General features: G+C 35.6%; 4 protein-coding genes and 1 long non-coding RNA gene across 11 annotated transcripts; 4 read left to right on the top strand and 1 right to left on the bottom strand.

The window, feature by feature from the left end:
* Window positions 1–14409: 14409 nt before the first annotated feature.
* On the top strand, window positions 14410–19730 carry LOC121781216 (putative receptor-like protein kinase At3g47110). Its single transcript, XM_042178930.1, has 4 exons — window positions 14410–15217; window positions 15289–15432; window positions 17149–19134; window positions 19235–19730. The coding sequence occupies exons 1-4, from the start codon at window positions 14449–14451 to the stop codon at window positions 19588–19590; spliced, it is 3255 nt and encodes a 1084-aa protein (XP_042034864.1). The 5' UTR covers window positions 14410–14448; the 3' UTR covers window positions 19591–19730.
* Window positions 19731–19827: 97 nt separating this feature from the next.
* On the top strand, window positions 19828–21175 carry LOC121782760 (nodulin-related protein 1-like). Its single transcript, XM_042180706.1, has 2 exons — window positions 19828–19833; window positions 20852–21175. Exons 1-2 carry the CDS (start codon window positions 19828–19830, stop codon window positions 21173–21175), a joined length of 330 nt encoding a protein of 109 aa, XP_042036640.1.
* A 3904-nt stretch (window positions 21176–25079) lies between these two features.
* On the top strand, window positions 25080–27304 carry LOC121781226 (LRR receptor-like serine/threonine-protein kinase FLS2). 2 transcript variants are annotated; one of them, XM_042178952.1, is made up of 4 exons: window positions 25080–25571; window positions 25684–25937; window positions 26027–26170; window positions 26750–27304. In XM_042178952.1, the coding sequence occupies exons 1-4, from the start codon at window positions 25513–25515 to the stop codon at window positions 27262–27264; spliced, it is 972 nt and encodes a 323-aa protein (XP_042034886.1). In that variant the 5' UTR covers window positions 25080–25512; the 3' UTR covers window positions 27265–27304. The 2 variants fall into 2 exon arrangements, with proteins under 2 accessions (XP_042034886.1, XP_042034884.1); XM_042178950.1 differs by having other exon boundaries at window positions 25080–25937.
* A 575-nt stretch (window positions 27305–27879) lies between these two features.
* LOC121781218 (LRR receptor-like serine/threonine-protein kinase FLS2) lies at window positions 27880–33510 on the top strand. 5 transcript variants are annotated; one of them, XM_042178938.1, is made up of 5 exons: window positions 27883–28159; window positions 28828–31575; window positions 31929–32121; window positions 32625–32690; window positions 32826–33510. In XM_042178938.1, exons 1-4 carry the CDS (start codon window positions 28120–28122, stop codon window positions 32668–32670), a joined length of 3027 nt encoding a protein of 1008 aa, XP_042034872.1. In that variant the 5' UTR covers window positions 27883–28119; the 3' UTR covers window positions 32671–32690; window positions 32826–33510. The 5 variants fall into 5 exon arrangements, 4 of the variants coding, with proteins under 4 accessions (XP_042034873.1, XP_042034872.1, XP_042034871.1 ...); XM_042178939.1 differs by lacking the exon at window positions 31929–32121 and having other exon boundaries at window positions 27880–28159; XM_042178937.1 differs by having other exon boundaries at window positions 32625–33510.
* LOC121781239 lies at window positions 31492–34094 on the bottom strand. 2 transcript variants are annotated; one of them, XR_006046160.1, is made up of 4 exons: window positions 33818–34094; window positions 33615–33725; window positions 32604–33090; window positions 31492–31623 (listed from the first exon to the last, which is right to left on the bottom strand). It is a non-coding gene; the product is annotated as an uncharacterized LOC121781239 (long non-coding RNA). The 2 variants fall into 2 exon arrangements; XR_006046159.1 differs by lacking the exon at window positions 31492–31623 and having other exon boundaries at window positions 32353–33090; window positions 33818–34091.
* Window positions 34095–72089: the final 37995 nt, after the last annotated feature.

Here is a 72089-nt window from a genome sequence, read left to right on the forward strand (position 1 = left end):
AGGGCAATACCAACACAGCCCTTTTCTCGTCCGTTCCGCCTTTTCTGCTGCACTAAGCCGGATGACCTGGACGCCGGCGTAGTCGCTGCCCCGCTGAAGGCCAGGGCGAGTTGATGGTGCTGCCGGCGGCTGAGGCTGCTGCTGCTGGCCCCCAACGGAACCCAATTGGGGTAGCGTGTGCTGCTGAGGTTGCTGTCCCCCGCGAGGTTGCCACGGTCGGCGTTGGGCCGAATGATGGGCCGGTGGTCGTTCTACCGCAGCATCGAACTCTACTGCCAGGGCCATGGCGGCCGCCACCGATGGAGGGTACTGAAATTTAACCTGGTTCCGCACCGGCTGCATTAACCCCTCAACGTACAGTGTTACCAAACGCCGCTCGGGCACCCCCCGAACTCGATTCAACATACTATCAAACTCCGAATTATAATCGGCCAACGACCCGGTCTGAAACAGCTTAGCCAACACCCCAAAATGGTCCACAAAACACTTAGGATCGAAGCGACGGCGGACATCCTCAAAAAACTCGCCCCACCTCGCCGTCGGGTTCCCCTCGCGATAATTAAACACCCATTCCGCGACGGGGGGTTCGAACAACATCACCGCATAGTGTAAGCGTTGTTCCTCCGGTAGGGAAAAATGATCAAAATAGAATTGAATCCTCGAGATTCAACTCGTAACGTTCGACCCGTCGAAGCGAGGAGGTTTCATCGTGACCCCCGGCGGCTTCTCCGCGATCTGCTGCCGTTGACCCCGAGGTCTCCCACGACGGTCGACTGCCATACGCCTGAAATTCGGGAAATCTGTTCCCCCATGGATCCGACGGTGGGGGGGCACGCGTCGTAAGCGGCATGTCCCACGCCGGCAACTGCTGTGGACGCGACGGCTCTGGGGCGTCCCACGAAGACTGCTGGAACCAAGACGTGGGGGGAAGGTCCCACCCACCACGCTGTTGCTGGGTAAAATCCGGTCGGAACGACCCAGACCCTGAATTAGGGTTTGGCCGAAAGCTATCAAAACGACCCGCAGACCCTCCCGCCGCCGGGATTGATGGAGTGGAGGCGGCTATTGTGGAGAGCGGTGGGTGAAACGGCAGGGACACCCCCAATGATCGGGTGAACGGGCGACTGTGCGGCGGCTCCGGATCCGGTCGCTGCGTGCGGCGCGACGACGGAAGGCTATCATACGCATCCATACGGGACTCCAACCTCGCCATACCCGCCAACATGTGCTCGAACATTACTTTAATCGGGTCTAGGCCGGGCGAATCCTCGATTGGGGTTAGAACTGGATCGGTTACCACCGGCAAGGAGCACAAGGGTTCTGTGCGCCCTTCGAACGTGTTTGAATCAGCCATGAGATCAACAATGAAAGCACCAGTTGTTAAGGGTAATCCCCTTAACGCGTAGTTATCGGCGACGAGAAGTCGACGATGGAGGATCAAGTTCGGACGTCGCAGGCTCTCCCGGCGATCTGCTCCGATTCTAGGGTTTGCAATTTGCGGTAAAAACGTAAAGAATAAGGAATTGGGAAGATTGTGATATTATTGCTTAGTGAAAAATCATAATGTATCTCCCTTTTATAGCTAAGGACCCTAGATGATTCGACTCTCTTTTGCGATCCGGGAAAGAATCACCAAGAAAACCCGGAAAGGGGCTTATTGGGCCCGACTCAATTAATAACAAAATTATCCATAATGTAAAAGGAGATTAACCAAAAATAAATACTACTAATTACTACTAATCTAATGCAAACGTAAATTCTCGGACGTCTCTGCCTTGCTGCTCTAATGAGACACAAAGTCTCCATAGCGCGTGATCGGTTTCGGTTGTCTCCGGGGTCTACCACTGGCCGCCGGCACCTCAGCGGTCGGCGCCTCCTCTTCCGTCACCTCACTCTCTGCCACCTTATTCACACGCGTCTCCTCTTCCATCACCTCACTCTCTGCCGCCCCATTCACACTCACCGGCTCGCCTCTCTCGGCTGGAGCTTCCCTACTAGGAATGGAGGTTATCTCCGTATCAGCTGCTCATAAACTCAAAATTTGGCTGTTTGTTGAAACCAGACATATACTAAATTACTATATATGTGTTTGTTTTTTGAAGGAGCAAGTTTATGCATTACTGGCACAAGGGGTTGAAAATATTGATTACGATGCAATCTTTGCCGATCTTTTTGGGAAGGTGAAAAAGAGGAAACAGGTCCCTGGTGCCGGACAAGCAACGAGCATATATTTCCCGTTTGCTACTAGCTCGTCCACCTCTGCAGCTGCGGGCTCAGATGAGGTCGAGCAACGAGTCCAGGAGTTACGTGAACAAGTCAGGGTTGAGGTTACAAATGAGGTGCAAGAGCTTGTGATGCAGGACGAACTTGCGAAAGTGCGTGATGAGTCGGACCAGAAAACAGCGTCGTTGCAAGATCAGCTGAAGATCCTCAGTGAACAGTTCAACCAATTGACACGAGGCTAGTGTTATGAAGTCCATTTGAAGTGAAACCAATCTAGTATTTTGAACTCCTTAACTATCTTTTTCTGAAGTGAACCAATTTAGTTTGAACTGCCTAATCATCTAACTTCCTTTGAAGTGTAAAACGATGTTATTTTGTTTTATGCAATTTTTTATTTTGCTATTATTGTTTCATTACATTATAGTAGTTTATTATATTAATTTCGTAAATAATAATAATAATAATAGCCCTGTATATTGAATTTTTGCAAATCTCCGAGCACAAATAATTAGTCGCACATTTCCAGTGAGGAGAATTCCGAGCACTAATAAGTGGTAGCAAATTTCCTAGCACACACACGCTGCTCGGAAAACTTTCTTTTTCCACACCACGGTGCTCGGACACTTTTCATGGCCGGCTTTTTGAATTTTTTTATTTTTAAAATTAAAATTTTTTAATATATATATATGCCCCGGCTTCACTTTTCATTTGTAATTCGATTATGAAATGGATTCCGGTGGATACTCAAGTCCCAATAGCCCGATGTTTGGAGATGGTGCACGTTCGGTCGTTCGACCCCAACACGCAGTACGATCCCGATTTCAGTACGGATTCGTCGGGGTACTTCCGTTTCCTCCCCTTCACGCGGCACCCCCGCCGCGTCCTCGGCCGCCGCCCCGCCGGGGTACTTCCGTTTCCGCCCGGTATTGTCATCGTCGGCTGTCCACTTCCTCTTCCCCTTTCCGTCGGAATCAGTTGTCTTCTCCTTCCCTTTAGCTGAAACCATCTGCGTGTGAGAGGAAAAGGGCCAAACAAATATTGTAACCCGTGTCATGCAAACATTGGGCGATTGATTCGGCCAAACAAATATTGTAAGCCGTCTAAATTTTTTTTTTAATTAATGTACTCCCTCCGTCCCCGAATAAGAGTTGCTAATTTTCATTTTGGACCGTCCCCCATTAAGAGTCATTCTTCATTTTTACCATAAATGGTAGTAGGCCACACATTCCACTAACTCACTCCACTCACATTTTACTATAAAACCAATATAAAAATGTGGGTCCCACATTCCACTAACTTTTTCAATCAACTTTTCTCTACATTTCTTAAAACTCATGCCCGGTCAAAGAACGACTCCTATTAGGGGACGGAGGGAGTAGTATTTACCGTTTTTAGTTAAATATTTGTGTTTTTAATTAATTTGCATTTATATATTTAAAAATATTTAAATTAATTAACAAAACAATAGTAAAACCTATAGGGCGCCCCTTAGGGCGCTCCACTGCAGGTGAAAGGGTAGGAGGATAAAATTCTGACGTGACGGTGCATAGGCCGGCTTTAGGGCGCCCCATTGCTAATGCTCTAATAAGGGGCGCCTAGCTAATGCTCTAATGATTGATATTTGATAGTACTAACTAATGAAATGTTCTATTGTTTATATTCGGGTCTGTGTTTATGAAAAATAATTATCTTTTCTATTTTACTACGAACTACTACAAAATTTAAAACATATCAGTGCATATTTTTTTAAAAATATTGACTTTGTCTATAAAAGTGGGAGGAATAAAAATGTAATACCCACTATTTAATTATCTTAATTTTTAAAATATTAAACTACGAGGTGAATGCCATTTTCTAGTTACTCCGGTTGCTGCTCCAAGCCAAAAAAAAATGAAGGGACAGCTGCAGCAGCTCTGCAGATTTTCAGTTAACAACCCTGCACACTTTAGACACCTGCAAAACCACATCAAAAACTCAGTAAAGATGCTGCAAGGGACAGAGGAAGCGAGCCCTGCAGTAGGATAACAAATGAGGGAGAGAGGCCGACTTTGTAGGTGGAAGGGGCTCTCTCTCTCTTTTAATTTGGGCCATGGTATAGTAGCTGGGCCGATTTAAATTTTTAATTGGGTCACTGGATTTATTTTTCTTTGGGCTATGATATATGTTGGCCATTTTAAGACTTGGACCAACATTTAATTTAGATTGGGCCTTGCCAATTTAATTTAGTCCAAGAAAATTTAATTAATGTTAAACTAATGATAAAATAAATTATGGAGTGGGCTGCCAATTAAAATACTAGTATGACAAAAAAAATTCTAATTTAGTTTATAGGCTCTCCTAATGTTTTACCGATTAAATAATGGATAGCCGCTATTAATCTCGTGACATTAAATTTAAATTTCCGGAATTTAACTAATGCTCGGATAATTTTACAAATCCCAAATAAATTAAATCGTTTGATTCAATTAATACTTAAGAAATAGAAATGATCTCACGCTTAGGAATGCATACATGTTAACTATTTAGCTCTTAAGCCTAATTTAAGTACTTTATTTTCTAAAGGGACGTCGTCGCACGTCAAGTGAGACCAAGTCGAGGGATTTTCAATTAAGGAATTAAGCTCTGAGGTGGGCTTTCTTTTCAAAACGTGCTATTAATATGAAAATATGATTTGTTTCTAAAGATGCTTGTCATGTCATGTTTTGTTTTACGATTACCTATCTGTTGGCTATGCCAATCATGTTAAATCGAATTTGGGTCCCAGTAGGGCCGCAAACCCTACTCGGACTAGTGTACACATATGGGGATCGTGTGCTAGCCTTCGAGTTGGCCGGTCCTGTGACCGTCGTGGAATGTGGCCACATTCCCCGTTCACATAAGTTCAGATATGATATTTATGTTTATTTGATTGCGCAATCAATTTAATGAAATGAAAGGAATTTAGTGACTATGACCTTTTAAAAACAAAAACCCCGTGTTCACTAAACTATGACTGGCAACTAAATGGAACTTATTTTTGGCACTATGCTCACTGAGTATATCAAGTACTCAGCCCTGCATGTTTCTTTTCTAACATGCAGGTTGAACGTGGATGAGACGATGAATGTGTTAGGGAAGTGACCATGAATAAGTAGTTAGGTAGCCCAAAGTAGTATGTCTTCATACATATTATTTTGTCTTGGAACATTCTGCTGCAATAGAATTTTGTCCTAGGAACTTATGAAATTGGTCTTGATACTCTGATTTTACTTCGACTATGTACCCATTCGCCTTCGAAATTATTCCCTCGAGTCGATTAATTTCCTTTATGTTGAATTCATGATTCATGAAATCATTTTTAGTTACGAAATAACTACGCTCACTAGTACTAGGAAGTTGTGGTCGTGACAAAATTAGTAATATATGAGTCTTACTTAGATATAATTTTATCATAATTATGAATACAACGTGTTAGTTGAATATAATGATCTTTTACTTAGAAAAATTGTAAGAGTGGTAAATATGAAATGAACTAATTAATAAGGATAAATGAAAATGATAAAATGAGACAATTAATGATGATTAGATGACGTATTAGGACTTTAAGGCCTATAGAGGACATGGGGAATATTAGTGCGAGTTGCACACGTGTTGTTACTCTACACACTCGAAATACGCACAAAGATTAATTTGACGCCAATTATAATAGCAAAAGTAGAGTTGTTCTTTATTTGGTAGAATTGTTTGCCTTACTTTAACAAAAATAGAAATGAGAAGTTGAGTTGACGATGATGACCCACATCGTTTGCTCCATTCATAACGAAATAACAGTCTGGAAATTGTTTTCTTTTGTTTTTTTAACCTACTCTAAATTTTGTAATCGTTTTGAATACAAAGTATTCGTGGATAACAAAATTTGAATGAATTATTATATTTACTAGCAGTGGCGGATGCACACTAGGACAAGGGGTACGACTGTACCCAAAATATTTTGGTTTAATGTAGTATTAATGGACAAGATAACATTTGGCATCAGTAGCCTAGCGGTTGAAAGCTTATTTTCATCAGCCAAAGTCCAAGTTCGAGTCCTTGTGATAACAATTTTTAATATTATGTCTTCTAACTTTTTTGAAAATTCATTGGCCCATCATGATGTTTCATTGATACCCATTTATCCTTTTCAATTCAATTATATTTTTATTATGTACTCTATTTTTTTTATAAATTTGTTTTCATTGATACATAACTTGACTTGTCCTTTTAAATTTATGTTTGTTTTCATTCATACACTGATTTCATTTGCCTTTTCGGTTTGAATTTGTTTTCATTGATAAATATTCATATAGCTAAATTATTAATAAGTGTAATTTTTTTAATTTTGTTTTCATTTATATTTTGTTTCATTACGTTTTTTTAACAGATATTTATATAGCTATTATTTAATAAATAGTAAAGTTTATATGTTTTTTCATACTTTTAAAACAAAATATTAAGAAAAAACAAATTAAAATCTAATTACGGAATCTATCATTCATAATGGATGAATTCAATTTGAATTAATTGTTTAAGAATATTGGACTTTTAAAGTTAACTGATCGGAACTGAAAGACGATTCTTTTAAAAGATAACACAATCTAACAGAGTTGAAGTAGATTTTCCATAATACATAGAAATTTAAGCACATTCATTTCAAATAAAATGAAGATAACATAAACTAAATTATTCATAATATAAAGAACCTCCTTTTTAAATAGTAGAAATCATCTGAGTAAAACACTAGGAAAATAATTTATTTTTATTTACAATGAAGGGTTTAATGAAAATAAATGATAAAGATTCTAATTCAGAAAAAATGACAAAGAGAACAAAAAAGGCTTATTTGAATATGTCACTGTAATTATTTTCGCACCCCCACATCGAAAATCCTGTATCCGCCACTGTTTACTAGTATTACTCAAGTGTCAAGAAACTTTAAGATATTTGTGGAATCATCCTACATTGTATGCCCCATTGATAACGAAATAACAGTCTGGCAATTGTTTTCATTGGTTTTTTTAACCTACTCCACCTACTTCTCCATACAAATTCAAAATATACGGGGCAAAAAATAAATTGATTGAATTAATATTACTCAAGAAATTTTAAGATATTTTCGTTGAACAATCCTAATAAATTGTGAATTACTAGTACTATTTAATTTAATTAAAATGATGCACCATGCATTTAACTGCACACAAATTAATTTATACCTAGATTAATTGCTAAAAAACCACCAACTTAAGTTTCGATTTTAGCAATACATCAATATTTTTTTTCTTATTTGTTGCAAAACAAACATGTCCAAAAAAATGTAGCAATCATGACAACTGCCGAGGTGTGATTTTTTTCACGATGCCCTACTTTCTCAAACACATTTCCTTCCGAGTTAGAAATATAATGGTCAATTAATTTTCTTAGCCATCGGAATTTCAGAACAAGTCTATTTAGCTACAAGTCAATTAATCCGGCCTTAGTCTACACCATATTGTATATTTGTAGCCATTTTTCTCACTTTAATTGTGTTGTTGCATAAATTTGAGTACTATCATAAAATAGAAGTCAAACTCGTTGCTGGCTACTATCCAATGTGCAGCATGAGAAAATCGATAAACAAAGTCAAATATTGAGACTCGTTGCTGGCTACTACCCAATGTGCACCATGATAAAAGCGATAAACACACTTAATATACGACTAAAAAAATTTTCTTTTAGCAAATTAATAAGACCAATTTTGAACTTTAGTTTACTTATTATGTTCACGATCGTTATTCACAGTCCACATTATATACATTAATTTATTAAATTAATTATCACCACTTTCAATATGAACGAAGAAGACCGGCGTCGTTTGCCTCGTTAATCAAGTATAATTATGGTATCGTGCGATTAATAATTCCACATCTATATATGGACGAATTGTTCTCATAAAATTTTAACCTAATAAATTAAAAGGAATCAAAATGATCCCATCATTTAAAAAATAGATCAAATTCACGATTAATTATTTTTTTAATGATATATAATTCGATTTTATCTGTATTCAAGAGTGGAATAAATGGAATTTCACTGTTATTTACATTTCGTCAAGTATAAGTATAAACCCAATACATTATAATGAACCGAAATAATTACTATATCATTTTATTTAATCTAAAATTTATGTATTAAAATTTTTAAAATTACAGTTTATTTAAAAATTGAAAATTGCAAAATTGAAATCCTAAATATAATTTATTTTATGCGATAAAATACATAATCAAATTAGTGGAAAAGTATTGCCGAAGAATTACGCCAGAAAAATATTGCGGGATATCGGCTACTTGTTGCCAAATTTCAACCAAATTTGTTCTATTAGATCTTCCTGGAGTTGTGCGTGGGCAGCTAAATCGCACGGCGTTGCCCAAAGATGTAAGAGCTCGCTAAATGGTGTCGGCGCGCCCTGGTGTGGGGGAGTGTTTGCGGTGGAGCTGTCGTGGGTATCATCGACGAACCAATTTTCCGCGTTTGGTCTTTCTTCTTTCAATTATCATGGTGTGTATGATAATACACACAAACCGTGCTTGTAGAACCCCAAATGCTCTTTCTACATCTTTCCGGATAACTAAATTATTTTTTATTCCTTAATTGATTAATGATTATGAAATACTCCACAAATATTTATAATATGTGGAGATACAAAAAGATATCATATCCTAATATAAGTAAATCAAATCTAATATGGTCTTAACACTATGGGCCGTTTGATGGCTATGTTAGAGCAAGTTACAAGCTCTTATCTAGCTTTGATCGTGCTTTGGTGCTTATATTTGCCTTAGTTAATAGACAACGTTAGTTTTTTGGCCAGAAGAAGTCCGCCTTGAAGCCTAAGTTTAAACCTAGAAAATTAACCCACAATTTTAATGGAAATCTCCGCAGACAACTCCAAATCTGATTTGGTGGTAAGCTTTGTAGTTGGCTTCATGGATTTTCGCGCGCATTCATCTCTCAAATTGCATATGATCTGCCGTATCTCATTGAAGATGATAGCAGCGAGATCGAATTTCTATATGATATGCATTAGTTCGGGAATGAAAGCACCAATTGATATGATGTTAACCCTATCGAGGTTGAGCGGCAGCTAGAGCTTGGTGATCCGAGCGGCAGCTTAGTAACCTACTCCCTCCGTCCCACCACAAGTGATGGATTTCTTTTGGGCACGAGATTTAAGAAAATGATATATGTTGAGTTAAAATGGAGAGAATAAAGTATAAGAGAGATGAAGAGAGAATACAGTAAGAAAGAAAGAATAAAGTAAGATAGAGTGAATAAAGTAAGAGGGGGTTAAATGTTTGTTTTTTGTTAAAAAAGAAAACTGATCACTTGTAGTGAAACAATCCAAAATGGAAAGTTGATCACTTGTAGTGGGATGGAGGGAGTACTAATTTCTAAGATAGAAAATTGTATTTTGATATCAAAAATTTTAGAGCATCATAAAAAAGAAAGTGGAAAATGACAATATGCTCAAACGTAAACAAGATTTTACCTTTAATGGTGTATAACTCATTTCATTTGTCGACTTAATTTATAAAAATAATTATTATTTATCTCTAACATTTTGAGAAAAGAAAATTGATAAGAAAATAACAATATGGTTTGATAGTTTGTAACTCCACATTAATCATATTCATAAAAATCAGTGCAGCAATGATAACCGTAGTTTATCAGCATACTTAGATATAATTTTATTATAATTACAAATAAAATGGGTTGGTTGAATATAATGTTCTTTTACTAAAAGAATAGTAAATATGGAATGAATCAATAAGTAAGGATTAGATGAAAATGATTAAATGAAACAATCAATGAAGAGCGGATAGCCTATCTACGAGGACAGAGGAATTATTAGTGCGAATTGCGTGTTGTTAGTCTACACTCTTTAACAAACGCACACAAATTAATTGACGATATTTAACAGCAAAGTAGAGTTTCTTTTATACTATAATAAAAAAATATCGTTAAAGACATTTTTAATGCAATTAAGGACGTTAATTTGTGTTTTAAAAAATACTAGTAACACTTGAAAAAATATTCTTATTGCTGGTATTCCAACTAAAATTAGAGGACGGCAAAAAATTAAGTTAATTGTCTTTAATTTAGAGACGCTTTCTTTTGCGTCCTAAATTGTTGTTATTTGTTAAAACTTTTCAACGCAAATAATTGCGTCTCAAGTTTTGTGTTTTTAAAAGATAATTTTTTTTAGTATTGGTAGAATTGTTTGCCTTATTTAAAAAAAATATAGATATGACAAGTTGAGTTGACGACGATGGCCACAACGTTTGCTCCATTGATAACGAAAAATAGTGGAAATTTGTTTCTTTTGTTTTTTTAACCTACTCTAAATTTTGTAATCGTTCTCAATACTAATTACTAAATATACATGCCTAACAATAATTTGGTTGAATTAATATTTTTACTAGTATTACTCAAGAAACTTTACAATATTTTCGTGGAAACATCCTAAATAATCAATCCTACATCGTATGCTACACTGATAACGAAATAACAGTCTGGCAATTGTTTTCATTTGTTTTAAACCTACACCAAATTTTGTTATTATTTCTCAATACAAAATCCAAAACATACGTGGCTAAAACTATGTTGATTGAATTAGTACTATTAGTCAAGTAGCTTTAAGATATTTTGGTGGGATCATACAAATAATAAATACTCCATCCTCCGTTCCTCTGTAGCTTAGTCGTATTACTTTTTGGGTTATCCCATTATAGTCGAGTCATTTTTTTGGGGCAAAAAACACTTTATTCTCTCTTACTTTATTCTCTCTTCCCTCTTCATCTTTCTACCTTTTTTTCCTTTCTACTTTATTCTCCTTTTACTTAACTTATTTAAAATATTTTTTCTTAAATCTCTTGCCGAAAAAAATGTCTCTACGACAAAGGGACGGAGAGAGTAGTGAATAACAATTTTATTCAATTAAAATGATGCACTGTACATTTATGTTTTAGCTGCACAAAAATAAATTTATACCTGATTAATTGCTAAAAAACCACCAACTTAAGTTTCGATTTTAGCAAGTTGCATAACTTGCAATATACCAACATTTTTTCTTATTTGTTGCAAAACAAACATGTCCAAAAAAATGTAGCAATCATGACAACTGACGAGGTGTGATTTTTTCCAAGATGCCCTATTTTCTCAAACACATTTCCTCCTGGTCAATTTATTTTCTTAGCCATCGAAACTTTTAAAACAGGTCTATTTTGCTACAAATGAAAAGGAGGGTTGTTATTGCTATAGTGTAATGATTAAATAATTAATATTATCTACTAACCCTATCTTTATCTAAATATGGGAAAATATGAATTCGTAATCCACACCCTCTAAACACCGAGTAAAATTTCGTTAGTCTACCGGACATATTGAGATAGTATGTCTAGAAAGATAAAAGATCAAAGATAAAATAATAAGGTAAAGTGAAATTATTTTTACGTTTACAATTAATTGGATATAACACGCGATAATATTTCCAAATTCATAGAAGTCAAGTTATTTATAATTACAATTGTAAAATTAATTCCATCCACTTGTAATAGCAATAATGGAGGTGTCGTATCATTTGAATTCTAACCACATGAAATAGAAATAATTTTCTACGTTCCAAATTGATCTTGTTGTGGATTTGTAGAGACGTACAGGTACAGTGACATTAATGTGACATGCAAGTCTCCTTCGTGTGCAGAAAATATGTGAAACGAAAAATAATTTGATTGAATAAAGTACTATATACTATCCATCCGTGAAAAAAAGTGATACGAGAATATCTCTACATATATCCCCAAATCTCTCTTATTTAATTTAGCATTGATTTAGCATATCCTTTCATATATTAGTAGTATCTTTATTTTCTTGTTAATTAAGTTAGGGTTAGTCTTATAAATAAGAGTCATTATATCCACTTTAATCAATGAAGAAGAACATTATATTATTTTAGGTTATGCCTTTTACTTCCACGCAAATTACTTGCTTTCCTTAGAAAATCTTAGTTTTGGAGCTGATCCCGGGGAAAGCCCGTGACGTCCACCATTGTTATCTTCTCGTCATCGATCTCTCGTCGACGTCGAAACCTTGTTAGGGGATTACCCTTAACAATTGGTGCTTTCATTGAGAGGGAGTACATGGCTTCCGTCTGACCCCCGAATGATTGACAATCCGACATGAGATCAACAATGAAAGCACCAATTGTTAAGGGATGATTTCCCTTAACAAGATTATCGACGCCGATGAGTGATCGACGATGAAGAATAAAGATGGACGTCTCGAGCTCGCCCCGAGATCAGCTCCAAGAACTAAGGTTTTGCAAAATGGAAAAATAAAGGAGACGAAAAAAATTAAAAGGGGAATATGTATTTCATTGATTGAATAAAAAGAGAACAAATAGTCCTATTTATAATACTAATTCTCTAATACCCTAACTTAGTGATCAAGAAAACAATCATAAGCATATATGGAAAGATATGGAAAATAATTGATAGACAAATAAATTGAGATTTGGAGATATCTCGTATCAAAAAGTCTCATTTCTTTTCGACACGAGTTTTTAAAAATATTAAAAAAAAAATGGATGGAAGAAAGTTAGTGGAATATAAGTCCTACTTGTATATATGTATTAGTTTTAAGGGCAAATTGCCTGTAAAGTTATGAACTTTCAACATAGTTTGGTTTTTCCCATGAACTTTAAATGTTGTATGAAAACTCATGAATTTTATCAAATTGTGTAAATTTCCCATCTTACCCAACCCGATAGATTTTCAACACAAACTTATCCTACGTACGCGCCAGAAGCGTAACTTGGCAAATGACAAATTTATGGATCAATTCGAATTGTGGAATTAATGCTACTTTTATGTTGAATTCGAATTGTGGAATTCGATTTGTATGTTTATGTCGATTTGTATGTTTTCACTTGTTCTACTTGTATGTTTGTGTTAGTCCAAGTTCAGATATTGCAAAGATAGAAGAGAAATAATCAGAACTAGAGGAGTTTTGCCAAGTCATGCCTTCGGCCACGTAGGATAAGTAATTGTGTCGAAAATCTATCGGGTCGGGCTGGATGGAAAATTTACACAGTTTGGTAAAGTTATAACTTTTCATGCAACATTTAAAGTTCACGGGGAAAACCAAATTATGTTGAAAGTTTATGACTTTACATGCAATTTGCCCTAGTTTTAAATGATACGGGAGTGGAATGAGTTGGTGGAATGTGGATAGAGGTGTCAAGTGGGCCGGGCCGGGCCCGGTGAAGCCCGATGACATTTAGGCCCAACCCATGCCAGGCCCATGTCTAAAACGGAATGGGCCGGGCCGGGCCGGGGCTGGAATCAAGCTTGTATATTGAGCTCAGCCCAACTCGAGCCCAGTTAGCAAGTGGTCCTGGGCCTGGGTTTATAAAACAACCCAATTGAAGCCCGATTAAACTAAGCCCAGCCCAGCCCAGGCTCGCTTTATTTCAGTAATGGGCCGGGCCTGTGTCAGCCTACATCGGGCCTGGACCCGGCCCAGCCCACTTGACATCTCTAAATGTGGAGTCTTTTTTAACACTTATGATAATTATGAACCGTGACACCTATTTGAGGATGGACCAAATTGGAAAAACGAGACTCTTATTCGCAGAGGGACCAAATTGAAAAAACGGGACTCGTAGTGTTTATTTCAATTTAGATAGTGTCTTTCAATACTTATAATGAATTACTTTTATTTGCTTTCTATTTCGATATTATGTAATAATAACGTAACAAAGCTACTAATAGCTTTACAGTTGTCTATTATCTCTTCGAATAACATTAGTTGGGAAGTAAAATCTTAATAATTTTACTACTAAAAAGATCTTGGTTTGAAAAACTTAACAATTGTATTTCAATAAATTATGTGCAAGTGAAGAACTTTACAGTCCAGTTGAAACTACTTAAAGAAAACATGAAATCGTCATATAAACATTTGGACAAATAGTTCATCGAAGACTAAAGTCAATCATAATAAATTAAAAGAATTAAAATTGTTTTTGTCTTTTGGGTCAGTTAAAATTTCAGCCCATAATCAACAACCAACTCAGTATACAGGAGTTTCGGTTTTCTATTTACACAACCACCATGGAATATTCAACGGTTTAATTAATGATAAGGAATATGTAATGATAAAAGGGCAGAGAACCAAATGAAACAGAGCAGAAAATCAATGGAGAGTTTGATGTTTTCCTTTGCTCTTTCAATCTTGTTATTAAGTAGCTTTACCCTCTCTTTTGATTCCTCCACCGATCAAAATGCACTTGTTTCCTTCAAAAACTCCATCATCTCCCACCCTTATGCCTTCAATTGGTCACAAAACACATCTGTTTGTGATTGGATTGGTGTGTCGTGCGGCCTCAAGCACCACCGCGTCACTGCTCTCAATCTCTCCGGCTTCGGCCTTGCTGGAACTATTGCTCCACATCTCGGAAACCTAACGTTCCTGAGATATTTGGACATAAGTTCCAACAGTTTCACAGGGAGCTTACCCTCTGAGCTCTCTAAACTGCGTCGTTTAAAGGTGATGAACGCCGGAATAAATTCATTCACCGGAGAAATACCACCATGGTTGGGCAGTTTACCTCAACTAGAAGCACTCAATCTGTACAGTAATCAGTTGAGTGGTTCCATACCACATGCTATTTTCAATGTCTCTTCAATTAGAGAAATTGAAATTGGCAATAATAGCCTATCAGGTATGCTGCCAAGTGATATGTGCAACAATACGCCCAACATCAAAATATTGTCACTTGAACAAAATCAAATTGGAGGGGAAATTCCGTCAAATATATGGAAATGCACACATCTTGAGATGTTGTCATTATCCTACAACAATTTCAGTGGCAACATTCCACGTGAAATTGGAAGACTGGCCTTCCTTTCAAATATGTCGTTGGGGTACAATAATGGTTTTGGAGGTATAAACATCTCTTCTTCTTTTTAAGTCATACATTTATATGAAATTGATTTTGTGATATATAATGAATAGGAGGACTTCCACAAGAAATTGGAAATCTCACAAGACTAGAGATATTAACAATTGGCGGTGCTTCTCTAACCGGGGATATTCCATCTTCAATCTTCAACATCTCTTCTTTGAGAATCTTGAGTTTATCTCACAATAATTTGTCAGGTAGTAATTACTTTACTCAACAATCATTACAAATCAATTTTGAGATATATTAGACTTTGAAATAAAAACTATTTAGCGTGGGATTGGACAGATTTCACCGAAAATTGAAAATTAAATTGAATCAAATAAAAAATATCTTCTTTGTCCGCTATTACTTGTCACTAGCTCTATTTTTTGTTCGTCCGTCAATACTTATCACACTTACTTTTTACTCCATCCGTCCCTCTGTAGTAGAGACATTTTATTTTCAGCACTCGTTTTGAAAAAATTATACCAGTAAATAGTTAAAGCGAAGATAGAATAAAGTAAGAAAAAAGAATAATATAGATAAGAGCCGTCTATATATTATTCTTTATCTAATTTTACTTTATCTTTATTTTAATTATTTATTATTATTTTTTCAAAACGAGTGCTGAAAATGAAACGCCTCTACTGTAGAGGGGCAGAGGAAGTATAACTTTTGATAATGGACTCAACATTCCACTAACTCATTCGCACACACATTTTATTATAAAATTAATATATAAAATTAGGATCTATGTTCCACTAATTTGGTCAGGTTAATTTTTATATTTTGTATAAATATTCAACTTTTTGACTCTTCTGTAGTTACTTTTTAAAAAATTAAATCAAAAACATATTATTATACTATAGACCTTTAGGACTAGGATAAAATAAAAACTCTACCTATTACTTTAAATCATGAGCACATTAAGAGAGTTGTAGTTTTATTTTATTTTATCGTATCTAAGGCCATCCGCAACGCATCCATTAACCGTATCTTATCTCGTCTCTTCGAGACGAGACGGATAAGAGTCGGCGTTGCAGTCTTCCGTCTCTATCCCGTCTCGGAGAGACGCTCGTCCCGGAGGGACGGCTCGCGAGACGTCTCGCCACGCGCGTTGGCGACGTGGCGAGCTCCGGTTCGTCCATGACGCCCACTCGCCGGCCCGCGAGTGGGCGTCGTTTTATCCGAAAAATGTTTTTTTGTTTTTTTAAAACTCAGGAAAAATTCAAAAATTAAAAAAAAATCCCAAAAAATATACTAGCCGTTTATAGCTATTTTTTGCAATTTTTTTTTTAAGCCTCCAATCACTTCTATAAATATCAAATCATTCCCACAAATTAATCCGCCATAAAAAATATGTATTTTTTATTTAAATTATGTATTTTTAATTTTTTTAGGATTTTATTAATGAGGTTTTAAATTTTTTTTAGAATTTTAAGTTGTAATTTTATTTTATTTAATGAAGTGTGTTTTTATTAATTGAATTTGTTGAAAATAAAAATAAAAAATGAAATTGAATGAATAGTTAAGGGATGAGATGATTAAGAGACGGATAAGAGATGAAGGGTTGCAGGTGTTGTCTCTTCGTTAAGAGATGGAGTGAAAAGTATAATGGGGCCCATGAATAGTTAAGAGATGAGACGGTTAAAAGACGGATAAGAGACACGTTGCGGATGGCCTAATGGGAACTCATCTTTGCAACTTGAACTTAGGGAATTGAATGCTTAACTAATATCCAACAGTCAACATTCCACTTTTTCAACTATGCACATTTAAATTTTTTTATGTTGACAAAAAATCTTTAGCAAATACATCCTGAAAAATGAAAAATAACTAGAACTTTATTTCTTCAAATTAAAATTATTATATCATTTGTAAAATTTATATATCCAATGTTATTACCTCATTTATGTCTATATGTACCGCAGGTGAATTACCACAAGAGATTGGCACTCTGCCAAGACTCGAGTTTTTCTCTGTGTTTAACAATTCTTTCCATGGATCCATCCCATCTTCAATATTCAACATATCAACATTGAAAAATTTAGCAGTTTCATTCAATGAGTTTTCTGGTACTCTTCCTTCAGACATTGGTCGTTCACTTATTAATCTTGAAGCCTTCTATGCGAGTAATAACAGACTAAGTGGTCCAATTCCAACCTCCATTACCAATTCTTCTAAACTTACACACTTGGACTTGTCTCTCAACTCATTTAGTGGCTCCATACCACTCTTTGGTAATTTGAACCTCCTACAATGTCTTCTCCTTTACAATAATAATTTGAGTGGAGCAAAATTCCCAACCCAAGAATTGACATTTCTCTCTTCATTAACGAATTGTCGATATTTGGATCGGTTGGGTGTGTCTGGTAATCCCCTTAGTGGCATCTTACCCTCCTCACTTGGGAATTTTTCTTCTTCTCTTTTGACTTTTGAAGCATCACAATGCAACATCAAGGGTTTCATTCCTTCTCAGATAGGAAACTTATCTAGTATCCTATTCATTTATTTGGCTGGGAATCAACTGAGTGGACCAATTCCACCAACAATTGGGAAATTGAAGAAACTCCAAAGCATAAATCTTAGGGGCAATCAATTGGCAGGGCCTATCCCTAACAATGTTTGTAGAATGAATAGTTTGGGGGAGTTGGTCCTTGCTAGTAACATGCTTGTGGGTACAATACCTGATTGTTTGGGTGATGTTAAATCCTTGAGAGTGATTCATATAGCTTCCAACCAATTGAATTCAATCATTCCTCCCAAGTTGTGGAATCTTAGAGATCTCATTTCTTTGAATTTGTCCTCCAATTCCTTGAGGGGTCAATTGACATATCAGCTTGGCAAATTAAAGTCAATAAACTCTTTGGATTTGTCTTTGAATCAATTTTCAGGCGATATTCCCAGCTCAATTGATGGTTGTGAATCTTTAGAATTTCTTGACTTATCAAATAATTTGTTTAGTGGATCCATTCCTCAATCATTGGGAGAGGTTAAGAGTTTGATAAGATTGGATTTATCCTTCAATAATCTTTCCGGATCAATACCCAAATCCTTAGAAAACCTTACATTACTTGAAAATTTTAATGTTTCCAACAATAAACTGGAGGGGGAAATTCCAGATGGGGGTTGTTTTCGTAACTTCAGTGCCACTTCTTTTTCCCACAACTTAGCTCTCTGCGGTCCAATAACATTTCAAGTTTCGCCCTGCTCAGAAAAAAATCATAGATCATGGTTAAAGAAACTTGTGGTGTCATCAGTGGTTATAGCTGTCATCGCGGTGTTTGTAATGCTGGTTCTCATAAGCATGCGCAAACAGAAAAAAGTAGCACTCCCTGCTGACATTTCACCAGGAACTACTGAATGCAAAAGAATTTCTTATAAAGAACTTGAACAAGGAACAAGTTCATTTAGTGAAATCAACTTACTTGGAAGAGGTAGTTTTGGTTCAGTATTCGAAGCAACACTTTTCGATGGGTTAAAAGTTGCAGTGAAAGTGTTCCACTTGGAATTGCAAGGAGCGGCAAAGAGCTTTGATGCAGAAACTGCTATATTAAGCAACATTCGACACAGAAACTTAGTTCGAGTTATTGGATGTTGTTGTAACATGGAGTTTAAAGCACTGATTCTCGCATACATGCCAAACAGGAGCTTGGATAAATGGTTGCATTCCGATAAGTGTGGTTTGGATCTTATAAAGAGACTGAAAATAGCAATAGATGTTGCGGCCGCCTTGGAATATCTTCACCATTACTACACATTCCCAGTTGTTCATTGTGATATAAAGCCAAGTAATGTGTTGCTTGATCAAGACATGACAGCTCATCTTGCTGATTTTGGTATTTCCAAGCTTTTTGATGGAGGGGAAACAACTATTCAAACACAAACAATGGCAACTATTGGTTACGCAGCACCAGGTGATGCATGCATGATGCTTTCCCTTTTAACCTAAATTTCATCATATACAAATGTTTTACCTAATCCTGACAAAATGTTGCATGTGTGTGATACGATTAGAGTTTGGAATGGATGGCAAAGTGTCAATAAACGGGGATGTATACAGTTTTGGGATACTGCTGCTAGAGATGTTCACTGGAAAGAAGCCAACTGATGATATGTTCGGTGAAGAAATGGGTTTAAAGGAGTGGGTAAGTGAAGCATTAGAGCAAAATGCAGCAGCTGAAATCATGGCGTCTACTCTGTTATCAACGGAAGATCAACATCACTTTGCAAAGGAGCAATGTTTGTTGTCAATATTTCAATTGGCAATGAAATGTTTAGCCGTTTCAGCAGATGAAAGAATCAATATGATTGAAGCAGCGGCCGGTCTACACCGTATCTATACAACAATTGTAGCCGGTAATGGGGTTTGATTCTTGTAGGAAGTGTAGCTTTGAATTTCAATATGATAAAACTTAATAGGTTTATGTATTGATGGATACATTTGTTTAGAATGATGAAAATAAATCCCTCACTCAAAATATGTCTAATGCAAGTGGAACTTGACTTAAAATGTAGTACTCATTTCCATAAACTTTTATTTGAAGCAACAACTTTTCAAATCACAAGAAGTTGATGTATCAATATTAGGATTAGTTATGCATGTGAACATGAAGGTATTCTTGACGAACATTGATTTCAAGAGTTCTTGTTTGGTTACTTTCGAATATATAATAATTTTTTTTATTTTAATTGTGCTGTTGTGTTGTGTTGTTGCATATCGATAAAGCTATAAAAATTTTGAGTAATCGGAATTGGTCCAAAGTAGGTCTTATGATCTCCCATTACATTTTTTCATACTCCAATTTACTATTGTATTGGTATTCTTTATTTGAAAATGAATAGAAAGAAAAATAAATCTTTTTCATTTACGTGTCAAATAGCTGTGATTTCGTTCAAGAACTTCTTCGAGATTTTTCTTAGTATGTATTGGAAAATATGGCCAACAGTTGTATTTCACTTTAATTGTATATTGTGGTCCTATTTTTGGAGTTTTTCATAAAAATTAATTTATCTGAATATTTATTATCGTTATTTTGGTGAAGAAAACAGGCTAAAAAGCAAATTAACAACAATTGAAAAATTCTTCTTTATTATTCCCTTCAATCCCCATTAATGTCTTATATTTGACGAGTAAAAATTTCATGTTCAATCCACACCAAGGTGGCATAATGACTTGGTGTACCTCACCAATAAATGCTAGACAAATGGAAATAAAAGGACCCACATGCCACATCAATTAAACACCTATTGACTAAACTAACGGTTAAATTAAGCCACCCGTTAATTGTTTTATGGAAAGTGGGCAAAAATATTAAATATGGTGGTAATCACCAAATGGAAGAATTTGCGTGCCATATATATGTATATAATATATATAGGAGTATCTCTCTTGTAATATAAAAATATTCTTATGCGTATCAAATTTTCTATATGTCTATATAATGTATCTCTCTCATAATATACAAATAGGGTAGTGATCAATGTATAACTAATCTTAAGTGTATAACTAGAGAACAAATCTCAGCCACACATCTTAATGGAACAAATATTATTTATTTTAATTATACAAAATAGGCCAAGGATATTTTTGGAAATTACATTATCAAATTTAAATCAAATTATGCAACCTAGTTCAGCAACGAGCTGGAGAAGTGCGACAAGGCCAAGGCCGCCAGCTCCTCCGCCGACTTCCTCGGTGCCGTCTCCAAGTACGGCAAGCTCGACTCCACCCAGGGTGTCGGCAAGTACGTCGACCAAGCCGAGGGCTACCTCCGCCAGTACGGCGCCCCCGCTGAAGACAAACCCGCGGCCGAGACTGAAATTCCTTCGGGCGGCGACGTGAAGAAGCCGGAGGAGAGCGGCGAGGTTGGGGACTATGCGAAGAAGGCGGAGGAGCTGCTCGGCGGAACCGGTGAGAAGAGCGGGGCGGAGGGTTTGTTGAAGGCTGCCGGCTAGATCAACCCATGTGTGATGCGCAGTTACCTTAATCAAATGAGTACACTGTACACACATGTATTATTAATAACGATTAGTGAATAATTTTAGTAGAATTTAAATTGATTTATTTGCTTGAAATAAAGTTACATCTCTACTTATGCTATTTTTACAAAAAAATGATTATGTCATGTTTAATATAGCTAATTGTCACAAATATGGACGTAGTCCTAATTTAAGTTGGCTGATATTATCCACAATCATAGTTATTTTCTCCCAAAAAATCTCAATAAAAGAGTGATTTTACTTCATTCTTATTTACAAAACACATCACTCTTAGCATGATTTTACTTCACTCTTGTTTACAAAACACATCACTCTTATTATTATTTTACTTCACTCTTGTTTACAAAACACATTACTCTTAGCATGATTTTACTTCACTCTTGTTTACAAAACACATCACTCTTATTATGATTTTACTTCACTCTTGTTTACAAAACACATCACTCTTGTTTACAACACACATCACTCTTAGCATGATTTTACTTCACTCTTGTTTACAAAACACATCACTCTTATTATGATTTTACTTCACTCTTGTTTACAAAACACATCACTCTTGTTTACAACACACATCACTCTTAGCATGATTTTACTTCACTCTTGTTTACAAATCACATCACTCTTGTTTAAAAAACTCATCACTCTTAGCATGATTTTACTTCACTCTTGTTTACAAAATACATCACTCTTAGCATGATTTTACTTCACTGTTGTTAACAAAACACATCACTGTTAGAATGATTTTCTCTTATTTCAAGTTCATGAGTAATGATCAGTAGAACATAGGCATTCATGTCATTTCAAACAAAATTGGACTGTTTTACAACTGTGATGTTTCAAAATTAGTTTTACAAAATGGCTTCTACCAATACAACTTATAGGCTCTTCTATCTATATATTATCTCCTCTTTGTCGACAGGCTTCGACGTTCAGCTTCTTTCTCAGCAACGATGACACAGAATTCTGCACCAAGCATCTCAGGCACTTCAAGATCCATAGACTTGCTCCACTCAACAATTTGTGTGATAATTTCTACTGTAATCGTGAAGCCTAAAGTAGATAGCATTAGCTGATCTGCAAATATTAGAATGATTCTCTGCGAGCAGCGTCTCTCAGCACCATGGAAGTCGGCAGCGTCGGGAGAGTCTCGTTTCTAATCGAGAACGACAAGACCGATCAACCTCCCAAGCCTGCGCGAGAGGAGAGATCGGAGCAGGTCATATTCTTGCGGCGGAGCGCTAGCAGCTGCGTCGAGGTGAAGAAGACTAACGGATTTTGGATTGAATTTGCAATGTACCTAATTTTGGATGTCAATGACCATTATACCCCCGCTTGTTATTGTGGAGTAAATTTGTGAAAGAGGGAACTAATATCTCCTTTAAATTCAAAAATTACATGTATTAATAGTAGCCCTTGATTTTTTTGATCTTGTGGCTATTATTTGTTCTCTAGTTATTTGGTTAAGGGGTGTTTACCATAGATCATGACCCTATACAAATATTCTTATGTGTATTGAATTTTAATTCGTTCTTTTTCACTCATAAGATGATATATTTTTTAATTTTTATTATGTTCTTTATTTGTAATTAGGTATATATTTATTTTATTTTATTTTATTTTATTTTTTGGCTTTGCAGGGTTATCAAGGTGATTCAAGTGTACCTCAAATCATGTTTTCCGAGTGATTGTTCCCCTTGATTTTATCTAAAGTTGAGAAAAGTAATTTGGATTGAAGAAACTTATTTTGAACTTGTTGTTAGAATGTGAAGAAATAATTTTTGAGAGATTTTTGTGATAGCTTTAATTTGAACTAGTAAATGTTTCTTTTTGTTTATGAAAGTGAGAAATTTGTTGGTTGCTGGAATATGAAGAAATAATTTTCAAGAGATTTTTGTGATAGCTTAATTTTGAACTAGTAATTGTTTTTTTTTTTGTTTATGAATGTGAGAAATTTGTTATGTACTAGCTACCGAGTAAGTTTGATAGGATTATACTTTTTGGTCGTCTTTAAGCTATTCTATTTCAAATAATATGAGAATATTTTATTTTTGATATTTTTATTTATTTTTTGATTTTTTAATATTCTTTTAAAAACATATTGAAAACTATAACTTAATATGCTAACAAATATAAGTTATAGACAAGAAAAAAATAATACCCATAAAATCCCAAAATTGTAGTAATATCAAAGAGAGGGTGGTAATAAGACGGTACAATATGTTTTCTTAACATGAAAAGTAATGTATATGATTACTTTTTTATGTATAAAATATTACTATATTATAAGGCCAATTACATATAAATTGTAGTATATGGAACGTAAATTGTGATCATCATATTTAATATTTTTTCCCACCTTCCATAAAACAATTAATGGATGGCTTAACTTAACCGTTAGTTTAGTCAATAGGTGTTTAATTGATGTGGCATGTGGTTTTTTATTTTCATTTATCAAGTATTTATTAGTGAGGTGCACCAAATCATTATGCCACCTTGGTGTAGATTGACCATGGAATTTTTACTCATATTTGACAGCTACAGATTTTAAGAAATAGTTTAATTTTGTGAAGGAAAGTGGGTGTTGTTGCATCATCCTATACCTCAATATTATACACAACAAATCCTTGCCTCTACAATTCCATTGTCTTGCATCATCTCGAAGCATAGATAGACTGAGACTACAATTCCTATATTTATCCTAACGTGAATGCTGTAAATTTGTTAGCATTTAGTGTCAAATATTATATTTTGGTCTTATTTAACGGTTTCGTCAAAACCTAGTGGTCAACTATCTTTTGACTTGTTTGGTGAATAAAAATATGGACCAAAACACTACATTATATGAAGCCTAAAGCTTACAAAGTTAAAATTTGTAGAATCAAATAAGTTTTTTGCACAAATGTACGAGACTAATTTTAGATTTTAAAATATGGTAAACATTAGTTTTTTAAAAAATTAAATATAAATCAGAACATATTGTTTAAAATTAAAAACTAATACACTTAATATATAGACTTAAAATTTTTTAGCAAATGAACAACATCAATTTTGAACTTAAGTCATTTGTTATTTATGATCGTTATTCACAGTTCACACTATACATTAATTTATCAAATTAATTATTACCACATTTAATATCAACGAAGAAGACCGGCGTCGTTTGCCCCATTAATCAAGTCATAGTATCATGCAATTAATAATTCCACGTCTATACTTGGACGAATTGTTCATCGAAGAAGACTCATGAAAATTGAAACCTAATAAATTAAAAGGAATCGAAGTGATCCCTCATTAAAAAAAAAAATCAAAATTCACGATTAATTATTTTTGTTAATGATATTGATAGAAATCCATGGGTTCCATCCTAAAACCAATTGGTGATAGGAGGAGGGGCCCATGAGACTTATATACTAGTTTCAGTTTTCTCTCGACACCGATGTGGGACAGATATATGTTATATTTTTAGTTCAGTTGCCAACAGATATATAATTCGATTTTATCTGTATTCAAGAGTGGAATAAATGGAATTTCACTGTTACATATATTTTCGTCGAGTATAAGTATATATCAAACCAATACATTATAATGAATCGAAATAATTGCTATATCATTTTAAAAGTAATTAAATCAAATATATTATTCTGTCACTATAGCAGTTGACGAAGTCTCCAACCAAAAAACAAGTCGAGGAGACTCTAATTTCTCTGTCACCTAAAAAACTAATTATAAAATGGAATTATTATACTCCACATTCAAATTTGGATGAATACTTCATTGACGAAGACTAAAAAATAAATTAAATCGTGAAAAATAATCAGAACTTATTTTATACTACTCTTTATATTATAGACTACAAATATGTTACTTTAAAAAACGAACTCCATAACAAGCTAACTAATGGAGAATTTTATATTTTCCTTTGCTCTTTCAATCATATTATTAAACAGCTTCACCCTCTCTTTGAATTCCACCACAGATAAATATGCACTTACTTCCTTCAAAAACTCCATCACTTCCTACCCTTATGCCTTCAATTGGCCACAAAACACATCTGTTTGTGATTGGATTGGTGTATCGTGCGGCCTCAAACATGGCCGTGTCACTGCTCTCAATCTCTCTGGCTACGGCCTTGTTGGAACTGTCGCTCCACATCTCGGAAACTTAACGTTTCTGAGATATTTGGACACCAGTTCCAATAGTTTCGCGGGGATCTTACCCTTTGAGCTCTCTAAGCTGCGCCGTTTGAAGGTAATGAACATGGGAATGAATTCATTCACCGGAGAAATACCAACATGGTTTGGCAGTTTACCTCAACTAGAGGAACTCTATCTGTTCAACAACACTTTTGTAGGTACAATTCCTTCATCTTTGGTTAACAATTCCATGTTAGAAATATTGCACTTGTACCGTAATCAATTGAGTGAATCCATTCCACATGGTATTTTCTATATGTCTTCACTCAGAGATGTTAGAATTAGAAATAATAGCCTATCAGGTTGGCTCCCAAATGATATGTGCAACAATATGCCAAACATCAAAGCTTTGGTACTTTCTCATAACCAAATTGGAGGGCAGATTCCACCAAATATATGGAAATGCAAACGTCTCGAGACGTTATCGTTATCCTATAACAATTTCAATGGCAACATCCCGCGTGAAATCGGGAGATTGAGGGTGCTTAGAGAGCTGTACTTGGGATATGTTAATGGTTTTCAAGGTATAAATATGCATATCTACACACTACAAATTAAGACTACATATGGTTATAAATTATGCATTCTCATTATACTCATTTTATAATATTAGGAGGGATTCCAATAGAAATAGGAAATCTTTCAAGGCTAGAGATATTGCACATCGACCATGCTTCTCTAACTGGAGATATTCCTTCTTCAATCTTCAACATTTCTTCCTTGAGGGTCTTGAGTTTGGTTTACAATAATTTGTCAGGTACTTTCTTTCATGAGCATTTTCTATATAAATCAATTTTGTGATATATATTTACAAATATCAAGCATAGGGAGTGGTTTTGATAACTTTGTTAAAATGAGAACTCTGAGAAACTAATATGTTTTATAATGCCTACTGAAATTATTGTATTTGCAAACTGATATGGTTTAAGGTTTGTATTTTAACTTTAACAAGAGTTCTAAAATGAACCATCTTCTATCAAGAATTTAGGCCATCCACAACCGCATCTCTTAATCATCGTATCTGTACACTATTTATGGGCTCTACGCCATTTTTTTTTATCATATCTCTAATTCAAGAGAAAATACCTGCAACTGATATGTAGATTAGTTGGAAATGCAACTGATACGAGATAATTTTCCCATATCTTATTGTTAAGTTAGTATTGATTTACTCTATTTGTTGCGTATGATATTATTAGATTTGATACTTTATTGTTAAGATATTATCGTATCCCACATATTATAAATATGTGTAGGACCTTTCATATTATGGAATCAATGAAATAATCGTTTATCGTCTTTCTTGTTTTCTTTATCGTCTTTCTGCAAACCCTAGTTGTCGACGGGATTTCGCCTCCCGGGACTTCTAATCTATCTTCCGGTATCGCGTTAAGGAGATTATCCTTAACAATTGGTGCTTTCATCCTCGAACTCATGGCCGAAGTCAATCTTCCTTCATGGTCGGAGATATCGCAAGCATCTGAAGGCTTGCAATGGAATTCAACAGCAGCAACATGGGAGAATATTCTCGCTAGGCTCGCCCGGCTCGAGACCCGATTGGTTGAGCATGAGCGCAGAGTAGCAGTAACGCACTCTCCGCTCCGGCCCGAACCTGATCCACCCGACCATGTGTTGGCCTCGTTGGGGCGCTTGGAGGCGCGTTTGGATGCGTCGGAGAGGCGTGCGGCCTTCGCACAGCCGCCGCCGCGGCCCGACCCCGATCCACCGTACGCGGATTGGCAGAGGGGGGGAGAGGAATCAGGGCGGCAGAGAGCAGTTTTAACTGCAGCAACCGCGGTTCAACTGATATGTTTTGTACTGCTAACTGATATATTTTGTGTTATTAACTGATAGTTATCAATGTTCTCATTATTTTGAGATAGTTCTGAAATGATTCATCTCCTATATGTAGAGGCGCATTATGGTCAATAAGTAAAATTCTGTCGAAAATCAAAACAAATCTTAGCCCTTGGATCCTTAGATTGGATGATTGTGATTATAATATCCGAGCTAAATTATTACACTAAAAGCGTTACATTATTAGCCAAGATACATTATTAGACTACACAATATACATTATTAGATGACACGTGACATTAATCTAACGATTACATCGCAAGATCCAATGACTGAGATTTACTTTTATTTTTGAGTAAAGGCCAAAATTGGTCCTGAACATATAGTCATTTTACGTTTTTGGTCCTAAACATTATCTTTTGGATTTTTTTGTCCTGCATATATGAAAATTTGATCATTTTGGTCCTCCGTAAACATTTCCATTAAAAACTAACGGTCAACGGGATTAAACCCGTTGACCGTTAGTTTTTAACGGAAATGTTGACGGAGGACCAAAATGATCAAATTTCCATATGTGTAGGACCAAAAAATTCAAAAGATAATGTTTAGGACCAAAAATGTAAAATGACTATATGTTCAGGACCAACTTTGACCTTTACTCTTTATTTTTTACAGAATTTCACTTATTGATCTGATCACGTCCCCCTATATGTATATTTTTATATATTTCCTTGAAGTATCCCTATATTTATATTTATATTTATAGGGTATCTATAGAAATAAACTAATATTTCAGACTTTGAAGGGAATATTCCATCAAATATATGGAAATGCAAACATCTCGAGAACTTAGGGTTAGACTTCAACAATCTCAGTGGCAACATTCCTCCTACAATTCAAAATGCGAGCATGCTTAGAGAATTGTACTTGGGATACAATCATTTCACAGGTATTACTATTCATGATCCATTCTTCTTTTGTCTAAGATTCCATCTCATTAGTTGTATGCAATCGATGCTTACTTAGATTGCCTATATAGATTGTACAAAGTTAAAACTTTGAACTTTTAACATTTCTATGATAACATAAATTCTTTAACAAATACATCCCTTCTAAGGAAATTGAAATTAATTATAACCTTTTTTCGGATTGACAAAATATCTTCATTATGTAGGTAAATACACGTTCAATTTAAGTTATTGTATGACTTGATATGTATAACATTGTACTTTTTATATAATAGAATTTGAATATAATCAAGGGGTGTGTTAGGGTGACACCACTCTTACAGTGACAACGTGACAACAATGTAACATGCAATTTTATTAAACGCTACACCGTAATATGGACGTATTGCAACATAGATTGTTTAATTTTGCAGTATATACATTTTGCATTGTAGCTTTCATAATATTGCAGTATAGAGTGTTTGGTTTTGCATTATAAACATTTTGCATTGCAGCGCAGCGTTACAATATATTTTGCATTGTAGTGTTTATAATATTGCATTGTAGCATGACACTATTGCATGCTACGTTGTCATTTTAAGAAGGGTTGCCATATTAATACAAACCTATAATCAATGTTATATCTCATCTATACTGATACATGCGGCAGGTGAATTACCACAAGAGATTGGCACTATGCCAATGCTTGAGAGCTTCAGTTTGTCCGGAAATTCTTTATATGGATCCATCCCATCTTCCATATTCAACTCATCAACCTTGAAGCGATTGGGACTCTCATTCAATGAGTTTTCAGGCATTCTTCCTTCAGATATAGGCCATTCATCTAGCAATCTTGAAGTGCTTCTTCTAACTTATAACAAATTCAGTGGCCAAATTCCAAATTCTATCATCAATGCTTCAAAACTTACCATCTTAGAGATTACTGGAAACTCATTCAGTGGCTCCATACCCTACTTTGGTAATTTGAAGTTCCTTCAACGACTTCTCATCTCAGAAAACAACTTGACTGGAGCGGAATTTCCAACTCAAGAGTTGACATTTATCTCTTCATTAAGTAATTGTCGAGATTTGAAGTACTTGGATGTTGCAAGCAATCCACTGAATGGCTTACTACCCGCTTCACTTTGGAATTTTTCTTCATCTCTTCAGACTATTAAAGCATCTAACAACAATATCATGGGTGTCATTCCGCCTCAAGTAGGAAATTTAACTAGTTTGCTCAACATATACATGGATGGAAATCAACTGAGAGGAACCATTCCACCAACAATTGGGGAATTGAAGCAACTCCAAAGATTATATCTTGGTCGCAATCAATTGGTAGGGTCTATTCCTCACGATGTTTGCAAGATGAATAATTTGGGGGAGTTGAGTCTTTCTAGTAACATGTTAGTAGGTCCAATACCTGAATGTTTGGGTGAAGTCAAATCTTTGAAAATGATCAACTTTGGCTCCAACCTATTGAATTCAACCATCCCTGCTAACTTGTGGTTTCTCACAGACCTTGTGTCATTGAGATTATCCTCCAATAATCTGAATGGTCCATTGTCGTCTCAGCTTGGAAATTTAAAGTTGATCAGATCGTTGGATTTGTCGGCTAACCAACTTTCAGGTGATATTCCCGGCTCGATTGATGGTTGCCAAACATTAGACTTTCTTAACCTATCATATAATTTGTTTAGCGGACCCATTCCTCAATCCTTGGGAAAGGTTAGGGGTTTGATAACATTGGACTTGTCTTACAATAATATTTCCGGATCAATACCTGAATGTTTGGGTGAAGTCAAATCTTTGAAAATGATCAACTTTGCCTCCAACCTATTGAATTCAACCATCCCTGCTAACTTGTGGTCTCTCACAGACCTTGTGACATTGAGATTATCCTCCAATAATCTGAATGGTCCATTGTCGTCTCGGCTTGGAAATTTAAAGTTGATCAGATGGTTGGATTTGTCGGCTAACCAACTTTCAGGTGATATTCCCGGCTCGATTGATGGTTGCCAAACATTAGACTTTCTTAACCTATCATATAATTTGTTTAGCGGACCCATTCCTCAATCCTTGGGAAAGGTTAGGGGTTTGATAACATTGGACTTGTCTTACAATAATATTTCCGGATCAATACCTGAATGTTTGGGTGAAGTCAAATCTTTGAAAATGATCAACTTTGCCTCCAACCTATTGAATTCAATCATTCCTCACCAGTTGTGGAATCTTAGAGATCTCATTTCTTTGAATTTGTCCTCCAATTTCTTGAGCGGTCAATTGACATATCAGCTAGGCAATTTAAAGTTAATCACCTTTTTGGATTTGTCATTTAATAAGTTTTCCGGCGATATTCCAATCACAATTGGTGGTTGTCAATCATTAGAATTTGTTGATTTATCAAATAATCGGTTTGAAGGATTTATTCCTAACTCGTTGGGTTATGTCAAAGGCTTGACAATATTGGATTTATCTTACAATAATCTGTCTGGATCGATACCCGACTCCTTAGTAGACCTCCCTTTTCTTCAGAAGTTTAACGTCTCTAACAACGAATTAGAGGGGAGAATTCCAGATGGAGGTTTTTTTCAAAACCTCACTGCTCAATCTTTTTCCAATAATTTAGCCCTATGTGGTCCATCGAGATTTCTAGTTCATCCTTGCCCAAAAGATGATGGTGGTTCAAGAGGGAAAAAGAATGTTCAGTTAATAATAAAGTACATGGTTCTTTCATTTATGTTGGTAGTCGTTACGGTGATTGTCATGCTCGTGTTGATATGGAGACAAAAAAAGAAAAGAGTGCCAGTACTCTCCGATGATGTCTCACCATTAACGATCGAATGGATAAGGATGAGAAACAGGAGGAGAATTTCATACATTGAACTAGAACGAGGAACGCGTTCGTTTAGTGAGGCCAACCTACTCGGAAGAGGAAATTACGGCTATGTGTTCAGAGCAACACTTGCTGATGGGTTAAAAGTTGCGGTCAAAGTGTTCAACTTCCAACAGCAAGGTGCAACTGAGAGCTTTGATGCTGAAATTGAAATATTGGGAAGTATTCGACACAGAAACTTAGTCAGACTTGTTGGATGGTGCAGTTATAGAGAGTTTAGAGCGTTGATTGTGACTTACATGCCAAATGGGAGCTTGGATGAGTGGCTACATTCAAACATGTATGCTCTTGATCTTATACAGAGACTTCAAATTGCAATAGATGTTGCTTCAGCATTGGAATATCTTCACCATGGTTGTATCTCTACAATCGTTCACTGTAACGTAAAGCCAAGCAATGTGTTGCTCGATCAAGACATGGTTGCTCATCTCTCTGATTTTGGCATTTCCAAGCTTTTCGATGGAGTGGAAGGTATCGTCTATACACAAGCACCAACAACCATTGGTTACACAGCTCCAGGTGATTTTCCTATGTTAAACTTTGCAATTTCAACTCCATCATGCTTCACTACAAAATTAGGGTTTGTGTTATAATGCTAACTTTTCTTAAATTGCTAACTTGCTAATTTTATCAGCACGGTGTATTAAAAATGTCTACACGATCACACTAAAATGACAACTCAAATTTGTGTTGACATTTTAAATATCAATGTCAACATAGTGCATTAAAATATCAACTAAGTTAATGTTGACATTTTAATATCATCGTATTGACATTTTTAATACACTGCATTGATGAGGTAGTAGAGTAAGCAACTTAAGAAAGTTAGCAACGGATCAGTCCTCACCAAAGTGATATATGAATGTATGTAGAATTGGAAATGGAGGGGAAAGTATCAACAAATGGGGATGTGTATAGTTTCGGGATAATGCTTCTGGAGATTTTCACAGGGAAGAAGCCAACAGATAATATGTTTAGCAAGAAAACGAGCCTAAAAGAGTGGGCAAGTGAAGCATTACAACAAAATGCGGTAATTGAAATTGTGGTGCCTACTTTGTTCTCAAGGCAAGATCAACGTTACTCTGACAAGGAGCAATGCGTGTCATCAGTTTTTGAGCTGGCAATAAAATGTTTAGCCATTTCACCTCATGAAAGAATCAACATGATTAAAGCAACAACGACCCTCCACAAGATCAAAGAAACAATTACAGAAAGTCGTAATCGATATGCTTATCCTGTTAGAATTTTGTCTAAGTATTGATGCATGTAGCATAGAGTCTGTTGTGGAAATTTGAATTGCAAAACTTATCAGTTCAAAGATGTATTGTTACCTTTTTTGATCAGTATGAAGTCGATATACAATTATAGGGGACATCTAGACGTCTTTGTTTCACTACAACATATAATTAAATAACTTCAAGTCATGTAATATATATTTTCACCTCGTCCTCTAGACGAATATGGCCGGAAGTATATACACCTCAGGAATGGAGAGTAAGTGAACATAAATAATACTACCTTTTTATAATCTTTTTGAAGTTACTAACCATTTATTGATATTGATGCAGATTGTTTCCTTCAAGAATCAAGAGCCGCTGCCAATATATGCCGTGATCAAAACCATTAACTCATAGGCATAAATATACTTTTCACTTTTCTCTATCAAGTTTATGGCCTCTATTTTAAATATACTGATAAATATAAAGATTCCAGCCTTTGTTTACTATATTTAAACAATCCTCAACTTGCATTTGCTATTTATTTTGCAGAAACACGCAAACACAGAGAGCTATGATCAAAACCTCTACAGGATTGCCTTATGTGGTAAATATAAAGAGAGATATGGGGATTATATCTATAATTTGAAACAGAAGAAGAAGAAACCAGCATACTTTACCGATGCTTTGTGGAATGACTACTCCAATGTGTGGAAGACACCTGCTCATATTGAGTCTTCCAAGCGATCATCTGAAAATTGCAAGCAAGGCCGGGAGACTGCCCTTGGCACACATAGCAATGGCTGTGTTTCATTTGCTGAGGCAGTAGAAAAGATGGTTAAAACTGAATTTTCTGGTTTGACTTGATTACATCTTTTTATAATGCTAACTCATTTTCAATAATATTTGCGGACTAGAGAGAATAACGGGAGGCACCCTACATTTTGGGAACTCTTTAACAAGACTCATAGGCTAACCCGAAAAGACTCACATGGGATGTGCTCATAGCGCGCCGCGGAAATTGAAGTAATTTCGTTTTAAATTGCTTACCACTATGTTTCTTACACTGAGCATGGTAATTTAGAACAATTAATTATTTTATATGTGTTTGTTTGTTTAAGGAGCAAGTTTAGGTGATTTAGAACAGTTAATTTAGTTCTGGTCAGTTGCTAGTAAACTGAAAAAAATAGCTTGAATGAATGAATTAATTTGATCATCAATGATTAAGTGATGAAAACCAGCATGAATTACTTTGAAGATCAGTGATTATGTGATGAAAAGTAGCATGAATGATTCATTTGATGGATCATTGATTAATTGATGAAGTGTGAAAGGAGAAACCTGATCTATTCTTCACGAACTCTATTCCTAGCCGTGAGTGCGGTCTGTTCGCCGAGAGCTACCAGCGGCCACCGCCAGCCAAACTTCACTTCCTCCTTTGAATATAAGAACCTTAAAATGCAGACAAAATGTATTTAATTCTAGGGTGCAAACAAACAAAATCTGGCAAGCAAGGGAGAAGTGAGGAAAAGGGACAACTCTACCTTTAGTTCGAAGACCAAAGACTTGCCAAAAGGGGTGAGATGGCTGCAACCTCTGCACCTCTTCCTCCCATGTCCGGTTGCTGCTCCAAGCCAAAAAAAAAATGAAGGGACAGCTGCAGCCGCTCTGCAGATTTTGAGTTAACAACCCTGCACACCTTAGACACCTGCAAAACCACATCAAAAACTCAGTAAAGATGCTGCAAGGGACAGAGGAAGGGAGCCCTGCAGCAGTAGGATAACAAATGAGGGAGAGAGGCCGACTGTGTAGGTGGAAGGGGCTCTCTCTCTCTTTTTAATTTGGGCCATGGTATAGTAGTTGGGCCGATTTAAATTTTTAATTGGGCAACTTGATTTATTTTTCTTTGGGCTATGAATATGTTGGCCATTTTAAGACTTGGACCAACATTTAATTTAGATTGGGCCTTGCCAGTTTAATCCAATTAGGTATTTAGCCCAAGAAAATTTAATTAATGTTAAACTAATGATAAAATAAATTATGGAGTGGACTGCCAATTAAAATACTAGTATCACAAAAAAATTCTAATTTAGTTTTTAGGCTCTCCTAATGTTTTACCGATTAAATAATGGATAGCCGCTATTAATCTCGTGACATTAAATTTAAATTTCCGGAATTTAACTAATGCTCGGATAATTTTGCGAATCCCCAAATAAATTAAATCGCGTGATTTAATTAATACTCAAGAACTTTTCTATGGATAAGGAAGAGAGAAATAGAAATGATCTCACGCTTAGGAATGCATACATGTTTGCTATTTAGCTCTTAAGCCTAATTTAAGTACTTTATTTTCTAAAGGGGTGTCGTCGCACGTCAAGTGAGACCAAGTCGAGGGATTTTCAATCAAGGAATTAAGCTATGAGGTGGGCTTTCTTTTCAAAACGTGCTTTTAATATGAAAATGTGAATTTGTTTCTAAAGATGTTTGTCATGCCATGTTTTATTTTAGGATTACCTATCTGATGGCTATGTCAATCATGTTAAATCGAATTAGGGTCCCAGTAGGGCCACAAACCTTACTCGAACTAGTGTACACATGGGGACCGTGTGCTTGTCACGACCGCACTTGCTAAGGATAGCATAGTCGGGGAACCGTGACTAGGGGCGGGGGTATAAGAAGCGGGGAAAGAAATAAGGGAAAATAAGTTGCGAGATATGACTAATTAAGTGCTGATACATAGAGGAAAGATACTCGATCATGAAGACTCGAGTAATTGTTTGTAAAAATTTCAAAATATCAGAGTTTTGAACAAAATAGACCTGAGTCTTTTAAGATGCACAACGGAAGCGAATGAACGCGGTTCCATGTATGAAGACATGAACCTCCGAGAGTCAAAATCTGACTGAATCAAATGTCTTGTCTCAATAGCACTTCCTCCACCACTTCGCTGCTCAACTTGCACATTTAGAAATATATGCAGGGCTGGGTACAAAAAGTACTCAGTGAACACATTGCCGAAAATTACAAATATACATTTGAAAATATTGTCCAGCCATCATCACAGTAACACTCGGGGGTTTATTGAAAAGGCCCGAGCTTACTAAAAATATTCACATTGGGCTGCAACCCCTTTTTCCAGTACTTTAGCCATATCTGATCACATTGTGCCGTCGAGATGGTGTTCTCACACGGTCACCTTCTCTGCCCATCATGTCAGAGGTATCCTTGTGACCGGGAAAGGTGGTCTTTTTCACGCCCGCATTTTCTAAGGATAGAAAACACGGTTGATCGCGACTAGGGGAGGGTTAAAGAAGCGGGGAAGAAAGGGGAAAATAACATAACTCGACCATAGCTCGAAACAAATGGTAATAGCTCGAATAAAATCAGAGTATCATTTCAACAATCAGCAACTCGAAACAATTATTATATTTACTAGTATTACTCGAAGTGTCAAGAAACTTTAAGATATTTTCGTGGAATCATCCTACATTGTATGCCCCATTGATATCGAAATAACAGTCTGGCAATTGTTTTCATTTGTTTTTTAACCTACTCCAACTACTTCTCAATACACATTCAAAATATACGGGGCTAAAAATAAATTGATTGAAGAGTAATGACCAAAATTGGTCCGGAACATATGGTCATTTTACGTTTTTGGTCCTAAACATTATCTTTTGGATTTTTTGGTCCTGAACATATGAAAATTTGATCATTTTGGTCCTGGACTAACTGTTCCGTTAAAAACTAACGGTCAACGTAAAATGACCATATGTTCAAGACCAATTTTGGCCTTTACTCTTAAATCCTAACTGATTAGTTGAAGTAATGTATGTATTTTGGCTTGAATGTGGAGTGGAATCATGATGTAAAAGCTTTATTTGACATCAATAGATTTAGTAATGTTTTAATTTCTTGATAGTAAGGTATGTATTTTGAATGTGGAGTGAAGTAATGTATGGATTTTTTAACGTAATAGTTAGTCCATGACCAAAATGATCAAATTTTCATATGTTCAGGACATAAAATCCAAAAGATAATGTTTAGGACCAAAAATATAAAATGACCATATGTTCGGGACCAATTTTGACCTTTCTTCTTGATTGAATTAATATTACTCAAGAAATTTTAAGATATTTTCGTTGAGCAATCCTAATAAATTGTGAATTACTAGTACTATTTAATTTGATTGCTAAAAAACCACCAACTTAAGTTTTGATTTTAGCAATACATCAATATTTTTTCTTATTTGTTGCAAAACAAACATGTCCAAAAAAATGTAGCAATCATGACAACTGACGAGGTGTGATTTTTTTTCACGATGCCCTACTTTCTCAAACACATTTCCTTCTGAGTTAGAAATATAATGGTCAATTAATTTTCTTAGCCATCGGAATTTCAGAACAAGTCTATTTAGCTACAAGTCAATTAATCGGGCCTTAGTCTACACCATATCTATACAACAATTGTAGCGGGTAACGGAGTTTGATTCTTGTATGTAGTGGAGCTTACCTTTCTGGAATTTCAATATTGTAAAATTTAATATGTTGATGTATTAATGGATACATTTGCTCAGAATGATGAAAATAAATCACTCACTCAAAATATGTCTAATGTGAGTGGAACTTGACTTAAAATATACTCCCTCCGTTCCATAGTAGTGGAAACATTTCTTTCCAGTACGAAGATTAAGAAAAAGATGTGTAATGTATTAAATAAAAAGATAATAAAGTAGAAGAGAGGAAAAAGTAGAGATAATAAAGTAATAGACATGGAAAATTAAGAGTTGGAAGTTACTTTTTACTTAAAAAAAATGACTCTACTATATAAAACACTCAAAATGAAAAAAAATGACTCTACTACTATGAAACGGAGTATTCATTTCCATAAACTTTTTTATTAAATCACAATAAGTTGATGGATCTATATTTGGTTACTTTCGAAAATATAATTATTTTTCTCACTTTAATTGTGTTGTTGCATATCCATAAAGCTACTATCTAATGTGCACCATGAGAAAAGCGATAAACACACTTAATATATGACTAAAAAATTTTCTTTTACCAAATTAATAAGACCAATTTTGAACTTTAGTCATTCGTTGCTTATTATGTTCACGATCGTTGTTTACAGTCCATATTATAGACATTAATTTATTAAATTAATTATCACCACATTTAATATGAACGAAGAAGACCGGCGTCGTTTGCCTCGTTAATCAAGTATAATTATGGTATCGTGCAATTAATAATTCCACATCTATATTTGGTCGAATTGTTCTCATAAAATTTTAACCTAATAAATTAAAAGGAATCGAAGTGATCCCATCATTTAAAAAATAGATCAAATTCAGGATTAATTATTTTTTTAATGATATATAATTCGATTTTATCTGTATTCAAGAGTGGAATAAATGGAATTTCACTGTTATTTACATTTCGTCAAGTATAAGTATAAACCCAATACATTATAATGAACCGAAATAATACTATATCATTTTATTTAATCTAAAATTTATATATATTAAAATTTTAAAAATTACATTTTATTTAAAAATTGAGAATTGCAAAATTGAAATCCTAAATATAATTTATTTTATGCGATAAAATACATAATCAAATTAGTCATTAGTGGCAAAGTACTGCTGAAGAGTTACGCCAGAGAAATATTGCGGGATATCGGCTACTTGTTGCCAAATCTCAACCAAATGTGTTCGGTTAGATCTTCCTGGAGTTGTGCATGGGCAGCTAAATCGCGCGGCGTTGCCCGAAGATGTAAGAGCTCGCTAAATGGTGTCGGCGCGCCCTGGTGTGGGGGAGTGTTTGCGGTGGAGCTGTCGTGGGTATCATCGACGAACCAATTTCCGCGTTTGGTCTTTCTTCTTTCAATTATCATACACACAAACCGTGCTTGTAGAACCCCAAATGCTCTTTCTACATCTTTCCGGATAACTAAATTAATTTTGATTTCTTCATTGATTAATGATTATGAAATACTCCACACATATTTATGATATGTGGAGATACAAAAAGATATCATATCCTAATATAAGTAAATCAAATCTAATATGGTCTTAACACTAAGGGCCGTTTGGTGACTATGTTATAGCAAGTTACAAGCTCATATCTAGCTTTGATGGTTATATTTGCCTTAGTTAATAGCCAATGTTAGTTTTTTTGGCGAGAAGAAGTCCGCCTTGAAGCCTAAGTTTCAACCTAGAAAATTAACCTACAATTTTAATGGAAATCTCCGCAGACAACTCCAAATCTGATTTGGTGGAAAGCTTTGTAGATGGCTTCATAGATTTGATTGCATATGATCTGCCGTATCTTATTGAAGTGATAGCAGCGGGATCGAATTTCTATATGATATGCATCAGTTCGGGAATGAAAGCACCAATTGATAGTATGTTAATCCTATCGAGGTTGAGCGGCAGCTAGAGCTTGATGATCCGAGCGGCATCTTAGAAACATACTCCCTTAAGTGATGGATTTCTATTGGGCACGAGATTTAAGAAAATGATATATGTTGAATTAAATGGAGAGAATAAAGTATAAGAGAGGAAAAAGTAAGAGAGATGAAGAGAGAATAAAGTAAATAAGAGAGGAAAAAGTAAGAGAGAGTGAATAAAGTAAGAGGGGGTTAAAGGTTTGTTTTTTTGTTAAAAAAGAAAATTGATCACTTGTGGTGGGACGGAGGGAGTACTAATTTTTAAGATAGAAAATTGTATTTTGATATCAAAAATTTTAAAGCATTATAAAAAAGAAAGTGGAAAATGACAATATGCTCAAAGGTAAACAAGTTTTTATTAAATTTCCTTTAATGGTGTATAACTCATTTCATTTGTCGACTTAATTTATAAATATAATTATTATTTTTCTCTAACATTTTGAGAAAAGAAAATTGATAAGAAAAGAACAATATGGTTTGATAGTTTGAAACTCGTCGATCTTATGACAGATTTAAGATTTTGTAACTCCACATTAATCATATTCATAAAAATCAATGCAGCAATGATAACCTTAGTTTATCAGCATACTTAGATATAATTTTAATATAAGAGTGATGATAAATTAACAACATTGTATATACAATTTTGGGGTATCTTAGTAATTTTACATTTACAATTAATTAATAATGATTAATTAATTTAAGGTATTACATGACTACCCACCCTTATGATCATTTAGGAAAGCATGAAGTGTTCATAATTAGCGTTCATTTAATTAGGGTATAATTTACTACATTAATTTGTAGATGCAACGTTTAATCTTCTATTAACAACAAATTGAGTGATTGGGGATATTTCTTCTCCATTGTATCAAAAGTTAAACTCTTCCCTATAAATTAGATTGATATGGTTCATGATTTCATAATTTTTGGATGAATATCTTGAATAGGAATAAATTATAATATTTTAGTTAGATATATTATAGATTTTCTTCAAATTTGCAAAACTAATAAAAGGATTTGAATTGACTTACCTTCTAAAATAGATAATTTTATATAATATTCAAACACTAATTTTAACTTTTAATTCACTCATCTAATAGTCATTGACACCAAATTATTTTTTATAACATGATTTTAAAATTTTAAAATTATATATATAAACATAGGCATATATATAATTTCTTCGTATTATCTTTCAATGATAAAAACATTAATCATTTGCATCCAATTATTTTGTAATTAAATAATCTCAATATTATAAGTTATATTATAAGTTACTATTTATTATAAGAAGAAAAGAGAGAATGATTTATTTTCAAATATCGAAAATAGACATCTTTAGTGAGACAAACTAAAACAAAAAGGTGAACATGATGGAGTATATGTATATATACTTTATTTCTTAAGTATTATCATTCAATGAAATAATAACAGTCGTTCCCATTCAATTATTTTATTATTAAATAGTGTTTAAATTTCTAATTAGTTATAAATATATGTATAAGCCTTTTTATTTTTAACATATGATGAAATAATAATAGTCATTGTCTAAAAATAAAACAAAGTGCTATACCCTTTGATTTAGAAAGAACCTCGTGTACATATAACTAGATGGTTATTTCAAATGTTGAACGGAAAAATCATAATAATTTTAGATTTTAAGTACTTGTTATCGAAAGGACAAAAACTATATGCAAAGCCACGGGAGAGGCGACGCAAAAGAAATAGATAAGAACTATAACAGAAATTTCAATAACATAAAAAGACCGACTGGTCTACAAGGAAATTTTAACTGAAGCCCAACAACTGGAAATGAGAAATGAAACAAACCCTAAACATCGAAATAATTGTATCTAACAATTATTTTACCCAACAATTGGAAATGAGAAATGAAACAAACCCTAAACATCAAAATAATTGTATCTAACAATTATCTTAATCTATGGTAATGATTTCGACATTGGGTACATTGCTAGCCCTCTTCAGCTCCACGTGATATTTCAGCATCCTTTTATGTCACAGTAAATTGCATAGAGTTTCTTCAGAGGTTCATTATCAAGCAACATGCCTTTAATTTCATGAGCGTTGAAATGTAAAGGTATCCCTTCCATTTATAAATAATAATTTTAGTTAGATAGAAATTTTATTAGTCTTCAATGTATGAAATATTCCAGTTTTAAATGATAAGTTTAGTTTAATAGAAATTTTTTTAGTCACGAAATTTTGTTTATGAAATTTGCCTAGATAAATGGAAATTCAAATTTGATGATATCACAATAGTACTAGTTATGATATTTAACTATATAATGCAATACTATCACAATTGTATTAGTCACGAAATTATGATATTTACCTAGTTTTGATATCACAATAGTATTAGTCACGTAAATATCACAATAGTGTTGGTCATCAAATTAGTCACGAATTCAAATTTGCCTAGTTATGAAATTAACTATATAATGCAACACTATCAAAATTGGCTATCAAATTTTGGATTACCTCAATTTAGGCATGCACAAACCGAACCGGCCCGGCGGTTAACCGCCGGTTCGGGCCCGCCGGTTCATGAACCAGAACCGGAACCGGAACCGGCGGTTTGAACCGCCCGGAGGGTTGCCGGTTAACACGGGCCGGTTCAGGGTCGGCGAATTGTGAACCGTGAACCGGCGGTTCGGCGGTTTGAACCGCCGGTTCAACCGAATTTTTAAAAAAAAATTATTTATAAAAATTGATTTTTATATTAAAATCAATTTTTACAAACAAATGAATACAAGAAATTCGTAATAGCCCATATATATTTGATGGGCTTGCGAATTTATGAAACTTGGTTGTTTCTCTTTTATAGAGTCAACCTTGAATGTTTTATGTTACACTTTCGATGTGGGACAAACTCATTCTTGGTTGTTTCTCTTTTATGTTCAAACATTTCCTGAACCGCCGGTTCAAAAATAACAAATATTATAGGGACAATGTACCCAAAAATAATTGTATCTAACATTGGGTACATTGCTAACCTTGAATGTTTTATGTTCCTACCGGAGGTAGGCTAGCAATGTACCCAATGTACCCAAAAATAATTGTATCTAACATTGGGTACATTGCTAGCCTCTTCTTGGTTGTTTCTCTTTTTTAGAGACAACCTTGAATGTTTTATGTTCCACTTTCGATGTGGGACAAACTCATTCTTGGTTGTTTCTCTTTTATAGAGACATCCTTGAATGTTTTATGTTCCACTTTCGATGTGGACAAACTCATTCTTGGTTGTTTCTCTTTTATAGAGACATCCTTGAATGTTTTATGTTCCACTTTCGATGTGGGACAAACTCATTCTTGGTTGTTTCTCTTTTATAGAGACATCCTTGAATGTTTTATGTTCCACTTTCAATGTGAGACAAAATATGTTGAAGTACTTTCTTTTATAACTACATGTTTAGAGCATTCATTCATCTTTTTCCAATGTGGGATACAAAACTTTCTTTTGTCTTCTACTTTTCTTCATGTTTTGTATGATATATATAAACAAAATTATTATTCAAATATATTCTTGATTGATAAAAATAAAGAATTATTGAGAAATATGATTTGTATATAGAAAATATTTATTTGTATAATAATTATGGTTAGGTTTATACAATTTGTATAAGAATGATTCTTTCTATGTGTATAATATTATTTATTAGTTAATATATACATAAATTTATAAACATAAGCAAATCATTAATGATAAATAACTAATGAATAATAGTTTATGTAATAATATTTGTTATTATTACATAAACTATTATGTCCTATTAAGTATTGATAATAATATTGGACATAATAGTTTATGTTCAATATTATTTATGTATTTATAAACTATTATATCCAATATTATTCTATAATAAATTTATGTATTTATGATCAAAGCAAATTATTCTATTTCATTAGTTATTTATGTATATATTTATAAAATATCAATACTTAATATTGGACATAATAGTTTATGTAATACTAACAAATATTATTACATAAACTATTATTCATTAGTTATTTATCATTAATGATTTGCTTATGTTTATAAATTTATGTATATGTTAACTAATAAATAATATTATACACATTAAAAAAATAATTCTTATACAAATTGTATAAACCTAACCATAATTATTATACAAATAAATATTTTCTATATACAAATCATATTTCTCAATAATTCATTATTTTTATCAATAAAGAATATATTTGAATAATAATTTTGTTTATATATATCATACAAAACATGAAGAAAAATAGAAGACAAAAGAAAGTTTTGTATCCCACATAGGAAAAAGATGAATGAATGCTCTAAACATGTAGTTATAAAAGAAAATACTTCAACATATTTTGTCCTGCATCAAAAGTGAAACATAAAACATTCAAGGAAGTCTCTATAAAAGAGAAACATCCAAGAATGATTTTGTCCCACATCGAAAGTGGAACATAAAACATTCAAGGATGTCTCTATAAAAGAGAAATAACCAAGAACGGTTTCTTAAATTCGCAAGCCCATCAAATATATATGGGTTATTACGAATTTATTGTATTCATTTGTTTGTAAAAATTGATTTTAAATATAAAAATAAATTTTTATAAATAAAAAATATTTTTTTTAAATTTCGGTTGAACCGCCGGTTCATGAACCGGAACCGGCGGTTCAGGCCAAAAACCGGCGGTTTTGAACCGCCTGGTGAACCCGCGGTTTTTTGAACCGGAACAGGAACCGCCGGGAGGTAGGCGGGCCGGTTCAGGTTCAAGCATTTCCTGAACCGCCGGTTCAAAAATAACAAATATTATAGAGACAATGTACCCAAAAATAATTGTATCTAACATTGGGTACATTGCTAGCCTCTTCTTGGTTGTTTCTCTTTTATAGAGACAACCTTGAATGTTTTATGTTCCACTTTCGATGTGGGACAAACTCATTCTTGGTTGTTTCTCTTTTATGTTCCGGCATTTCCTGAACCGTGAACCGCCGGTTCATGAACCGGAACCGGCGGTTCGTGACCCTTGTGCATGCCTACCTCAATTTATGATATTTACCAATGTAAATTGGAGTACATTTATTTTGTAGTGATCATCCATGTTACTATAAATGCTCCATGTAATTTGATAGTAATTTGAATTTACAAATATAACAAAAGGGTAGTTTAGTGAAGATATAATATCTAATAAAAAACCGGTTTAAATAAAAACAGGTTAAAAATTATAGGGGTATATTGTATATACAATCATTGTTAATATATCTTTATTCTTAATATAATTACAAATAAAATGGGTTGGTTGAATATAATGTTCTTTTACTAAAAGAATAGTAAATATGGAATGATTCAATAAGTAAGGATTAAATGAAAATGATTAAATGAAACAATCAATGAAGACCGGATAGCCTATCTAAGAGGACAGAAGAATTATTAGTGCGAATTGCGTGTTGTTAGTCTACACTCTTTAACAAACGCACACAATTTAATTGACGATATTTAACGGCAAAAGTAGAGTTTCTTTTATACTACAGCAAAAAATATCGTTAAAGATATTTTTTAATGCAATTAAGGACGTTAATTTGTGTTTTAAAATATACTAGCAACACTTGAAAAAATGTCCTTATTGCTGTTGTTTCAACTAAAATAAGAGGTCTGCAAAAAATCAAGTTAATTGTCTTTAATTTAGAGACGCTTTCTTTTGCATCCTAAATTGTTGTTATTTGTTAAAACTTTTCAACGCAAATAATTGGGTCTCAAGTTTTGTGTTTTTAAAAGATAATTTTTTTAGTATTGGTAGAATTGTTTGCCTTATTTAAAAAAAATATAGAAATGACAAGTTGAGTTGATGACGATGACCACAAGTTTGCTCCATTGATAACGAAATAATAGTGGAAATTGTTTTCTTTTGTTTTTTTAACCTACTCTAAATTTTGTAATCGTTCTCAATACTAATTACTAAATATACATGGCTAACAATAATTTGGTTGAATTATTATGTTTACTAGTATTACTCAAGAAACTTTACAATATTTTCGTGGAAACATCCTAAATAATCAATCCTACATTGTATTGTATGCTACATTGATAACGAAATAACAGTCTGGCAATTGTTTTCATTTGTTTTTAATCCACACCAAATTTTGTTATTATTTCTCGATACGAAATCCAAAATATACGTGGCTAAAACTATTTTGATTGAATTAGTATTAGTCAAGTAACTTTAAGATATTTTGGTGGGATCATACAAATAATAAATACTCCATCCGTTCCTATGTAAATTAGTCGTATTATCTTTTGGATTATCCCATTATATTTGAGTCATTTCCTTTTTTTTTGGCAAAAAACACTTTACTCTCTCTTACTTTATTCTTTCTTCTCTCTTCATCTTTCTACTTTTTTTTCTTTCTACTTTATTCTTCTTTTACTTAACTCATTTAAAACATTTTTTCTTAAATCTCGTGTCGAAAAATGTCTCTACTACAAAGGGATGGAAAGAGTAGTGAATAACAATTTTATTCAATTAAAATGATGCACTGTACATTTATGTTTTAGCTTCACAAAAATTAATTTATACCTGATTAATTGCTAAAAAACCACCAACTTAAGTTTTGATTTTAGCAAGTTGCATAACTTGCAATATATCAACATTTTTTCTTATTTGTTGCAAAACAAACATGTCCAAAAAAAATGTAGCAATCATGACAACTGACGAGGTGTGATTTTTTCCAAGATGCCCTATTTTCTCAAACACATTTCCTGGTGGTCAATTTATTTTTTTAGCCATCGAAACATTTAAAACAGGTCTATTTTGCTACAAATGAAAAGGAGGGTTGTTATTGCAATAGTGTAATGATTAAATAATTAATACTCCGTCCGTCCCCGAATAAGAGTCGTTAATTTCCATTTTGAGCCGTCCCCCATTAAGAGTCACTCTTCTTTTTTTACCATAAATGGTAGTGGGTTCCACATTCCACTAACTCACTCCACTCACATTTTATTATAAAACCAATATAAAAAAGTGGGTACCACATTCCACTAACTTTTTCAACCAACTTTTCTTTACATTTCTTAAAACTCGTGCCCGGTCAAACAACGGCTCCTATTAGAGGACGGAGGGAGTATTATTTACTAACCCTACTTTATCTAAATGTGGAAAATATGAATTCGTATCCACACCCTCTTAACACCGAGTAAAATTTCGTTAGTCTACTGGATATACTAGGTGTGCACAAACCGAACCGGCCCGGCGGTTAACCGCCGGTTCGGGCCCGCCGGTTCATGAACCGGAACCGGAACCGGAACCGGCGGTTTGAACCGTCCGGCGGGTTGCCGGTTCCAACGGGACGGTTCAGGGTCAGGGCCTTCTTGAACCGTGAACCGGCGGTTCGCCGGTTTGAACCGCCGGTTCAACCGAATTTAAAAAAAAATATTATTTATAAAAATTGTTTTTATATTTAAAAACAATTTTAACAAATAAATGAATACTAGAAATTCATAATTGCCCATATATATTTGATGGGCTTACGAATTTATGAAACCATTCTTGGTTGTTTCTCTTTTATAGAGACATCCTAGAATGTTTTATGTTTCACTTTCGATGTGGGACAAAATCATTCTTGGTTGTTTCTCTTTTATAGAGACATCCTTGAATGTTTTATGTTTCACTTTCGATGTGGGACAAAATCATTCTTGGTTGTTTCTCTTTTATAGAGACATCCTTGAATGTTTTATGTTTCACTTTCGATGTGGGACAAAATATGTTGAAGTATTTTCTTTATAACTACATGTTTAGAGCATTCATTCATCTTTTTCCAATGTGGGATACACAACTTTCTTTTGTCTTCTACTTTCTTCATTTTTTGTGTGATGTATATAAACAAAATTATTATTCAAATATATTCTTGATTGATAAAAATAAGAATTATTGAGAAATATGATTTGTACATAGAAAATATTTATTTGTATAATAATTATTGTTAGGTTTATACAATTTGTATAAGAATTATTCTTTTAATGTGTATAATATTATTTATTAGTTAACATATACATAAATTTATAAACATAAGCAAATCATTAATGATAAATAACTAATGAATAATAGTTTATGTAATAATATTTGTTATTAATTTATAATAATAGATGATAGAGTATTAATATAGACGAAAAATGATGGACGATCTATCATATACTTATAAATAATGACTTTTATTCCACATTGAAAGAAAGAGTAACACATCCAATACACTCTCCTCCAATTTAAATGCTCAAGTCCAATATTAAGTATTGATATTTTAAAAATTAAAAGGTTTAACTGTAAGTAGTGTGTATTAATTTTTATAAATAAAATATATTCATTATAAGTTGTAATTTTTAGTCTTATTCAAATTTATTATCAATAAAATTGTAATTTTTCACCTTATTGTTTGAAATTTGTTTAAGCACATTTTATACATAATAAAGACTAAAAAGACAAAAAAAAAATACTCCATACTTAAAGTTGGATTTGATTTTTAAATGTCAATACTTGGATGAGAGTATATTGGATTTGATTTAATTTGGAAGATAGTATATTGTATTATTCTCTTTTATAGTTACACATTCTTGGATGTGTTACTCTTTCTTTCAATGTGGAATAAAAGTCATTATTTGTAAGTTTATAATAGATCGTCCATCATTTTTCGTCTATATTAATACTCTATCTTCTATTATTATAACTTAACAACAAATATTATTTCATAAACTATTATTCATTAGTTCTTTATCATTAATGATTTGCTTATGTTTATAAATTTATGTATATGTTAACTAATAAATAATATTATACATTGAAAGAATAATTCTTATACAAATTGTATAAACCTAACAATAATTATTATACAAATAAATATTTTCTATGTACAAATCATATTTCTCAATAATTCTTTATTTTTATCAATCAAGAATATATGTGAATAATAATTTTATTTATATACATCACACAAAACATGAAGAAAGTAGAAGACAAAAGAAAGTTGTGTATCCCACATTGGAAAAAGATGAATGAATGCTCTAAACATGTAGTTATAAAAGAAAATACTTCAACATATTTTGTCCCACATCGAAAGTGAAACATAAAACATTTAAGGTTGTCTCTATAAAAGAGAAACAACCAAGAATGATTTTGTCCCACATCGAAAGTGAAACATAAAACATTCAAGGATGTCTCTATAAAAGAGAAACAACCAAGAATGATTTTATCCCACATCGAAAGTGAAACATAAAACATTCTAGGATGTCTCTATAAAAGAGAAACAACCAAGAATGGTTTCATAAATTCGTAAGCCCATCAAATATATATGGGCAATTATGAATTTCTAGTATTCATTTATTTGTAAAAATTGTTTTTAAATATAAAAATCAATTTTTATAAATAATTTTTTTTTTAATTTCGGTTGAACCGCCGGTTCATGAACCGGAACCGGCGGTTCAGGCAAAAAACCGGTGGTTTTGAACCGCCTCATGAACCGCCGGTTTTTTGAACCTGAACCGGAACCGCCGGGAGCTAGGCGGGCCGGTTCAGGTTCAAGCATTTCTTGAACCTTGAACCGCCGGTTCATGAACCGGAACCGGCGGTTCATGACCCTTGTGCATGCCTAGGATATACTGAGATAGTATGTCTAGTCAATTGCAATTGTAGAAAGATAAAGAATAAAATAATAAGGTAAAGTGAAATTATTTTTACGTTTTCAATTAATTGGATATAACACGCGATAATATTTCCAAATTCATAGAAGTCAAGTTATTTCATCATTACAATTGTAAAATTAATTCCATCCACTTGTAATAGCAATAATGGAGGTGTCATATCATTTTGTTAAACTCGATAGGCGAAATCATATTCTTATTCATCGTATAATGAACATAGAGATTACAAAGTTATATAGCTTAGAGAACTCTACAAATAAGGTAAACTTAATTTACAATAAATACTATGCTATAATTATGGCACAATATATTCCCATATCAATTTCATATAATTCCCCTAATCTCGTGTGATCTCGTGTGATCTTCTGACACTCCCCCTCGAGCTAGTTAATGGGATTCCCAATACTTAGCTTGCAGAGTACTTCTTGGAACGACTTCGAGTTCATTGCCTTGGTCAAGATATCTGCCAGTTGATCTTCAGATTTGACATAAGGCATTTCTACTACCTTGGCTTCGATGTTCTCTTTGATGAAGTGTCTGTCCACCTCCACATGTTTGGTTCTATCATGTTGTACCGGGTTTTCGGAGATACTTATGGGTGCCTTATTGTCACAAAACAACCTACACAGAAGAGCCGGCCGGAGATCCAATTCTGCCATCAACTTCCGTAACCACAATATCTCTGTTAGTCCACTCTTGATTCCTCTGAACTCTGCCTCTGCGCTAGATAGAGCTACTACCTTTTGCTTCTCACTTCTCCATGTTACAAGGTTCCCCCTACAAAGGTAAAGTACCCGGCAGTGGACTTTCTGTCATTTGGGTTCCCTGCCCAATCTGCGTCGGTAAAGCCATGTATTTCCATATGTCCGTGTTTTGCAAACATAAGCCCATGTTCCGCCGTTCCATTCAAGTATCGGACAATCCTCAAGACTGCTTCCCAATGTTCTTCTACAGGTGCATGCATGAATTGACTCACCACTCCTACTGCATATACAATATCTGGTCTCGTATGGGATAGATAAATGAGCTTTCCCACTAGTCTTTGGTATCTCCCTCTGTCGGTTTGTCTTGCCCCTTCCCTTATCTGTAGTCCGTGATTTTGCACCATCGGGGTATCCACGGGTTTGCAGTCGATCATCCCAACTTCTGCCAATAGATCGAGTGCATACTTCTTCTTATTTATGAAAATCCCCTTTCTTGATCTTAGCACTTCAATTCCCAAGGAATATATGAGAAGACCGAGATCCTTCATCTCAAATTCATGAAACAGATTCTTCCTTAGCTCAGCAATCTCTTCCTCATCATCTCCGGTAATGATCATGTCATCCACATATATAATTAAACACGTGATCTTGCCGTTCTTCTTCTTGATGAACAATGTATTGTCTGAGTTACTCTACTCGTAGGCGTACTTCTTCATCACTTCTGTAAACCTTCCAAACCATGTCCTTGGGGATTGATTTAGCCCATACAATGTCTTCTTTGGTTGACATACTTCCCCATCTAGGAAATCTCCAGAGAATCCAGGTGGAGGCTCCATGTACACCGGTTTTGGCAATTCTCCGTGTAGAAATGCATTGGTCACATCAAACTGATGAAGTGGCCATTCCTTATTAGCGGCGACTGAGAATAAAACTCTGACAGTGTTGATTTTTGCCACTGGTGAAAAAGTCTCATCATAATCTACACCGTAAGTCTGGGTGTATCCTTTTGCGACGAGGCGAGCTTTGTACCTATCTATCGTACCATCTGGTCTCCTTTTTATCGTGAATACCCATCTGCATCCAACTGTCTTTACTCCTTCGGGTAACTTGCTCCGTACCCATGTGTTGTTTTTCATCAATGCCTTCATCTCAACTATCATTACTTCCTTCCACCGTTTATGCTTCATTGCCTAGTCGGCTGTCTGTGGAATTTTTTCCTCCTCGTACAGCGCAGTCTCAAATGCTCGAGCCATTTTGGTCAGATTCCCTTGTACGAAGTTTGCCACGGCATAGCGACTCTTTTTTCCAATCTTCTCTGGGGAGTATCGTTTCGGTGGAATTCCCCTTGTACTTCGACAGAGGAGATCTTCCTGTGTCTCCATCAAATGTATTATCTTGGGTTTCTGTTTCAGTGGAGTCAGTGGTAACTGGAATCTCAACTATACTCGGAGCAGAGATTACCTCGGATATCGTCGGAGAAGGATCACTGAGGCTTGGTTGAGAAGACTCTTGTGGTGAGACCTGCTCGGCGGAAGTAACAACTGGATCTATTGGTTCCTCAATCGAGGAGCTTGGAATTGGCATAACCCAACTTAGATAGTCTGTTGTACTATCTAGATCACTCTCCCCCTGAGTACTAAAGTGGGTGTGGTAGAAAAATTCGGTTTCCAAGAAATTACAGTTCATGATGGTAGTGATTTTTTTGGCGTTGGGATCATAACATCTGTACCCCTTTTGGTTTACCCCAAATCCCACAAAAACACATTTTATTGCACATGGGGAAAGTTTCGTTCTTTCATGTTTAGGTATGTGGGCGTAAACGGTGCAACCAAAGACTTTAGGAGAAAGACTTAGGTATTCGGGAATTTGGACTTGTTTGGATAGGATATTGAGGGGGGTTTTCATTTTCAGGATTTTGGTTGGGAGACGATTGATGAGATAGATAGATGTAGCGACGGCTTCGTGCCAAAAATGTTTGGGGACTTTGGATTCAATCATAAGAGCTCGGGTCATCTCTAGAATCACCATATTTTTCCTTTCGGCTACCCCATTCTGTTCAGGTGTATAGGCACAAGAGGTTTGGTGAATTATCTCATTATCTTTATAAAACTGGGTCATAACACTGTTAACAAATTCCCTCCAATTGTCTGACCTAAGGGTTTTTATGGTGGTATGGAATTGTGCTTGAATTTGTTTGAAAAAGGATGCAAATCTATCAATGACTTCTGATTTGTGTTTCAAAAAATAAATCCACGTCATCCTAGTACAGTCATCCACAAAAATCACAAAATATCGAAAGCCATTTCCACCAACACAAGGCGCAGAGCCCCAAACATCAGAGTGTACTAGAGAAAATATAGAATGCATACGAGTGTTTGTAGGTTTAAAACTCTGTCTGTGGCTCTTGGCCAAAACACAAGTCTCGCAAGAAAAATCAGAAGAAATAGAAAGGTTCGAGTAAAGCATTTTAAAGTAACCAGGAGATGGGTGTCCTAGTCTTCGGTGCCAGAGCCAAGGTTCCTGTTTTGTGGATCTGTGAGCCAGCATCGCACTTCCATGTTGAGCTATCTCGTCTACGTAGTAGAGCCCGTGCTTCTCAGTGCAACGCCCAAGAATCCCCCTCGTCTGAATATCCTGCAGAATACAGAAATCAGGATGCATTAGGAGCGTGCAATTCAACTCCTTTGTCACATGACTTATAGACATCAATCTTTGAGACAATGTGGGAACATAGAGACAGTTCCTAAGTCGGAGTGTGGGTGATATTTCGATCGTGCCAGAACCCACAACAGTAATTAATTCCCCATTCGCAGTTCTAATATATGATGTATCAGCATCTTCACTATAATCAATAAAATCATTTTTATCCGTAGTAATAGTATTTGTTGCCCCACAATCAAATATCCAACCTTTCGATTTCTTTTCAATGATATCATAAACATGAAATGCAGCGGAAATCTCTCGTAAGAGTGTAAAAGTATTTTTTGACACAGTTGGGGTAGTTTACAGAATTTTTGGCAGCTGGGGGTCGTTTTTTAATTTTTCGGAAGACTGGGGGTTCATGTATATGTAGGTGGGGTCTTTTTTAATATTTTGCAAACTTAAGGGGATGAGACTTATAATTTGGGAAATTAAAATTAGGGTTTGGATATAATCCAAACCCCTTTACCTCCTTTGGCAGATCCGCCGCCTCCGATTTCTGTCCACTCCGCAAAATTACCGGCACCCCTCACGTTGCCGCCGGCCTTTGGAGAATCATGTCGCATCCCTGTTCCGACTCCGGTCGATTCCCCATGATTCCCGGCCTCGATCCGCCGCGGAACTCCTTCTCCATTCACGCCGATGGGATTTTCGCCTGGGCTAGGGGGTTTCTCACCTTCTGCCGTTGCTCCCATCAATCTGGGTATCCGACCCGTTTGAAGCAGTTTTCCCACGTGTGCTTCTACTTTCCGCAATGGGAGCACCATAGTTTCGATGTGTCGACCTTGTTTCCCGGCCGGCTGGTGGCCCCGGGGCGCGGCGGTGGCGCGCCGTTTCGGTGCGGCGGTCTCTGATTTTGTGTGACGAAACCATGTCTGATTCCCCCGCCAAATGATGATTCGGTTCCACCGTTCGTATCTTCTGTGTCTGACATGTTTTGGTGTAGGTTCTTTGGATCGGTTTTGGTCGAAAAAAGGTCAAGAAATAGGTATTATTGGTTGTGATGATATTTTTCTGAGCCACGATCGTCGTGCTCTGATGCCATGTTAAACTCGATAGGGGAAATCATATTCTTATTCATCGTATAATGAACATAGAGATTACAAAGTTATATAGGCTAGCGAACTCTACAAATAAGGTGAATCTAATTTACAATAAATACTATTCTATAATTATGGCAGAATATATTCCCATATCAATGACAAACTCATATTTTCATAGGTGTAATTGGTATGTTGAAGTGCTAATTGTCGACTTTATCACTTGAAATTGTCTTCATCTAACCGATTATTCTACCTTTTGGAGTTTTATGTGTTTTGTTGAGTGTTCTAGGAAAGATAGCCGAAAAGAGAAGAAAATGGGGCATATAGTGTTCAGAGGCAGGACGGGCATGAAAAGGGGAACCCGGCCGGGTGGAGTTCCTGTGTAATAATTCGACCCGACCGGGCAGAGCTTGAGGCCAGCAACGAGCCTAATATGAAGACCCGGCCGGGTGAATTTCCAGTGCAATAATTCTACCCGGCCGGGTACTACACTCTGACGCGTCTGAAAGCTGAAAACGCGATTTTTGAAGAATAAAATGAAGAAAAAGCCTAGGGTTCGGGGGATCCTACACCTACCGCCTTCTACACTCACACACACCCTCAAGAACACCTTGGAGAGAGAGATTTGAAGATTGAAGACTCTACATCGGAAGATTGAAGCTTCACTCCATAGATCGATCTCACAGGAGTACTTAGTATCTTTATTTCATGTATTTGTTGGATTCCTTTGTGTTGAATGGTTTTCTTTATGAACATGAGTAGCTAAACATTTCTTGTAGAAGTCTTGGTGATGATGCACTGATTTCATAGTTTTTATCCGATTGATTTTGTTCTTGCCTTGCTCTTGTAGTTATTTGATTGTTCTTGGGTTTATTACTTTCAATTGCTTGATCACCACTTGATTGTGTAGGATTAATTAGATTAATCGGGAGATGAAATAATTAATTTGGACATAAGAATAATTCACACTTTAATACAATAAAACTCGGGAGTTGAGGTTTTGAGTGAGGCCATTGACCTAATCGAGCTTTTGGGAGTTAGGAGTTTAGGATTAGAAGGGGACTTCGATCCCAGCACCTAATCTACAGTTTTTCACCTCGGGAGGGGGTTTAATCTATAATTGTGGTCGGCTTAGTAACTCTAGAGACACCAAAAGGTAAGGCAAATCGATTGGATAAGAGCTTGGAATTGTGCATTGGATCCTCGAATTCTGCAATTTTCTCCATATTATCTTTTCACATCCTTTTCACGCCGTGTTTCCTTGTTCTTAATTGTTACTTGGTTTTTATATGCTTTTAGTAGTTGTTAGAACAAACCCAACTTTTCTTGATTGTCTAGATAGTAGTTGATTTTTGTTCGTGGTAGTTAAGTTGATACAAAATTGTCTCTGTGGGATACGATACTCTTGCTTACTAATTGCTACACTAGCCCCGTACACTTGCGGGCATTACTTGTGTTAAAATAAAATGTGTCAAGTTTTTGGCGACGTTGCCGGGGATAATTGTGTGTCATTATAGCTTAATATCGTGATAATAATTGAGATTACTAATCTAGATTTTACTTGCTTTATTTTTACTTTTTATTTTGAGTTCTCTAATAGATGTGTTTCCTTGTTCAGGTTGTATGCACACGCGTTCTAAAGGTCCACCTTTAGAGCCCATCGATCCCGAGATCGAAGCATCCAACAGGAGGAGGAACACGCAGAAAAGGTTAAACCAAAGGATTCGGGTTTCTTCACCCGCTCATAGGCGTCCACCTTTTCTTATCCAGAGAACTCCATCACCCAGTCCATCTCCACCTCCGTCACCTATACAGTACGAGCCTCATTCCCCAATTCTAATGGATAACGGAGAGGAGAACAACAATGAGGATCATGTCATTCACCAACTCCGTCTACAGCTGGTTGCCATGCAGAGGCAATTGGATGAGCAGAACGTGAGGCCAGTGCCCGTACAAAATCAGTTTGCCTATAGACAGGTTGCTAATCCACCAGTCAACAATGCGGGGATAGCAGCCAACAGCTTTGAATTGAGGCCGGGGTTGATAGACAGGGCAGAAGTAAATGCATTTGGTGGGACAGGCTCAGAAGATGCCAACAAGCACCTCACCAAGTTTATACAAATAAGCAACACGGTGAAGGCAAACGGGGTCACAGATGAGCAAGTCCGCCTCAGATTATTCCCATTCTCTTTGAAAGACGATGCAAGAGACTGGTATGACAGCATGGGTCCTAACTCTGTGCCCACATGGGATGCAATGGTGGAGCTGTTCTTGGAGAAATACTATCCACCTAGTGAAGCACTCAAACGCCAAGCAGAGGTCATTCAATATAAGATGCAACCTCAGGAGAACATCCCGGAGGCCTGGAAAAGATTCAAGCAATTGATGAGAAGATGCCCATGTAAGCCATTTCTCAATGCTTTAATGATTTCGATAATGAAATCTATGTCTAGATTTGAATTAATTCAACCATAACATTTATACTATAAGTGGGGATGAAATCACCAACCTCCATCCATGCTTTCTTCTTTTGATGTAGAGGTTGAATCCACCATTTGATGTTTATTCTGTCTTTCGACTGAAATCTCTAATTGATGTTATCCCCTCTTTGACCTTAAGACTTCAATGATTCTTTTGATGGATGAAGAATCAAGAACACTTTGTATATATATATTCTGAGACTTTTCTGAGTATATAACTCGTTTAAGAATGTTGTATCTAAATGAATGAGAGCAGACATGTATTTATAGACGCTGCATGCCTCTTCATGAAAAGTGGCGTCACTTTGTATTTATCATCCCATGCATTAACCGTTGTATACGTCGGTTCATATAGAATAACCGCCATATGGTTAAACTTCTTGTATTACACAAATACATGTACATCAACTGCCTCTCAAATATGTCGGTTGATTAATGAAATCAGTTTACTAATAAACTAATTTCCACCGTCACGTTCATACACTTTAATTATATATACATGCTCTTTTTCATATAATATATATATATATATATATATATATATTATAATATCATAATTAATAGGTAAGAGAGGAGGGTTATCAATACCCCCGATTCTAATTCATTAATCGAAACCGATCCATCACGGTGTCGTCTTTAATATTAGAATCCCCTTCAAACTTTTAATATTATGAACTTGAACTTTAATTTTGAACCAATAGATACATAGGTCACATAAGAATATAAATATTCTTACATTCTCCCACTTGACCTTTGTATTGTCTTGATGATTCAATAACCATAATGCGCACTTTTATATCAAGTTCAAAATATACTTTAAATACCATGATAAAATTAGAATCAGTCGAATCATGGCGGTCACACATCATTAAGCGACATGATCCCTTCCATGCATCACACACCAATTCCAACTTCACATTGTCCTTTCGTTGAGATGAACATTTATTCTCAATTTATCATATGTTATCCAAAACCATAATGTATACATACTATAATGATAACATATTTAATAAACAGAAACACAACTTTAATTGAATTCCAAGTGTCTTACACCTTATGAGCATAATATATTTGCATAGCAAGGCTTTCTCTATAATACCCAAATTCTTTTCATGGCCAATAAACATTTGGGTGATAATCCTTTATTTAACGGATCCACTCTAATTACATTTGTCCTAATATGCTCCATGGACACTTTATTTTTCTGTACTTCTTCCTTTACGGACAAGTACTTAAACTCCATATGTTTATTACCTTTCATGTACTTGTCTTTCTTTGCGAAGAAGATATCTGCGAAATTATTCCATAAATTCTCAACGGCTTGGCTATAATGTTAACGATCCCAAGTCCCGAGATTAAGTTTCACAATAACTTTTCACGAACCTTGACCTCAAAGCATGTCAAAATTCAACTTTCATAGTGGAAATAGCAATGACAAACTATTTTCCACTTTTCCATAATATTGCTCCCACGACTTAAAGGAACAAATAGCCAAACGTCAATTTTCTACTATTGACGCATTCGGCATACCCTGAATCTGAATATCCAATGACTTATAGTCATCGGATCCCCTTTATATAAACATGTGCTCTTTGGTGCCTTGCAAGTACCTGAGGACTTTCTTTGCAGCTTTCCAGTGATCAATTCTGGGATTACTTTAATATCGACCCAACATACCAATAATAATGTAATATTCAGTCGCCTACATGTTTTGAACATAGTTCAAAGTCCCAACCACTGATGCATATGGAATTCTTTCCATTTCCTTACACTCCAATTCTATTTTAAGACATTGTCTCCTTTCTGAATTTGAGCTTTCCTTATAGAGCAATTTTCCATTCTATATCTCTCCAAATTTTATTGATATATCTTTTATGAGACAAATTCAACAATCCTTGTGATCTAACTTAAAATATTTGTATTTCGATCACATAAGATGTCTCACTCATATCTTCATTTCAAAATCCTTATGCTCCAATTCACTTTTAGCACATTTCATTTTACCGAACTTGTCTCCCTTCTGAATTGGAGCAATCCTTATAGAGAGATACTATTTGTTAAGATCATGTAACATACACATGTCATTTGCAACAAGCGAAATGTTATCAACATATAAGACTTACTTTATAAACTTGCTCCCACTGATTTTTACATAGATACATCGATCAATAATGGTCTCTACAAATCATATGACGCAATGGTATAGTTAAACTTTCAAATACCATTTTCAGGAAGCTTATTTTTAGTCCATATATTGATTTACTCAGCTTACACACTAATTTTCCTTTTCAAGTGATCAAGAATCCTTCAGGTTGGTTCGTATCTATTTTATCTATAATTTCCTCCATTCATAAAGGTGATTTGCTCATCCATTTTGTTTAAGCTCGAGATCATGATGAGCTTACCTAGCCAAATTAATTCTTAAAGAATGTTCACTTTTCATGGCTTGTTAGAATGAGTGAATATTTATCACGGCTTATGTCACATTCACTTTTAATAATGTAATATAATCATTTGAAACGATATATTTTCCTTACTAATCGCCTCAATATTTATTGTGGATCACTATTCTTTTCTTGAATCGTGACAAGTTCATTTACTTCATTTTTGGTTAGTGGGTTTTACACATCATCATGTTGTTCTATTGTGGCTATTGACTGTGATACAATAAGAACAACAACCTTAGGCGCAATAACACGTGGATGAAACTTGTTATGGACTTTTGAATATCCACCTTTCTGGTTTCACCACTCCCACTAGTTTTCACCATTTTCAATGAACCTAGCATTTCCCGTTTAAACCATTCTCGTACTATGGTTAGAATAATAAATGTGTACCCCTTCGATTTTCCGGATAGCCAATAAATAATTTACTGACAATCCTTGGACCAAGAATCTTTTCATGTGGATCATATATAACATTACTTATGCTCGACAACCTCAAATACGAATATGTCTTAAGCTAAGTTCCCTTTCCATCCACAGTTCAAAATTAGTTTTAGGAACTGTCTTACTGAGAACATGATTAAGCATATAAGTAGTCTTTAAAGCATAAATCCACAATAAACAGGGTAAAATACAACAACTTAACATAAATCTAACCATTTTCCTTAAAGTACGATTCCACCTTTCCGTCTTAGAGTATCAGGCATTGTATATCATGCACAAATGCCTCTACTTCGATTAACTTTACAAATACATAAACTCTACAACTTTATCCGATCTCACAACTTTAACTTTTCCATCTAACTGCCATCCATCTTGTCAACGAATACCTTTAGGACATTCACTGACTTGGATCTTTCATGCAGTAGACATTTATTCTATAATGTGAGTAATCGTCAATAAAGATGATAGAAGTATTTCTTACCAACCCAAGAAGGAATATCAAAAGACCACATTTATAGTATGTATTAACATAATAAGTTGAGTGCTTCTCGTGGCTGATTTCCTTATAATGTGTTTAGTTTGCTTCCCTTTAATGCAATCTATACACATATCTTAGCATACTAAATTCCAATTTTGAGGAAAACTTTCATACTATACCAACCTCATAATCCTTTATTTGGAAATAGGACCTTTCTTTAATGCCACAAGAATGCCAAACTTTACTTGACGAAAAACATTTAACGCCTCGACTTTCAATATTAAATAAGGATTCAGAAAACTTTGCATCAAGATTGTATCTATTAAGTGAATCAAATAATGTACCATTACCATCATAGTAATCATTTCGGTACGACGTAGATACACCATATCCAATCTTGTTATTAAAACTTAAGTTATCCAATCTACTTACGAAAACAAGAGTTATAGCATATTCAGGTTCATAGAGATAATCTTTAAGATCTAAATGACATTTGGTGTCTAAGATCAATCTGTAAGTCTCAATGCCTCTATTCAATGCTTTCGTCATGTTTTCCATGAACAAGTATTGTTCAACTCATTTTATAAATTGGATTGAACTGAATCGATGTTTAATATGAGACATACGAATTGTAGCACCAAAACTGACCACTAAGTATTATTAGGCTCTTCGATAAGATTTAATTTAAAGTAAACAAAACCGTTATGTTCAACTTTCTAATCGAACCAAGCCTTCCTCTTAGGACAATCTTTCCTGAAGTGTTCTATTTGCTTGCAAATGCAACACTTCTTTTTCCTTATGGATATGTTTTTCCGGACCTTTCAGAAAAGATTTATCCGCCCATTTGTCCTACTTACTTAGTTTTCCTTTACTGGTGCCAACATATCCAAAAACTATGAGATTCGCAACTTGATAATTTATCTTCTTTAATCTCCCTTCCCTTTAAAGAAATATAGTCTTCAAAGTCCCACTTATCTTTAATGGTGTTATAATTCACCTGGAACTTGCTAAATTCAACATGTAGGGAGTTTTATGATAAATTAGACCGTGAATTGCTCATAAACCTCTATTCTCAAGGTCGTTAACTTTACTGCCAAGTAAAACATGTTTGTCACATGATCATAATTTGCTGAGACCAGTCAAACTTCTTTGTAGTCAGCTCATGCATTATGCTTCCTACAATTGACTTATCAGCGAAACCCGATTGAAAACACTCTTTAATTTTCTTAATTAATTCCCTTGCATTTTTCTGTCATGGGCAAAGATGACTTTAAATTTTCTGTCATCGTCATTCTCATAAGGGTCAACCTGTTTGATCACTCTCAAGTCTCACATTGAGATTTTTTTATTTACAGAGTGACATCTATAATGGTTGAAGATTCCTCTTCCGTTAGTATGACATGGTCCAATATCTTTACACCCAGCGTTAGCTAGATCTGTTCAGACCATTCTCCATAATTTTGCCCATTAATTTAATGACAGAGTTAGCATATGCATACAAATTTTATAATGCTGCAACATTTATACATGCTTATCTATACGTGCTTGAGTTCTTTAACACAGATTCATAAACAGTAATAAAACTTTAAATAACATGCATTCAAGTAACCTTTGGGTAATACTTAAGCACATGTACTTTCAGCGATGCTAAGTATATACTTTAACAATTAATCAAACTAAACATATATCAAATAAGCATGTTGCCTTTGGGTATACATACTAAATGACACATGAATAAATGATTAATCCACTTCGTATTTATTAACTATATACAATGATCCACCTTTGGGTGATCTCCCAATATATAGATAATAAAATAATAGATCAATCAAACTCTTATGTCATTTATAGCATCTCTATAATCATGATCAATTAATTAACATTTATAATTTTCAATAAGTAAATGCAATATAACAAGACCACTTTGGTGATAAACAAGTTATATATTATTTAAATATTGAAATCTTTAATGTGTATAATATCCTTATATTGTTTTTAACATTTCATAAAACAATAACCCAACACACAAGCGGAAGCAATTTAACCAAAATCGAAAAATCCAAGACCATTCAAATTTCGATTTTGAAATCACATAAATGGTGAATTAACCAAATCTAGATTGCCTCTGATACCAACTGTAAGCCATTTCTCAATGCTTTAATGATTTCGATAATGAAATCTATGTCTAGATTTGAATTAATTCAACCATAACATTTATACTATAAGTGGGGATGAAATCACCAACCTCCATCCATGCTTTCTTCTTTTGATGTAAAGGTTGAATCCACCATTTGATGTTTATTCTGTCTTTCGACTGAAATCTCTAATTGATGTTATCCCCTCTTTGACCTTAAGACTTCAATGATTCTTTTGATGGATGAAGAATCAAGAACACTTTGTATATATATATTCTGTGACTTTTCTGAGTATATAACTCGTTTAAGATTGTTGTATCTAAATGAATGAGAGCAGACATGTATTTATAGACGCTGCATGCCTCTTCATGAAAAGTGGCGTCACTTTGTATGTATCATCCCATGCATTAACCGTTGTATACGTCGGTGCATATAGAATAACCGCCATATGGTTAAACTTCTTGTATTACACAAATACATGTACATCAACTGCCTCTCAAATATGTCGGTTGATTAATGAAATCAGTTTACTAATAAACTAATTTCCACCGTCACGTTCATACACTTTAATTATATATACATGCTCTTTTTCATATAATATATATATATATATATATATATATAGGGTTTTCATCTATCAAAAGAAGCCCCTAAGTATAGAAATACAGACCATATATGGACCGCTAGATCTGGAGATGAATGTCCACGATCTGGATTGTTAAACGTTTTTCGTGGGTCATAATAAGAACGATTTGTGTCATGATAAGGGTAATTTAGGGATAGAAAATATAATGAACCGTCCTTCCGTTTTTAAGAGCAGATTAATTGGGATCATTACTCCACACGCTATTAAGTTGATTCTTCAGTTCCCGCGCCTTTCAATTCCTCTCTCTCACCAAAAATTCATCACAAATTCCTCAAAACTTAAAAAAAAATGGACTAAAAAGCTCCCAAATCGACTAAAAAGCCTAACTACATTATCGGCGAAGAAGGAATGGACTAAAACCTACAAAATCGACTTCAAACCTCTACTTGACGAGCACGATTTGTGGAGCGTCTTCTTCAACCATGGTGAACACAAGATCGTCTGGAACCACAACACATGACGAAAAGGGTTTGTAAGTTTTTTAATACAATTTGACCGAAACTCAACTCAAATATGACCCAAATTTCATTTCAATTGGTTGGTTGTAACCTAGTGTATCAACGAATTACTGAGAAGAAGAAGGCACATCCAAAACCTAAATACCAGAAAGGTATGTCGACTACATTGTCTGGGTTATTATTTGAAGTAATGAAGTTTTAATTGTTTTTGGGCACTCCGTTTTTTGTTCGGGGGTTTTTTCATAATCAATATTTAAAAGTTCGACTCTAAACACTTCTGGATTTGGTGTCCATGACCCAAAACTAGGTTAAACATATTTGTATTTACCTTCTGTACCTCTGTTTTCTGGATTTGGTATCCATGACCCAAAACCAGGTTAACCATAACGTGATATGATTGTGATTGTATCTCAACAACACAATTGTTGTTTAATGACGAGTATGCCGCAGTATTAACCTCGTTTTTAAGCAGGGAATAATCATAGCGTATTATTGAATAAAGAGGCGTCATCCAAACACTATGGAAAGGAGAGCAAGAAAACAAAGATCAACGTAGAAAAGATGATAGCAAACTACGGATCTTTAATCTATAGTTAGTCATACCTAAAACTACTGAAAATTGTTGTCCATTTCTTTATAGATTACCACTATTTTAATTAAACGATGTTTAGACCTTGTAATTCTCGTTTTGTGGACCATGTTTTATATATGTCAGCTTGATGTTATTGTTAGTATATATTATTTTATCTGTATTAATTTTTGGAGTCTCTATTGTTAGTATATATTATTTTATCTGTACCAATTAGTAAAAAACAGAGCAGTCAAAACGTCGTCTGTACAATTATTATGCTGATATTTACAAATTTAAAGATTAACCGTACGATGATATGACCCAACAATACAACAACAATGACCCAAACTACACCTATTCCTTTTCTCCTTCCATTTTTCTGTCATTTGACATAAAATTGCACTTAAAATGACATAAAATTGCACTTAAAATGACATAAAATTGGACTTTTGAATAAAAAATTAGTAGTTTGAGTAAAACTGTACTCCAAAACACCTTGTAATGCTTTCCTTTTGTTTCCAGGCGACGAAATATCGTGTGATGATAATTACTCAATACATTGGGTCATAATAAATGAATATATGAGTCATAGCATCGTATGGTTAATTTGTGTCATAATAACCCAACATTCGAGTCATGGCATAAAATTACTGAGTACCAGAATGTCTTATACAATTCTGATCGAAATGTTCATATCAAACAAACTGAAGTAAAATACACAATTATTCTCATGTTTTTATCATATCAAAATAAACACAAAAGTATTACGAACGCAGAATACACAAACAACAACCCAAACATCATCAGTTCTTTTGGGTCATAATAAACGAATATTTGAGTCAGGGAAACGTATGGGTAAATTGGGTCATAATAATCCAATATTTAAGTCATGACATAAAACTACTGAGTACCAGAATGCCTCATACAAAACTGAACGAACTGAGTAATTTCAAACAACCTGACATTGCAAATTAAATGGAGTCCAAAAAAAAATTAAACTAACGTTACTTCAAAAAAAAGAATACATGGTATCAAACTTCAGAATTTTTTCTAGACTGCTGTTTTTCTTTTTCTTTGAATTTGTCGCAATTCCTTGAATCGTGGTGACCCCACTCCTGACATTTCTTACATTGACGCAAAGGCTTGCTCTTAAGTTTCAAAGCCTTCTCCACTCTTGAGAGGAGTCTACTACCAGATCCCTTCGTGCTGACGACTTCAGGTGGTTGAACGACTACTTCCTGGGGTGCCTCTGCCCCATAAAATTCCTCAATTAGTTTCTAATAAGTGATAATAAAGGTATATCATGCTTAGTGCAAATTAAGGTCATACGAAATCATGTCATAATATTACTATTAATAACTCATGGTTGTAACAGTACCAAAAGTTGAAAAAAAAGTGCTAATAACGGTATGTCATGCTTAGTGCGAATTAAGGTCATACGAAATCATGTCATAATAATACTATTAATAAGTCAGGGTTGTAACAGTACTAAAAGTTAAAAAAGAACAAGTACACAAATAAGTGTTCATAACATTAGGTCATGCTAAGCGGACTGAGGTCATAACAATTATATGTCATACTAAACCCATAGTTAAGTCATACATAGTACCTTCGAAAACATTTATGAACACTGACTAATTCAGAATCAGAGCATAACAATAAAATTACAGTCACAGAAACTGTTATGAAGAAATTATGCAGACTGACTACGAAAATTAATCATACTAACGTAATATTATATTAATTAAAATCATAACCTGTATTCTCAATAATGTCATCGTAGGATGCTTGATTATCTACATGCGAAGTATAAGGTGTTTCAGATTCCATTTTTGGAGTGAAGAAACGAGAATCTATACAAAGACATAAACAACAGATTTTGTAATCAAAACATTAAACAAAATATATGAAAATTCAGAAACTAAAACTCTGGGTTATACATTAACCGACGGCTGAATTGAAAAAAGGAGATGAACTTATAGTATATATTGGATCTGGCAAAAAGAAGGTACAAAAATCTATGCCAGAAAAAAAAACCAACAAATGAAAGTTATCAAATCATGAAACAAAAATCGATGAAAATTATAAAACTGAATTTATATATTACAAAATGATAACAAGCTAATGATGTGAATAAGGAGATGAGAGAGCAATGGTACGGAGTATTAACTTACTGTTATATTGGATCCGGAGAAAAAATTACCAATGAAGGATACAGACAGATGCAACGAGAGATTGATTCTGGATATTAACAAATCGAATATTCTGGCAACTACTTAATCACAAATAATAAATCTTCATGGAAAAAAGTATAATGGAAGATTAATGGTACAACGGCTGAAGAAGATGAAGATACGAAGGAGATGAAGTTGAGGAATATTAACTCATAATTCACGCATATGATTTGTTAGTGGAAAGAGAAATAGCAAGATTATAGGAGTTATCATAACAATCGAGATGTAGCTAATGACATTAGTAACCTTATTGGATTTTTAGTGAATAAAATAATAAGATTTAGGGAATTAATTGAGCCATTAGATCTTTTAATCTCAAGATGATCTCGCCAAATCCTAAGGATCACATTTGGCCTGTATTTCTTTATTTAAAGTCATTCTTGTTTTGATCAAAATCCTATATATATATATATATATATATATATATATATATATATATATATATATAGGATTGTGATCAAGATAGAACCATTCTTAAACGTAGAACAAATGCCAAACGGAGGTCGTTAGATCTTTTAATCCAATGGTGTTGATTTGCACAGCAACTTCCCATTACAACCAAAACTATTATTAATGGGTGAATGCAGAGAAGTGAAAAAATAAAGCATGCGTGGACTCTTCTTCGTTTCATTCATTCTTCCATCAACATGTGAGTTTTTTCACATGTTGAGTCCGGAATGTCGTGAAAACATAGTCTAATATGTATGATTTTTAATCTTGACCGTCATTTTTTCCTCATCCAATGAATAAAATATGTAGAGTTCTAGGTTCTACACTTAAGAATGGTTCTATCTTTAACGCAACCCTATATATATATATATTATAATATCATAATTAATAGGTAAGAGAGGAGGGTTATCAATACCCCCGATTCTAATTCATTAATCGAAACCGATCCATCACGGTGTCGTCTTTAATATTAGAATCCCCTTCAAACTTTTAATATTATGAACTTGAACTTTAATTTTGAACCAATAGATACATAGGTCACATAAGAATATAAATATTCTTACAGCCCCAACAACGGGTTAAGCCCGGGGCAACAAATCCTAACCTTCTACAGGGGAGGCACGCTGGAGGCAATGCGCGAATTGAACATGAGCGCCGGAGGATCTCTCTTGAGGTTGGGAGAAGCTGAAGCACTTGAGGTGACTGAGAGAGTGGCCTCAAATGATGAGGGATGGAGGAATGACAGAAGCAAAGCCTACAGGGTGGCATCCACATCCAATTTTGATAGGATGGATACAATGTCCAAGCAGCTGGATTTCCTAACTGAGAAGCTTGGGTATATGGGCACAAGGCAGGTTGGGACTGAGATGCAACAAGGAGTCGAAGATGTAAACTACGTTCACCAAGGTGGCCATAACAAAAATTTCACCAATTACCGACCCAATCAAGGAGGAGGCAATTACAACCACTATGGGAACAAGGTGCATCCCAACTTGTCCTACGGGAACCCAAATAATGCCCTTCAACCACCACCCGGATTCCAGGTATCAGATGGCCAAATTATAGAGCCGAAGAAGGATGAGCTGAAAGATGTGCTAATGGCTTGTATGAAGCAAACAGGAGAGTGCATGAAAGACTCCAACAAAAGGCTAGTGCAGGTTGAAGCTAATGTGAATGACTTGAATATTCACATGAAGAGCATCGATAACCAGATGAGCCAGATTTCACAGGCTGTGGGTATTCAGCATCAACCAGGACAATTCCCTTCACAAACGGTAGTTAATCCTAAAGACTGCAAGGATTGCAAAGTCATTAACCTGAGAAGTGGAAGGAGCTATGAAGGTCCAACTATGCCTGCAGAAAAGAAGAAAATCTCTCAAGAGGAGACAGTTGTAGAAGAGGTGGTGGAAGAAAAAGAACCAGTGGAAGAGGTGCCGCCTCCTAAGGCAAGCACCGTGATACCTGCACCCCCTGCTGAGGTCAAGATCCCCTTCTCACAGCGCGTGCAGAAGAAGAAACTAGATGATCACTTCTCTAAGTTTCTTGACATATTCAGAAAAGTGCACATCAATATCCCGTTGGTAGAGGCGTTACAGCAAATGCCTAGCTATGCAAAATTTCTGAAGGAAGTGATCTCCAAGAAGCGGAGATGGGTGGAGCACGAGACCGTTAATCTGACGGAGAGCTGCAGTGCTATTATCCAGAAGAAGCTGCCTGCTAAGATGAAAGACCCTGGGAGCTTCACTATATCATGCATAGTGGGGGATAGCCAAGTGGGCAAGACTCTATGTGATTTGGGAGCGAGCATTAATCTTATGCCGTTCTCATTCTTTCAGAAGTTGAAGATTGGGACACTGAGGCCCACTACCATCACACTCCAGATGGCCGACCGATCTGTGTCGTATCCTAGGGGGATTGTTGAAGATATACTCGTCAAAGTCAATGACTTCATATTTCCAGTGGATTTCGTGGTGCTTGATATGGAGGAAGACCGGGATGTTCCTCTTATCCTGGGAAGACCTTTCCTCGCTACAGGGAAGGCAATGATTGATGTGCAGAAGGGAGAGCTCACACTCCGACTCAATGATGAAAGCGTCACATTCTCTATCTACAATGCGATGCAAAGACATGATGATGAGGATGCAAGGAGAGTGGAGCATTGCAACATGGTTGAAGTGGTCGATGACTGTGTGAGAGGGATGGCCCGAGCCATCTCTCCACAAGATCAATTGGAGCGATGCCTATCGCAATCTATCTTTTCTCCTTATTATACTGATGTTATTGAGCCTAATGATGATTTATTGAATTTTGTAGGAGCTCTTAACTCGGCTGAGGAAGTCCCAAGGTTTCGACAGAAATTCCAGCCATTAAGGGATCCAAATGAGGAGGAGAAGAAAAAGGAGAAGAAAGAGAAGGAAGAGGAGCTTAAGCCATTGCCATCACACCTTAAGTATGCATTTCTCGGGGAGAATGCTACCTATCCGATAATTGTATCATCCTCACTCAACACTAACGAACTTGATAAATTGCTGAGAGTGCTTAGAAAGCACAAGGGTGCAATTGGGTGGTCTATCTCGGACCTTAAGGGGATAAGTCCTACGGTTTGTATGCATAGAATTCTCCTAGAAGAGGGGTCTAAACCCAAAGCTCAAAACCAAAGGAGACTTAACCCAATAATGCAAGAGGTTGTTAGGAAGGAGGTGTTGAAGTGGTTAGATGCCAGGATTGTCTATGCTATATCGGACAGTGATTGGGTAAGTCCTACCCAAGTGGTAGCTAAGAAAGGGGGAATGACAGTGGTGAAAGGGGGAGATGATGAAATGATAGCCACTAGGTTGGTGACCGGGTGGACAGTATGCATAGATTATAGAGCCCTCAATGCCGCGACTAGGAAAGACCATTTTCCCCTCCCATTCATTGACCAGATGTTAGATAGGTTGGCGGGGTATGAGTATTATTGCTTTCTAGATGGCTACTCCGGATATAATCATATCTTGATTGCCCCAGAGGATCAGTATAAATCTAATTTTATTTGTCCTTATGGTGTTTATGCTTTCAGGAGAATGTCATTTGGCCTTTGCAATGCCCCAGCCACCTTTCAGAGGTGTATGATGTCCATCTTTCACGACATGGTGGAAGATATTATGGAAGTATTTATGGACGACTTCTCCGTCTATGGTAGCTCCTTTGATCATTGTTTAGAAAATCTAACCCGTGTTTTGCAGAGGTGTGAAGAAACAAACTTGGTGCTCAACTGGGAGAATTGCCATTTTATGGTGAGAGACGGTATTGTGCTTGGGCACAAGATCTCTGCAGGAGGACTCGAGGTGGATAGGGCCAAGATCGTGGCGATTGAGCAGTTGCCACCACCATCTAATGAAAAGGCTGTGAGGAGTTTCCTTGGACACGCCGGGTTTTACAGGCGTTTTATTAAGGATTTCTCTAAGATAGCAAGGCCTTTATGTCATTTACTTGCCAAGGATGTGAAGTTTGAATTTTCTCTTGAATGTGTGCAGGCATTCGAGACATTGAAGAAGGCGCTTGTGAGTGCACCCGTGCTCATCTCACCGGATTGGTCACAGCCGTTCGAGATAATGTGTGATGCCAGTGATATAGCCGTGGGATCGGCTTTGGGGCAGAAAAGAGACAAGCTATTCAGGGTGGTCTACTATGCAAGCAGGACACTGGATCCGGCACAGACAAATTATACTACTACAGAAAAGGAGATGTTGGCGGTGGTATACTCGTTCGACAAGTTCCGTCCCTATCTCATCGGGATGAAAACTATTGTGTTCACAGACCATGCCGCCATCCGCCACCTTTTTGCCAAGGTGGATGCCAAGCCGAGGTTGATAAGATGGGTCCTTCAACTGCAGGAATTTGATTTAGAGATCCGGGACCGGAAGGGATGCGAGAATGTGGTGGCTGACCACTTATCAAGATTGGAGCATTGTTTTGAAGGTGAAAATCTGAAGGTGCCCATCAATGAAGAATTTCCCGATGAGCATCTTTTCTTTGCTCAAGGCTCATCTCCGTGGTACGCCGATATCGTGAACTTTTTGGTGGCAAGAGTCATCCCCGAAGAGTACAAGGCATATCAAAAGAAGAAGTTCTTCCACGACGTCAAGTTCTACTTTTGGGACGAGCCTTTTTTGTTTAGGCGATGTGCCGACATGGTGATAAGAAGATGCATTCCCGAAGATGAATGGGAACTTGTGATGAGGAAATGCCACTCTAGTCCTAGTGGAGGACATTTTGGAGCCAACCGAACGGCTATGAAAGTGCTTCAATGCGGTCTTTATTGGCCAAGTATCTATGGAGATTGTCAAACATTTGTGCTTCATTGCAATGAATGTCAAAGGACCGGGGAGTTTCAAAGAAGAAAGAGATGCCTATGACTACTATTGTGGAGGTGGAGCTCTTTGATGTATGGGGGATCGACTTCATGGGTCCCTTTCCATCTTCATCCGGGCATCAATACATACGTCTCCAGGTGGGTAAAGGCTATCCCCACCCACGCCAATTCCTCCAAGGTCGTGATTAGCTTTGTGCAAAAGAACATCTTCACAAGATTCGGGGCTCCAAGAGCTTTGATTAGTGACGGGGGGTCCCACTTCAAGAATAGGTGGCTCGAGCTCGTGTTACAAAAATTTGGTGTCAAGCACCGAATTACCACCCCCTATCATCCTCAAGCAAATGGTCAAACGGAGCTAGACAATAGAGAGATAAAAGGGATACTTGAGAAGACGGTGAATGCTAATAGGAAAGATTGGTCTATGAAGCTCGATGATGCTCTTTGGGCATATAGGACGGCGTACAAAACGCCGATTGGCATGTCACCATATCAATTGGTGTTTGGCAAATCTTGCCATCTTCCCATGGAGCTAGAACATAAGTCTTATTGGGCGGTGAAGCAATTCAATGCCGACTACTACAAGGCGGGGAAGGAGAGATAACTCCACCTTAACCTTCTCGACGAGTTTAGAAATGAGGCATTTGAGAACTCTTCCATCTATAAGGAGCGTCTCAAAAATTATCATGACAAGATGATCGAGAAGAGGGAGTTCTTCCCGGGGGATTCCGTGCTACTCTTCAATGCACGAATGAAGCTCTTTCCCGGAAAACTCAAGTCCAAGTGGTCCGGACCATTCAAGGTGAAAACGGTGATGAAGAATGGAGCTATAGAGCTTCAAGGAGATGATGGAAGAATTTTCACGGCCAATGGCCAAAACTTGAAGATTTTCCATAGCTATGAGCAAAAGGAGGAGGTGTTCGTGCTCACCTTGGAACACTCTCAATGAGCTTGCAAAGCGTCGAGCATGCGACGATAAAAAGTTGCGCTATAGGAAAGGCAACCCCTAGTAGGTACTTTTATTATTTTTGTGTGTGGTTGTGGTTTATTGTTTTTGGCTTGTTTCCTTTTTGTTCCTTTGTTTTCTTTGGTGTGCTTGTGAAGATGCATAAGGCGACAGAAACCAACAAAAAACGTCCACCCGGACGGGTGGATTATCAGTCATAAAATTGTCACCCGGCCGGGTATGTGTTACGCATCGGACAATTCCAGCAAGAGGTTTAAAATTTTCACCTGGCCGGGTGAATATTTAGTTCAAATATTCAACCCGGCCGGGTCCGTCTGCGAGTGCCCTAGATCTATATTCAACCCAGCCGCTAACACTCCTTTCCCCCAACAAAGTGCTTAAAATTGTTCACTCTCCTCTCAATCCCACCCACAATCCTCTCCACCCATCTCTTTTACTTGTGATTTGGAAGAGTTTCACCATTTATTTTGTGGATTTCGGTCAAATAACACAAAGAGCACAAGAATTTCAACCTTTTTCTCCTTCTAAACAACCAAGGTATGTTTTCTCTCTTCCAACCTTCTAGTTCACGGAATTCTTGCTATACATTGAGATGGGTATGAAGTTTACGGAGCCTATGAGTTGAATTTGAGGAGTATGGTGCTTGATATGTGAAATATACATATAATTGATTGAATTGCTCGTGGGTATAGCTTTTAGTTAGGAATGGTAGAATTTTGTGCTACATGTTGAGTTCTTTGATGCCAACGCTTGGTTTTGGAGGTATAAATTGATTATGTGAGCTTTGGGCGTAGGGATTGAGTCTATCTCCCTACTTCGTGTGAAGTGTTTTATTTGAGTTTTAGAAATTGAGTCTATCTTTCTAAAGTTCATCTTATTGTTGAGATTGGAAATTGGTTTGTTGGGTGCTTTGATGAAAGGTATAGGGATCGAGTCTATCTCCCTAATTTGATGCTATAGCTTTGGATTTAGGATTTGAGTCTATCTTCCTAATTTCATCCTATTTTGTCTATAAATCTTTGATTGTGGACTAAAGTTTGGGGGAGTTGACTTCTTGTTGTGGTTTATTTCAGGTACAATATCAGATGGCCAACTTTGCTAATCCCCGGGCTTTGAATGTGACCTTAAAGCAGAGAGGAGAAGAACAGATGGGCAGCATTGGCACTATTGGATAGTATGCCGTCCCGGTACCCTGGTCGTTGACCTACTCACCGATATGGGCATTCAGGCGTCTTGGGAAACCCTCAGGGAAGCGGGCCACCTTAACTTCCTATTTGCACACCGCTATGGATCTTACAAGGTTAACCTTGGAGTTCCTATCCACTCTCCAAGTGAATTACGTCAACAAAGTATTGGCCTCCATCACTTTCCGCTTGGACAATGTCGCCCACACTCTCACACTGGCAATGAGGAAGGGTATACCGAAGAGCCTCAAGATTATCACAGGAACGACTTCTGGGGTCGCATTACATTGGATGAGGCTACGTCTAGCCAGGGCCCTACTTTTATCCCCTCCCGTGCCAAGATCAACTCCATTCGGAACCCAGTGTTGAAGTACATGGCCAAGGCCTTGGT

Source organism: Salvia splendens, chromosome 20 (assembly GCF_004379255.2).
Source record: "Salvia splendens isolate huo1 chromosome 20, SspV2, whole genome shotgun sequence".
NCBI classification, from domain to species: domain Eukaryota; kingdom Viridiplantae; phylum Streptophyta; class Magnoliopsida; order Lamiales; family Lamiaceae; genus Salvia; species Salvia splendens.

What these genes read in the sequence shown, in the direction of transcription:
- LOC121781216 (XM_042178930.1), top strand. Translation starts at nt 14,449, where the DNA reads ATGAAACAGAGCAGAAAATCAATGGAGAGTTTGATGTTTTCCTTTGCT. An exon ending in GTACAATAATGGTTTTGGAG is followed by an intron (nt 15,218 to 15,288) that starts GTATAAACATCT and finishes TATAATGAATAG; the next exon opens with GAGGACTTCCACAAGAAATT. An exon ending in ATCTCACAATAATTTGTCAG is followed by an intron (nt 15,433 to 17,148) that starts GTAGTAATTACT and finishes TATGTACCGCAG; the next exon opens with GTGAATTACCACAAGAGATT.
- LOC121781218 (XM_042178936.1), top strand. Translation starts at nt 28,120, where the DNA reads ATGCTTAGAGAATTGTACTTGGGATACAATCATTTCACAG. An exon ending in GGGATACAATCATTTCACAG is followed by an intron (nt 28,160 to 28,827) that starts GTATTACTATTC and finishes TACATGCGGCAG; the next exon opens with GTGAATTACCACAAGAGATT. An exon ending in CATTGGTTACACAGCTCCAG is followed by an intron (nt 31,576 to 31,928) that starts GTGATTTTCCTA and finishes GAATGTATGTAG; the next exon opens with AATTGGAAATGGAGGGGAAA.
- LOC121781226 (XM_042178950.1), top strand. Translation starts at nt 25,118, where the DNA reads ATGGAGAATTTTATATTTTCCTTTGCTCTTTCAATCATATTATTAAAC. An exon ending in ATATGTTAATGGTTTTCAAG is followed by an intron (nt 25,938 to 26,026) that starts GTATAAATATGC and finishes TTATAATATTAG; the next exon opens with GAGGGATTCCAATAGAAATA. An exon ending in GGTTTACAATAATTTGTCAG is followed by an intron (nt 26,171 to 26,749) that starts GTACTTTCTTTC and finishes TGCAAACCCTAG; the next exon opens with TTGTCGACGGGATTTCGCCT.